At 45.8% G+C, this 70,491-nt stretch overlaps 1 protein-coding gene across 5 annotated transcripts; it reads left to right on the plus strand.

Annotated features, from left to right (window-relative positions):
• The first annotated feature begins 2,364 nt into the window (after nucleotides 1-2,364).
• Nucleotides 2,365-49,486, plus strand: HACE1 (HECT domain and ankyrin repeat containing E3 ubiquitin protein ligase 1). 5 transcript variants are annotated; one of them, XM_061989968.1, is made up of 25 exons: nucleotides 2,365-2,501; nucleotides 6,865-6,919; nucleotides 7,880-7,969; nucleotides 10,914-11,018; nucleotides 12,339-12,414; nucleotides 12,688-12,819; nucleotides 13,886-13,968; nucleotides 16,128-16,224; nucleotides 18,538-18,639; nucleotides 19,471-19,577; nucleotides 22,876-23,026; nucleotides 23,105-23,122; nucleotides 26,037-26,374; nucleotides 29,200-29,268; nucleotides 29,956-30,043; nucleotides 32,083-32,194; nucleotides 32,286-32,383; nucleotides 32,562-32,649; nucleotides 34,124-34,273; nucleotides 38,079-38,275; nucleotides 42,976-43,107; nucleotides 43,829-43,927; nucleotides 44,176-44,246; nucleotides 48,060-48,173; nucleotides 48,606-49,486. In XM_061989968.1, exons 1-25 carry the CDS (start codon nucleotides 2,426-2,428, stop codon nucleotides 48,706-48,708), a joined length of 2,751 nt encoding a protein of 916 aa, XP_061845952.1. In that variant the 5' UTR covers nucleotides 2,365-2,425; the 3' UTR covers nucleotides 48,709-49,486. The 5 variants fall into 5 exon arrangements, with proteins under 5 accessions (XP_061845952.1, XP_061845951.1, XP_061845955.1 ...); XM_061989967.1 differs by having other exon boundaries at nucleotides 22,876-23,122; XM_061989971.1 differs by lacking the exon at nucleotides 23,105-23,122.
• Nucleotides 49,487-70,491: the final 21,005 nt, after the last annotated feature.

A 70,491-nucleotide genomic window follows, 5' to 3' on the forward strand; every position in this document is an offset into this window, starting at 1 on the left:
CCTGTATTTTGTGACCCAGTGATGCCCAAAAGGTTCCATTTCGGGTTGGATGCCTGGGCTCAGCAGTGTCTGGGAATGACTCTTAGTGAAGATCTAGCAACCTAATGCTAGACAAGGTGCAACAAAAGATGAGATCCAAAGTTCACTTGAAATCTTTACACCACAAATTTCTGTGGGGACTTCAAACCAGAAATCTGCATCTCATTGTCTCTGTCCTATGCTGTAGGCTGAGCAGCTTAGACATTTTGTAGTTTTCTGTGTCCATGTGAAGACTGTACAGAGGCAAAACGGAGAGAGATGGGTTTGTTTTTACTTAGTACTGCATTCCCTGACAACACTCTGCACCTCTCCAAATCCTCAAAATGAAATAATTTCTATCTCTGGGGAGGACTCAGCTCGTAGCAGAATAAACACCACGAGCTCCACAGAATAAACACCACAAGCTCCACAGAATAAACACCACGAGCTCCACAGAGTAAACACCACAAGCTCCACAGAATAAACACCACGAGCTCCACAGAGTAAACACCACAAGCTCCACAGTTTGAACTGTTTGGATGGTGTTCTCTTTTTGAAAAGAAGCAGTCTAGCTCTGGTCTCCCCTGGGAATGGATGCTCATGGCAACGGACTTCTGTAAAATCAAGGGATGCTGTTTCTCTTGCAGGACTGAGAATTGATTTGATTCAATGCATTGTGAAAGACAAGTGAATGTGGTAAGCTTCACACATGTTCCTGTGCGACCTGATCTAGGTGGGACCTGCTTTGGCAGGGGGTTGCACTGGATGAGCTCTAAAGGTCCCTTCCAACCCCTACCATGCTGGGACTCTGTGGTTCCCAACTTGCAGCTCCATAGAACCAAGGCATCATAGAATGGTAGGGCTTGGAAGGGACTTTTAGAGATCATGCAGTACTTGTCCAGAAAATGGAGATAATGAAAGCACAACACAGAATTGTGACAGATCCCTGTGAATTCCCACACACTTCCTTGCATTTGGAAGTCAATCCTTAGTAACAACTGGTTGGGGTATGATTATGCCACCTTTTGACATTGTTACACAATTTGTGTATAACCCATCTTCCCTGGCTTGCAAAAATTACATGAAGTAACACCTGAATCATCATTAATGCCAAGATACTTGACATTGAATGCATCCTCACGTTTGACTACGTGCATTATCCTGCTAGAAGAATTGACAGGCCCACTCTGGCAGTTGTTTCCTTATTGACTTTTAGGTGTCTGCCATTCTTGTTTGGTGACTTTTGCTCAAATTTGCTTGACAAACCCCCTACCTGGGCAGGTACTTAGACCTGCTCTTTTTGAATGCCATGCATCCTCTATGAATCTATTTCAGCTAGGTCTTGGCAAGTCTTAGGAGGAAGTTCACAAGGCAAAGCTGACTTGAGAGCACCTAACTTAGTCTGTTCTTGGAGTGTAACAAATTCTCCTTGGATTCAAGTGCTTCATCTGCTTTGTTGCAGCTGGGAGTGACAACTGAAACAAAACATGCTGACAAGCAATTCATGAACATTTGTGCTTTCCTTCTCATGGCTTACTTTATGTATTATCAGAAGGCTGAGGGGGGAACCTTATCAATGCTCATAAATGCTTGTAGGGTGGGTGTCAAAATGATGGAGGCAGTCTTTTTTCTGTAGAGCCCAGTGACAGGACAAGGGGTAACGGGCATGAGCTGCAATACAGGGAGCTCCACCTGAACATGAGGAGAAACTTCTTTCCTGTCGAGGTGAGGGAGCCAGGCTGCCCAGGGAGGCTGTGGAGGCTCCTTCTTGGGAGGTTTCCAAGCCCATCTGGACGCGTTCCTGTGTGACCTGATCTAGGTGAGACCTGCTTTTTAGCAGAGGGTTGGGCTGGGTGATCTAATCCCTTCTAACCCCTACTATTCTGTGACTCTTGCTATTATTAAATGCTGATGTTTTTTAGGTTTCAGCTGCCAAATCTTCCTTTCCCTGCATTTTTTCTATAGCGCTTGCAAAGTCAGCCACGCTTTTCATCCTTGCTACGTGCGCTCTTCTTCGTTTTGAGCAACTTTTCTGTTCCGTCCCCGAGGAAACACCGACAGCGAGCCGTGAGCTCGGTCGCTGGCGCCTCCGTGCCGGTAGCTGCTCCCGCCGCGCATGTGCAGAGCGCCGGGGCCGCACCGGTAGCTGCTCCCGCCGCGCATGTGCAGAGCGCCGGGGCCGCACCGGTAGCTGCTCCCGCCGCGCATGTGCAGAGCGCCGGGGCCGCACCGGCAGCTGCTCCCGCCGCGCATGTGCAGAGCGCGGGGGCCGCGCCGCGCAGCTCCGCCCCGCCCCGCCCCGCCCCGCCAGCGCCGCCCCGCCCCGCCCCGCCCCGCCAGCGCCGTCCCGCCCCGCCAGCGCCGCCATGGGCTGAGCCGCGGCGGCTCCGGGCTGCGCGCCCCGAGGATGGAGAGAGCCATGGAGCAGCTCAACCGGCTCACGAGGTCCCTGCGCCGCGCCCGCACCGTGGAGCTGCCGGACGGTACGAGGGGGGCGGGGGGAAGGCCGTCGGTGCCGCGGCGGCGGCCGACCCGATCCGAGCCAGCGCCGCGGCGGTGAGCCGAGCCGGGGGCCCTGGCCTGGCTCCGCCTGGCGAGGCTGCCCTCCCTTCTTCCGCCTGCCAGGGGCTTTCGTTACCCGTAACGGCGATAAGAGCAGCGGGTCCTCCGTCCGCTCCGCCTCGCCGGGCTGTGCCGGAGGGCTTGGGCTGCCCCAGCCCCTGGGCCCGAGCGAGCGGCTGGGCTGGAGCGCTGGGCCTTCTTACCTGGCCTTAAATGCTTCCTGACTGGCTTTAAATGCTTCCTGAGGTGCTTTGTCGGTGACAGACAAATGTTTACTTTGTTGGGGTTCTTTTATGGTGCTTAATTGGATTGGAAAAGGCGCTGTAAGTCCCTGGCACCGCTCACGGGCTGTTTTTGTTTGGGCTCTAAGCTATTTGACGTGGGCCCTGGGCACCCAAGACCGGGATGGCTCGGGATATACAACCGCAGGCTTTTACGGCAAGCAGCACTGCGTGCCAGCCAAGCCCTGCTTTTGGGAGAGCCGCCCCTGCAAAAGCTTTTGGACATGCAGAAGCTGGTGTTCTTGCGAGGCTTGTGCTATCCTTGTGCTTTCTTCGGGGTGTGTTTTTACGGCTGTCTGTCTGCCAGCTTTTCACCTCCAGTGGGGGAGGAAAGCGAGGAGTATTTTGCTTTCTCTGTGTGTTCCCTCTTGGGACTTCCTGGCCGTCCTCCCACGCTGAGCTGCTGCACTCCTTGTCAGCCAGCAGCGGTGCCAGTGCCTGTCAGTGCAGGTGCTCCTCAGTACCACACAGCTGACAGACACCTTTCAGATGGGTTTTGCTGCTTGTTGCGAGCCCTTGAGTGGCAGCAGTAAAACCTGGCTTAGCGCTGTTGTTGTAAGCTCAGGCTTACAGAAGTAATGTGGCAGCACCGCCTGAACTCGTTGATGGTGGTATGAGGAATGCTTAGCACAGCCTATGCCAGTTGGAGCTACTTTCAGTTTACTCTAGTACTAGTGTAAGCAAATCCATTCAGAATTCGAGTTCAGCTGTTTTCTCCCTATCAGTCTTACATTGCAGAAGTAGTTGTGACTTCAGTAGTGCAAGTGCAAGCTCTGTCACCTCCAAAACAACGCTCCTCTTGCCCTGTAGTGGAGAAGGAGTGTCAGTCCTATGTATTCTCCAAGAATTACATGAAGCAAATCACAAGTGGGCTGAAATAAGGAGGTAACTGGACTTCAGGTGCTGAAATCTCAAGTCACATCCAAAGAAAACCTCCATTCGATGTCCATCTAGCTTTGGGTACATCTTTTCTCGCTACATGTTGTCTGTTTTGTACCACCTTGGTGTATCCTAGGTTCATGCAGGCCCAGACCCTTCTAGAGAAGCAGGTTTAGGTTGTAGTGTTTGGCTCCAAGCATGTACTGACAGGATCAGCTTAGGAAATTCCCCCACCAGTCCAGTATGGCATGTGGTTTGGTGACCTCTTCTGTGCTCTTCCTGGCCACTTAAGTTACTACTCTATTTTTTCTCTCCCCCACATACATTTGAATAGCTTTAATTTGAAAGATGTGTAATTTACCATTCCATCCTTAAACTACAAGTCATAATTCTCTCTAAGGAACTGGAGGTGGAGGTTTGGTGCTGACACTTCTTTAAGACTGTGATCTCTGCCAAATTCAAGCCGGTATCCCTTATGAAACAAAAAAGGAAGTGCTTTTTGTCTGGGCAGGATTCTCAATGATGAGTTTTAAGTTATATGTTTTCTTTAAAGCAAGCATTGCCACCCCAGTCCTGTGCCAGTGAACACCCTGAGCTGGCCTTGCCAGGAGGAAATGACAGTGATTTTTCATCACTCTCCTGAAATATCCTTCAGCAGGCATTTGCCAGGTGCTTGAGAGCTTGACACAAACTTCTGCATTCTACTGTTAAGGCTCAGTGCCTGAAGACTAGATCCTTGCAGCCCAAACTGTAGACTTTAGGCCCTTAGTTGGCTCTGACTCTGCATTTTGGGTGCTTTGTTTTTGTCTTTACTCAGAACTTGAAATGCAAGCAAGTTAGCCATCGGAGTTCTGTAAGTGCACGAGGCATATAATGCTTTTTGTCTCCCTGGTGTTGTGTACTTTTACAAGTCCATAGGAGTTTGATAAATATTAGCCATAATAACAAATAAAAACAGACACAAAAGCTCAGCCCCACAACCTTTTAATTGTTTCTGTGTGGAAATAACTATGGAAAAGTCTCCACGTGCTCTCTGCAGCTTTGAAATGTCCTTTGGTGTTTTGAGAGGCTCATGTCTCTTTCACCATGTGCTCGCTGTAAGCAACAGAATTAATGTGATTTGGATTTGAATATCACAGAATCACAGACTGGTAGGAGTTGGAAGGGACCTTTAGAGATCATCCAGTGCAACCCCTCTGCCAAAGCAGCTCCCACCTAGATCAGGTCACACAGGAACGTGTCCAGGTGGGTTTTGAAGACCTTCAGAGAAGGAGCCTCCACACCCTCCCTGGGCAGCCTGGGCCAGGGCTCCCTCACTGAAACAGGAAAGAAGTTTTCCTCATGTTTCAGTGGAACCTCTTGTGTTTCAGCTTCTTTCCATCACTCCTTGTCCTGTCACTGGATACAAAAGGAAAAAGTGCTGCCTCAACCTTCTGACACCCACCATTTACATACTTATAAATGTTAATGAGATCCCCCCTCAGTCTCCTCTTCTCCAGACTAAACAGCCTCAGTTCCTGCAGCCTTTCCTCATATGAAAGATGCTCCAGTCCCCTGATCATCTTGGTGGCCCTGTGCTGGCCTCTCTCCAGCACTTCCCTGTCCCTCTTGAGCTGAGGAGCCCAGAACTGGACACAGGACTCCAGATGAGGCCTCAGCAGGGCAGAGCAGAGGGGGAGCAGAACCTCCCTTGACCTGCTGCCCACACTCTTCTTGATGCCCCCAGGCTGCCGTTGGCTTCTTGGCCATGAGGGCACATTGCTGGCTCATGGTCAGTTTATTATCAACCAGGACTCTCAGGTCTTTCTCTGCAGAGCTGCTCTCCAGCAGGTCACCCCCAGCCTGTGCGAGTGCAGGGGGTTGTTCCTCTCCAGATGCAGGACTCAGGGGATATGACTTATCTCTGTTCAGTGTTTGAAGGTAATAATAATTAGTATGGTTCCTTTCTTGTGTTAGCTCCAGACAGACTGCTTTAAATAGCAGGTAGCAGCACTGATGGTGGAATAATAAGGAATAGTGTAGCTGCAGCATGATAAGGGTTTCTCTGAAGAATTCTTTAATGTGTGGTAGATGTCAGCCTCCCTGTCTGGAGGAAGCATGATGTAAAAGATTGGAGAAACTAAACCTGTCTCTTTTAATTATTCCTGTGCTGGTTGCTTCGTAACTTTGGTATTTGCATGAATTGAGATGAAAAGGAATAACACAAATAAATGTTTTACAAGAACAGTGCTGTATTTCCATTTCCTGGAGCTGTATACCTGAGTCCTCTGAAAGTGTGGTCTCTCTGCCATGAGCTGGCATCTATGTGAGGAGTCTGGGGAGGTTCTGCTCCCAAGGATGGGTAGTTTGCTTCAGGCTAGGCAATAATAATTGTTAATACTTATTGTACATGAATAATAATTATACAGTAGTTTCAAGTTTTGTGAAATTCCTTCTTAAGAAAGAATAGTTTACTCCAGGAAGCCTGTAAGGGACCCAGCAGGCATATCCTAGCCACACAGCATGCTGCCCTGTGCAGCAGTAGCACTGCCAGGGGCTCCAGAGCTCAATGGCAGCCTCCTCCCACCACTGGCTCTGATTTCTGGCCTTTTTCCATTGTCTTCAAGAGTGGAATATGAAACTTTTTAGAGACAAATAAAATCTATTGAGTATTGGAGTCTAGAGCCAAAAAAGAATGGTTATGGAGTAGCTTAGTTTGGAGAAAATGCTTTTCCAAACACACAGGTGTCGGGGTTGTGGAGGTCACCTCGAACGCAGGAAATCTCCTTCTTTCTAAAACAGGCTGTTTGCTTTGTGGGGTTTTTTATTAATACATATTCCTTAAATACTTTGACTTAACAGAATTGTCAGTTTAAAGAAATGGGTGCTCCATTAAAAACCCTGCTATTGCCACTCTAAAAAGAAGCGACGTTGAACTTTGATGTGTTGCAATCCTGTTAGTTACCCTCTGCTACCTAAACGTGGTGGCTTTCTCTTTGTCATGAAACCTCAGGTACACGTAACCTGTGTAAAAGAATGATCTGTTGATCAACAGACACTTCAGAAGGTAAATAAACGTTGCCAGATGACTGTATGGTACCTAAACATTTCTCTATGATAATGGAGTAATTGGATTTGTTCACAGACAATGAAACTGCTGTCTATACCCTGATGCCGATGGTTATGGCTGACCAGCACAGGTGAGAGCTGCTTTACTTTTCTTTCTCCTTTATTTTAAGGTCAAAAGCCAAGCATGTTTGCTAGAGTTGTAGCTGCTAGAGCATTCTCAGGGGTTGTGCTGCTGGGTTGCTGAGATATCTTCTGTGTTGTAGTTGAGTTGATGCAGGTTGCACACCAAGTGTGTATGTATGGAGACAGAAGCTCTTAGTCTCGTTAGATGACTCGGGCATGTAGTAGGAGTTGGACAACAGGATTGATACTTCACAGAATCCTAAGAATTGAAGGGTCCTTGAAAGATCATCCAGTCCAACCTCCCTGCCCAGCTGACCTGAAAGTGATGGTGAGCTGGAGGCTGTGTAGTGCCAGCTAAGTGGTGCTGCCTTCCAATAAGTTTTGTAGGCAAGCAGCCAGTAACTGAAACTGTAAACTGTTTATCTAATCAGGGTAAACATTTGTTCTGCTACCTAAAATCTTGTTGAGATTGTGTGCAAGGGCTTAAATTACTCTCACTAGTGGAGCTTGAAGTGACCAGTTCACTTGCAGTTTCACCATGTTAGAAATAGTTTACCTTCACTAACATTTTTGTCTTTATTCATTAGGACTTGAAGGGTTGTATTTGAATTTCTTATCCTGTTGGCATGTCATGTGTCCTTTTGCATCATGATGGTTTCACATACCAGTCATCCTTCTGAAGTTTGCCTGTGGTTGGGAAAGCTGCTGGATATCTGGTTAGGGTGTCCTTGTGTTTCTTTGGAACCTCTTCTGTTCCAGCTTGTCCCCATTGCCCCTTGTCCTGTCGTTGGCCATCACTGAGCACAGCCTGGCTCCAGCCTCCTCACACCCACCTTTAGTGCTCATAATTTGCAAGTGCTGGAAAGCTGTTGGGTGTCTTGTTCAGAGATCAGTGTACAACCTACTGTAAATGCTTCATTTGGCTGCGGTGAGCTGTTTTTCAATTAAAGTTCTGTTTCTGTTTGAAGGTCTGTCTCAGAGCTACTATCAAATTCAAAATTTGATGTGAATTATGCATTTGGACGTGTGAAGAGAAGTTTGCTTCATATTGCAGCAAAGTAAGGCTTACTTGAGTCCAGTCCAGAAGTTAACAATGAAAGTATTGCCACAAATCTAAGGCACCAACGTAAGCTGGAAAACTCTGTAGTATCAGTTACCATTTTGTTTTTAGCCTTCTGTCCTGTATTTTGTTTGCTCTTTCAGCAGTGAGCCTGCCTCAGTGAGAGCGCAGGTTTTACACGTACCAGGTGGCTTTCCACATTCTAGGGAGGGAAGTCTTGTTGGATGCTTTTTTTTCCTTTCCATGCAATCTCAGTCTGTGAAGAAATGCAGCTTGTGTATCCTGTGTGGTTGGGTTACTCTTGCCTTTGTACATTAGAGAAATCTTGTCTAGAGCTGCTGCTTGTCTAAAACAGCAGAAGGCACTTGGGTGTTCAGTAGGAGGCAGTACCAAAAGACTTCAGTTACATGACCATAACTGAAAGGTGTGTAACTTGGCCACGTACTTCTAATCAATTTTTGTAATCTGGGTAGAGGAATTATGTGCAAATCACAGCATGGTAGGAGTTGGAAGGAACCTTTAGAGATCATCCAGTCCAACCCCCCTGCAGAAGCAGGGTCACCTAGATCAGGTCACACAGGAACATGTCCAGGTGGGTTTTGAAGACCTCCAGAGAAGGAGCCTCCACACCCTCCCTGGGCAGCCTGGGCCAGGGCTCCCTCACTCAAACACTGACACAGTTTTTGCTTATGTTCCAATGGAACTGTGTGTTCCAGCTTCTTCCCATCACCCCTTATCTGGTCACTTGAGACAACAGAAAAAAGTGCTGCCCCAACCTCCTGACACCCACAATTGAGATATTTATGAATGTTAATAAGATCCCCCCTCAGTCTCCTCTTCTCCAGACTAAACAGCCCCAGGTCCCGCAGCCTTTCCTCATATGAAAGATGCTCCAGTCCCCTGATCATCTTGGTGGCCCTGTGCTGGCCTCTCTCCAGCACTTCCCTGTCCCTCTTGAGCTGAGGAGCCCAGAACTGGACACAGGACTCCAGATGAGGCCTCACCAGGGCAGAGCAGAGGGGGAGCAGAACCTCCCTTGACCTGCTGCCCACACTCTTCTTGCTGCATCCCAGGCTGCCATTGGCTTCTTGGCCACGAGGGCACATTGCTGGCTCATGCTCAGTTTATTATCACCCAGCATTCCCAGGTCTCTCCCTGCAGAGCTGCTCTCCAGCAGGTCACCCCCAGCCTGTGCTGGTGCACGGGGTTGTTCCTTCTAGAGTATTAATTATTTAGCTTTGCAATGGGGATAGATCTGTGTTGCAAACAAACAGCCAGATTTGATATAACTGTAACAGGAATGAACCAGATAATTTCCTGAAAGGCTGTTTCAGAAACTAAAGTTTAAACTAATGAAGGAATGCTCTGTGTTTGGGTTGCCTTTTCAATAACTTTAAAGTTTTTACATTTAAACTGTTAAAAGAAGTAGTGGTAGTATTGCCAACAAGTAGCAGGTATTTGGGTACAGTAGGAGTTCCAGCTAAGTGCACTGTTTTAGAAGTATCTGCTTCTCAAACGTCCCATCTCAGGATTACATGCTGCTTACTTAAAATTTCCTTAAAGTACTTAAAAAAAGCAAGCAAGCAAATTTTTAGCATACATCTTAGGAATAGATATGAGAAGCTGTATTTATTGATCATAAACCCAAAGAAATTGTGCTGTACTGGATTGTCTTTTATCTTGGGTAGTTGTTGCTCATTAAGAGGCCATCAAAATGCTGGTTTTGCACCTTAGTGTGCAGCTGTTCTTCAGTTTGTTTGGGCTGTTACGTTGCAGTTCTGTCATTGGGAAGACTAGTTACCACAGACAAGCACATCCTGATGGATACAACAGCTCTGTATATTAAACCTCTCAATCAACTCTTCCTTCTGAATTGTTCAGGAGTAAGATAAACATATAAGTTTCTGTGCTCTTGGTGATGTTGATTGTCCTGAATGGTTGCTATATTATCAAAAGTAAAAGTAAGTTATCACAGGATCTCAAGGGCTGGAGGGACCTGGAAAGCTCATCCTGTGCTACCCCCCTGCCAGAGCAGCACCACCTAGAGCAGGGCACACAGGAACTCATCCAGCTGGGTTGGAATGTCTCCAGAGAAGGAGCCTCCACAGCCCATCTGGGCAGCCCCTGCCAGTGCTCCCTCACCTCAACAGGGAACAAGTTTTACCTTGTGTTTCCTTGGAACCTCTTCTGTTCCAGCTTGTCCCCATTGCCCCTTGTCCTATCACTGCCCATCACTGAGCACAGCCTGGCTTCAGCCTCCTCACACCCACCCTTGATGGATTTGTAACATGAATAAGGTCACTCCTCAGTCTCCTTTTCTCCAAGCTGAAGAGCCCCAGCTCCCTCAGCCTTTCCTCAGAAGGTAGATGCTCCACTCCCTTCATCATCTTGGTGGCCCTGTGCTGAACTTTCTCCAGCAGCTCCCTGTCCTGTAACTGAGGGGCCCAGAACTGAATAGCAGAGAAATATTTGTGTGAGTTTTGAAAGTTTTCTTATATTTAAACTTTCAAACATAATTTCTGTGCCCTGAAATGTAAGAAAAAAAGATTATATTGGAATTGTTATTAAAGGCAAACTCAGTCCTATGGATAGGTTAAAGATGAGGAGATGAGAGGAAACAGTAAGCAACACCTTTGGAACAGTTTTCTTTTTAAGCAGCTGGCAGTGTTAAAGATTGGGTTTAGTGACTTTAAACCACTCCACAGCCACACAGAAGGGTAGCATCTGGTCACTAGTGCAAGTTATGATCAGTTGGTTCTCACTGCATTTAAGTGTGTTTCCTTTAGCTTTCTGCAGTTTGAAGAATGGGGGTGTAAAAATGGCTTTGTGTGAAGAGTTTCTACTGAGTGTAACCTGTGTATGTTGTTGTTTTTACATCAGTGGAGGTTTGGTTGGTAAATATCCTTGCTGTGGTTTTTTCCTTTTCCTTATTTGATTCCTAGCTGTGGATCAGTGGAGTGCCTCGTTCTGTTACTGAAAAAAGGAGCCAATCCAAACTACCAGGACATTTCAGGATGCACACCTCTCCATTTAGCAGCAAGGAATGGGTAAGAAGAGAAGCACTGAGAACTCTTTGAGTGATTTTGTGCACGATGCACTCGAGCCGACGTGTTCTGTGATGCTTTCACTCGGTTCAAACACAAGAAAGTAGAGGTGGCTTACAGGAAGCATGGAGGTTCAAATGCATGCTTTAAATATGCAGAAAATAGTGTATTTATCAATAGGGTGTTAGGTGTGAAGTGCCAATTGCAGTGCCAGTCGTTCCAGTGTGTTCTGTTAAGCAAGGTCTGGATGATTCCCACAACAGTGATGGATCAAGGATGCAGTCACCTTCCAGTTAGCTAAGCAAGAGGAGATTTTGCTGAGGATATTGGAGGGTTTGGAAGGATTTGAAGACTTCAGGTTTTTCTCAGGTAGTGCCTCTGAATAAATTTTTACTACAAGGAAACAAATACAAAGTTTACCTGCACAACAGTAATGTGTGTGTGTGTGTGAAAACAGTGAGCAAACGCCTATTTAAGTTCTTCTTGCTTCTGGAGTTGTAGTGTGTGGAACACACAACTAATAATGCTTCCTGCCTTGCATGTATGTGTTACAGTAGCTGAGTCATGTCATGGCTGGTACTTCAAATGAGGAGGAGCTGGTGTTTAGGGGCTTTTAGGCACGTGGGAGGAGTATTTGTAGGAGAAGGGAGGAAGAAGCAGCCAAGTGTTATGTGATGAAATGCAGAAATACAGGCAGGAGGCAGGTATGTGGGAAGGATTTGTGAGAAAGGTGTGAGAGGTACCAAATGGAAAGGAAGAGTAAGAATAACCTCTTAAGGGTAAAGCAGAGCATTAGGGAGCATTAAAAAGACAAACAAAACGTGTGGCAGGAAAGCTCCCCTTTTTCATTAGGCAGTTGCTGTACTTGGCAAAGGTTTGCATGGTGTTGCCATGAGTGTCTAATTAAATCATGGTTCAGTGGTGTACTGTGCATGTGATCACTCAAGTGCACAGATGATGGTGAACTCCATGGATTTCCATTAGCTGGATTCTAGCTCCTTGTCTTGAGAGTGTAGTTCATGCTGAGCTGAAGCTGTTAAGAGTGGTGGTGAAGTATTTCTACACTTTCCACAAAAGCATTCAGCTGCAGAGCTGTGTTTTCAGCCCTGTGCTGTCACAGGCTACAGTTGCACCCTATAAGTCCCTGCTGCTACTGACCATCACTTCTGTTATTCACATGCTCAGTGTCATACCCCTATAAAGTAAAACTGCCTGCTGTGGTTTATGCAATGATCAATTAGAGCGAGTGGAGCTTTTAGAAGACACCTGGATCTGTCAATGACTTTTTCCTGTCTGGGGTTTAATGTGTTGTTTTGTTTCTAGCCAGAAGAAATGTATGAGCAAGCTGCTGGAATACGGTGCAGATGTCAACATCTGTAATAACGAAGGCTTGACTGCGGTAAGTGCCGCCGCCGCTCGTGGTGCTCTTCAAAGGAGGGAAGAAGCCAAAGCTTCTCATTCTGTGAGCTTCTGCCATCTCCCATGTAGATAAACAAACCTGCTGTGTGTCCAGTGCCCTTAAGGATGAAGAGATATGCTCAAAGTACCTAAGTATGATAGCATGGGTCAGATCCTCTCTGTGAGAGTGTTCACGGCACCACAGTCAGGTTTGAAATGGTGTTTGTGAGATACTTGTATCATTACTAAGGAAAACATCTAATTGTGTGCCTAGATTCACTGGTTGGCTGTGAATGGGCGAACAGAACTGCTTCATGATCTTGTTCAGCACGTGAGTAACGTGGATGTCGAAGATGCGATGGGACAGACAGCCCTTCACGTAGCTTGTCAGAACGGACACAAGACGGTGAGTTTCTAACAGCTCTCCACACCTGGGGTTTGTGAAGGGCTGGGTAACGCCTCAGTGTGGTGTCTGGGTTTTTCCTCAGGCCAGTCATGCACATGGTAATGGGCAGAAGTGGGAGCTCCATTCTTTGTATTGACTGCCTGTGCTTCCATGGGAAGGACTAGTTTATTCTTGTGGAGACGATTGATCTGGGTGTTTAAGTGACTTCCTGGTCAGCTGTTCTGTAGCACTGTTACTGCAGAGTTTGATTTAACATTAAGCAAGTCAACATTTTCTTCCTTCCTTGTTGGATTGTATTAGATTTGTCATTGTACCAGCTATTAGGTGCTGGTGAAATCTGAAATGATCTTAATTGTCTGTCAGTAAAACATGAACCCAGAGTTGGTCAGTCAGATATTTAACCTTAGAAGTAAACAAGCTTACATAGACCCTACTTTTATTGATCTTTGTGAATAAAGACTTGCTGACTATTTACTCTCAGAGTACGTCTGTATGCTCTCCTGGAACTGCACCACAGCCATATAGAGCTGTACAGGTGGTCTCCAGGACTATTTACTGTTAAAAAACCCCAAATTATCCTTCTACACAGATCTTTTCAGCTCTCATTATCAGATCTCAACTTTGGAAGACCAGTATCTACAGACTTATCTACTGTATGTGACTGGAATACAGCAAAAGATGATGGAGAGTCTGCTCAGTGTTCTCATATTTAGAATTTGCTTACTTATTTCTTCTGTTCTAATGTGTGTTTAAAGCTCCACTTTGGGATAAGTCATTGACTTGAGATTTGCTTCTCTGAAAGGTGCCATTTTCCTTTTTAAGTGGGTTGTAGTTCCAGGGGTCTTGGGGATGAGCTGAAGATCAATAAAAACCATTGATTTAAGATGGGGAGTTCAAAGGCAGCTTCCTGAGCTCTGACAGCAGCAATTTTCCATGCAGTGTTGAGGAATTTTTGGTTAGAAATTGGTGACTGCAGGTGAAATCCTTCAGTGTAATTGGATACACATGGCACTAAATAGTTGCAAGCCACCAGACTTCTCTGATGCTCTGTTTTCTTCTGTTGTAGACGGTGCAGTGTTTGCTGGACAGCGGAGCAGATATCAACAGGCCCAATGTATCAGGAGCAACTCCCCTCTATTTTGCTTGCAGGTTATATATTCTTAATTGTTGAATGCTGTGCTGAGAGTGAAATCAATTGATGTTGGTTGTTTTTTTCCACCTTCTGCAGTAACAGTGATTAGAAAGCTCAGAACTGAGGAAAAATAAAAGCTGACTAGTATTTAACCTTGCCTCATGTTTGAATGTATTTTGTCTCATGAGACCTGGACAGGCTGGAGGGGTGGGCAGGGAGAGATCTAATGAAGTTCAACAAGGGCAAGGGTGGAGTCTTGCATCTGGGAAAGTGTAACCTGGTGTACCAGTACAAGCTGGGGAATGAACTGTTAGAGAGTTGTGTAGAGGAAAAGGAACTGGAGGTGCTGGTGGGCACCAGGATGAGCCTGAGCCAGCAACGTGTCCTCATGGCCAAGGATGCCAATGGCAGCCTGGGGTGGATGGGAAGGGCTGTGGGCAGTAGGTGGGCAGAGGTTCTGCTCCCCATATACTCTTCCCTTGTAAGACCACATCTGGAATAGCTCCCTGTCCAGTTCTGGGCCCTTCAGTTCCAGAAGCACAGGGAGCTGCTGGAGAGAGTTCAGTGCAGGGCCACAGAGATGATGGAGTGGAGCATCTCCCTTCTGAGGAAAGGCTGAGGGAGCTGGGGCTCTGCAGCTTGGAGAAGATGAGACTGAGGGGTGCCCTCATTCTGTTTACAGATACATCAAGGGTGGGTGTGAGGAGGATGGAGCCAGGCTGTGCTCAGTGATGGCCAATGACAGGACAAGGGGCAATGGGGACAAGCTGGAACAGAAGAGGTTCCAAAGAAGCACAATGAAGAACTTGTTCCCTGTTGAGGTGAGGGAGCCCTGGAAGGGGCTGCTCAGATGGGCTGTGGAGTCTCCTTCTCTGGAGACATTCAAAATGTAAATAAATGTATCTGTAGCCATGAATGAGGTCACCCCTCAGTCTCCTCCAAGCTAAAGAGCCCCAGCTCCCTCAGCCTTTCATCAGAAAGGAGATGCACCACTCTATCATGTTGGTGGCCCTGTGCTGAAAGCTCTCCAGCAGCTCCCCCATAAGCCCTTCAGCTGTTAAGTGTCACTTTTCCTGTGCCCTTCCTGAATTTAAACTGTTAGTTCAGGCAGCCTTGGTGTGTTCCAGGACAGTGAGTACACACATGCATTTGTGTGAAGGGCACACTGCAAACTTCATTGAAAAACCTGTATGTGTAACAGTAAATGCTGTTTGTTTGGTATCAGTCATTTCACCCTTTAGATACCTCTGTGTTATATTTGTCAGTGTCCCTAAATATCCATGGAGGTCACAGTCAATCAGTCTTTCAGGGTGTTTTTAATGAGATCAGCATCTAAATGCTGGCACCCAGTTTCTCGTTGTCTTCGGGAGAAAGGGTTCTGGAATGTGCATGCTCGAGGTGTTGAGTGATAGAAGTTACCTTTGGTCTTTCTTTTTCTAGGCAGTGATGGGCTGTTGGAATAGCTGTTGGTGAAATTCCCAACTCAAAGAACTTAAAGTATTTCCATATAAATAGATACAGAAATTGTGTCTAAGATATGTATAAAATATAAATGTAAAATACAGCAATAAGCAGCCTGGAAACAGCTGAATGGGACTGGGAAACACCCTGAGTGGAAAAGTAAAACCCCCCACTTTGCACGTTTACAGGCTAGGCAAAACACTGATGTGAAAATAGAGCTGAAAGTGTTGTATTGAACTCTTCTCCAAGAAAAGAGAGGTGTTCTATTGATTGAAAACCCTCAGTCTCCCTAATGTTTGACTTATCACCTAACTGTGCTTTAGCTGTTTTTTCCCCCCACATCTGGTGGAAGTGAGCAAAGAACATGGTGAAGAAACCTTTCTCTAGAAAGTAAATTACTAAATTGAAAAAGAGCTCTTACTTTTGTGTCTTCAGGACATGCAGCCCATACACATTCACGAGGCTAGGCTAAGGTGAATCACTTCTGAACGATGAGGATGACTCTGGTTGGATAAACAGGCCGTGTCTAATCTTGCACTGCAGTGACCTTGAAAGGTGGTAGAAGAGCATGAATTCATTTCTGCTTAGTTTCACACCCTAACTATTTATTTTCTCCTAGTTGGTTTTATTTGTTAGCTGCAATAAAGTCAGATTTATCACTTGTAGTAGGGCACAAGTGCTGTATTAACTCTCTTTTATCTCTTCTTTTGAATAGCCATGGTCAGAGAGACACTGCACAAATTCTCTTGATGAGAGGAGCCAAATATTTACCAGACAAAAATGGCATTACTCCCCTGGATCTCTGTGTGCAGGTATTGAGTTAGCAACACTCTGTGAACTCTTTAACTGCCTGATGAATGTTGTCCTGTTGTTTTTAAGGCCCGTGAAGGTGGCAGTCCTTTGGCAAAACAGAAATGCAAAAATGAGTTGGTTTTGAAGTTAAATTTATCCCAATTTGTACCATTTGCAAAAGTTTTTAAAGACTCCAAGATTGGAGGTTGTGAGAGACAAAGAGTTTGCAGAACTCCCTTGGACTAGAAAGTTGGGAATCCTTGGTGTAATGGTGTAATAGACTTGTGAACAGGTAAACTGAGCAGCTAAGCAGAGTCAGAGGTCGAGGCATGCCGAAGGGAGTGACCAACACATTGTCTTCTTTCTTGAAGAGGTATTACTAATAAGAACAAGGGAAGCTTACATGGTGCTGACTGTTACTTTTCAAAGGCATTCCAAATCCTGTACATGGATGAGGAGCAGAAGCCTGAAGCTTTTTCAGCTACTGTGCAAAATGTCTTCCTTGCCTGGTGCCAGATGTTGTTTGTACTGCATGCTGGCACATCTGTTCCTGATTTGTGAACAGAAGTGTTTTGGTAGGGCCAGTGTTGGCCCAGTGTGTAAGTAACATAAAATGAATGGATGGAAGCTTTTGAAACCTTTGTTTCAGCAGAACAGAGAGCTGTGAAGTGGGGGCTGAAAAAACATCACCACAAGTAGTGGGCATTGTGTGACCTTGGTGCATGTCATCAGCTTGGCAGGATGAAGTTGAAATGTTCAGATCCTTTGCTGTACTGGCAGATGATTTTAATCTCAAGTTATTTAACTTCTGAAGATTGCTCATGTGCCTAAAACCTGCAGTTGCAGTAGCTGTGTGTATCTGCTGGAGACTGCTGTTTGCAGTACCTGTGGGATACTTTTGGAGTGTTTAACCCTGGAAGGCTTATTTCATAGACTATCTGTGGAAGGTCTTGGCCAAGTTACTTACAGCATTTCTTTTCAGATGTAAGAAATCATAGAACCATAGTAAGTCCTCAGCCCTAGTCACTTTGTTATGGCCAAGTGACTCACCATTACCATAACACCATGTGAAGCTTGGTGTGGCTTGTGAGGCTTTCTGCACTCACAGACCTGTAAGACAGTACAGTGGCGTGTACTTGATGATCCTATGTGTGGTTTTTGTGGTCAGCATTTCAAAGATCTGCTTCAGTCTCCAGTTTCACCATCTGTAGGGCACCACTTTGAGCATCAAACCGTGGCAGCTTTTGTTAGGTGTGAGTAGTGACACCTGGCGTTTGCTGCTCTGTAGCCATGGTCTTACTGTGTTAGAGATGTAGTTTACAAGTTCATGACAATAAGGAAAAAAGGAGAAAAGAGAATGTTTTCTTTCCTTTTACATCAAGGGTTTTATTCCTTGCTCAGAGTTTGGCTTTTCAGAGTAGATACACATTTTGAGAAGGCTAAAATCAGACGTTCATATACCTCTTGCCAATGTGGTATTACAATGATTTTCTTTTCTTGAAGAGCTGAATTTGGTTATTTCTTGGGGATTCTGGGTGGTTTTAATTGTAATACCTGATTTCCTGGCACCTGGAACAATGAAATGAATTACAGTGACCACTGAAACAAGTCATTAGCTGTCATTCAGAGAGCATTTAATACGTGAGTACGTGGTCATCTGACCAGCGCAACATCTGATGTGTTTCCTGGTGTTGTGTGCCTGCTTAAAAATGCAGCTGTGTTAAATGAGAGTTGACAGAAACCACGAATTAAAGTTCTGTTTTTGCAAAAGAAATGCTCTCAAAAGGTTGTGAAATGAGTCTGAGCTGTTGCTCTAACGCACAAGTGGAATCATTCCTCCCTATTGATTCTGAAAGTTAAATAACCCTGTCAAGGTTTCTCCTATGCCTTCCTTTAACAGGTTAGATTTGTGCCTTAAACATCTTTAGGAAAAGATTTGTTTGAGGGGTTAGATTCTGGGTGTAATTAGGTAGATGGGTGTAATTTATCAGCAATGGGAGGAGGAGCTAAGTGTTGCACTGCTTGTAATCTCTGCTAAATTGTTAGGTGAAGTCTAGTTCAATCCTGACTTTGGCTTTGTAAGCAGGAAAGTGTTTCAAAAAGAGAAGAGAGGGAGCATGTGTATGTGAGCCAGTGTGCCAAATGAACTTGATTCTGCCTTCTCCCAGGAGTTCAGTGGTATCCAGCTTTGATACGTTTCACATTTTCTTTAGGATTGCTTTTCCTCGTTTGCTGTTTGTATTCCTCTGTAGGTTTTAATACCTGTACCAGTGTCAACCCCAGTTCTGATGTTTCTTTTCATGAACATGTTTTTTTCAACTATTGCTTTTTAGGGTGGCTATGGAGAGACTTGTGAAGTCTTAATACAGTACCATCCAAGGCTTTTCCAGACAATAATTCAAATGACGCAGAATGAGGATCTCCGGGAAAACATGGTAATGGTGTGTCCCAGAGTTACAGAGCTGTCTGTGCTGTGGAGATCTGATTGCTTAATGGCACTGTCCTGATTAGAAGACACTACAAGGAGCTGACTGTCAGTTCCACAGTAGTTGACTATGTATGTATTGGGGATCTCATGAACATTGACAAATATCTCAGTGGTTGGGGCAGCACCTTTTTCTGTTGTCTCAAGTGACAGGACAAGGGGTGATGGGATGAAGCTGGAACCCAGAAAGTTCCACTGAAACATAAGGAAAGACTATGTCAGTGCTGAGGTGAGGGAGCCCTGGCCCAGGCTGCCCAGGGAGGGTGTGGAGGCTCCTTCTTGGGAGGTTTCAAGACCCACCTGGACACGTTCCTGTGTGACCTGATCTGGGTGGGACCTTCTTCTGCAGGGGGGTTGGACTGGATGATCTCTAAAGGTCCCTTCTAACCCTACCATTCTGTGATTCTGTAACAGGGGAGTGAACTGGGGAGACAGATAAATTATGAATGATGGAATTCAAAATAGACTCTTAGCTTTCAGAAGTTGAAAGTGCATCCCACTAATTTTTCAGATGAGAACAAGTTGTCCTCATGAATGACTAATGTGTGGTTAAACAGCATTTATAGCATTGCAGCAGATCCTATATCCTGTAGAATGTAGTCTGACACTGGGGTGTGTACTGTTTTAGTAACCTTTGTGAATTGTAATGAAACACTGAGATTGGATTCGAAGTTGGGCATTATAAATGCACATTTACATTGCCAGATGTGAATGCCTGGGTGCTGTGATGGGTGACTTGTTGATGCGATGCTCCCTGACACTGTGATTTCTGTTGTTTTAGCTGCGGCAGGTTCTGGAACACTTGTCCCAGCAGAATGAAAACCAGTATCTTAAAATCCTAACAAGCCTTGCTGAAGTTGCTACAACAAATGGTCACAAACTGCTTAGGTAAGTGTGAGAGGATCCTTAGTAGTTTCTAAGCTACCTGGTAGTTAATGCCACTTAGTAGTCTTCATCTAAAATACCTACTGCTGGGTGTGTGCTGGAGTAGATGGATCTCAAATCTGATTCCGTATGAGAGTGCTGGTTTAAGTCCTAGTCTCTGTGAGGACTTCAGCAGAGGAAGTTGATGTGCTTGTGTAGCTGCTGGCCTAGAAGCTTGGGTTGCAGAGAAGTCCTGTTCCAGCTCAAGAGGGACAGGGAAGTGCTGGAGAGAGGCCAGCACAGGGCCACCAAGATGATCAGGGGAATGGAGCATCTTCCTTATGAGGAAAGGCTGTGGGACCTGGGGCTGTTTAGTCTGGAGAAGAGGAGACTGAGGGGGGATCTCATTAATATTGACAAATATCTCAGTGGTGGGTGTCAGGAGGTTGGGGCAGCACTTTTTTCTGTATTAGCTAGCAACAGGACAAGGGGTAATGGGAAGAAGTTGGAACACAAAAGGTTCCATTGAAACATAAGGAAAACCTCTTTCAGTGCTGAGGTGAAGGTGCCCTGGCCCAGGCTGTCCAGGGAGGGTCTGGAGGCTCCTTCCTTGGAAGTCTTCAAGACCCACCTGGACATGTTCCTGTGTGACCTGATCTAGGCAGAGCAACTTTGGCAGGGGGTTGTGCTGGATGATCTCTAAAGGTCCCTTCCAACCCCTACCAGTCTGTGATTTCTATGAAGTGTATTGTTTGTTTGGTTAGTTTGCTGTCAGCTCTGGGAAGGGAAACTTTTTAGCCAGCTATCAATCATTCCTCTTTTTTTTTCCCCTTTGCCTTTTTTCTTCTCTCCCCCCTCTTTACTTTTCTGCATGCTTTCTTGGGATGTTGCAGGGGTTCTGGTACTTCAGGCACTTGTCTCATGTTTGCTGGCTCTGATTGCCTTCCACGGCTGCTAATGTACATGAGGTCAAAAAATTAACCTACCACTGTGCTGCCTCAGCACCACAAGCAGTGGTTTCTTGGCAAAAGACAGAAGATAGGCAAGCATATTCTTCTAATATGCTTTCCTAGTCTTTGGGCATCTATTTGGGGCAGTTTGTGCAAAATGCCTCATCTGCAATCTGTTGCAACACCAGCAACGTGTTATTGTTTCCCAAAGCTGGCAGAGTTTGCTCTAAGCTTTGTGCTTTACTGGAAGCTAGGAAAATCTGGACTGAAAGAGGTCAAGAGCTTGAAAAACATGAGTGGAAGTTCCTTACTGACATGTTTTGGATGGATTTTTGGAAAAGGGAGCTTGAAGAGCGTTTTTGTAACTAGAGAGGCCTGTCAGTGTGGGTTGTAGAGGAGCAAGGCTTTGATTCATTACAGCTGGGGCTGGGGTGTGAGAAGCCCATCAGTTAGGTGGAGACTAAATAACATGTTCTTAGTTCTCAGTGCCTTCTTTTTTTCCTTCCCCATCAGTGATGTCAAATGTGGATGGAGCTTGTAGATAACAAGTCACAACTCTTAGACTAAGAAATTCACAGCACCATTAATCACAGGCTTGTTCTGATGGATATTTGCCTTGATGAGTGAGCGTTGAGAGACTTAAACCCCTCACATGTTTGGGGGTAAAGTGCATAGACATATTCATCTCATTTTGTTGCTTGAAAGGTAACTTTTTGAAGAACTTTGTCTGTTGTTGAGCTTCAATTGAACTTGTAACAGGTTCCTTTTGTCTCCAGACAGAATAAAAGCTAGTAGATCTCCCACAAATAAACTGTGGCAAAGTGCAAAACCTTTGTGCAGGAGTTTGTCTTGCTTCCTATGGGGATATTATCAGAGGCTGTGGTAGTTGGATTAGATCACTTGAGACAGTATTCATTTCTATTTCTGTACCTTCATAGGTAAATTGAACTGATGGATGTGTTTAGATTTGATTTATTATCTTTACTCTTCTGTAGCAGGTAATGCTCTCTCAGCAGGGCTGTAGAAGAGTCTCTGTGTGCCTGTGCTGCATCTGAATTTGAGCCAGGATGTGCTCCTGTACTGCTGCACATGTCTCAAACATAGTGTCTCAGTTCTCAGTGTTTAAGTTAGGTTCCTGGGTTAGCTTTTTGTATTAACAGATTTTGGTATCTGTTGGGATTTTACATGATTTCCATTTCTTACCATAGATTATGGCCCAAAAGTTGTACTTTGTGTCTCAACTTGTCAGAATTCTTAGCATGTGGCTTTTCAAAGCTAACACCTTGCTGGGAGTCATTAAAATGTAGTGCTCAAAACAAACAGGCCTTTTGCTTCTACCCATGCCATAGGGAGAGTAAGGGCATTGCCTAGTAGGTTTACAGCATCCTCTAGCGTGTCAGTTATCTTCTGTATACTGATCTTATAGGTTAAAAAGCATGTTTTTAAGTTGCAAGTACTCTGAGGATAGAACTGAATATATGATTGCTTATGTAATATTTACAAGTGAGTAGAGTTCAGTAGATAATCTTTTAGTTCCCTGCAGCTTTTGTTACATGTTTGACAGAAGAATTCTTACTACTCAGAGTTTAAAGAAAGAGAACCAAGTTGGATTTGGTGGAGAATGTTTTGCTTGTGTATGAACTCATGAGTATCTTATATTCCACACTGTATTAGTCCAAAGTTCAGTGTTCACTGGTTCAGTTAAAGAGCTTTTAATACATTTATTGGATAAATAAGTAACATAGCGATGCTTTTGTCTATTGTCTTGTAGATTCTGTTTCTCTTGAGTAGAACTAGTGGTGTCTTCACCATCCTGATCCTTTCTCTGATGGAGGTAGTTAATGGGCATTTAGGATAATTGCCAGTTGAAGGTCATAGAATCACAGAATGGTAGGGTTGGAAGGGACCTTTACAGATCATCCAGTCCAACCCCTGAAGATGGGCTGTGGCAGCATGTCTGACTAGTCAGTAGGGTTTTACCGTGACCGCTCTGTTTTCTGGACTGAGTCACATTTTCATCTGGATCTGCTCCTTTGTTTCGCATGTTGAGATGTTTCCTGTAGGAAGGTGAATTTCATCCCAGCAGTTTGTCAGAAGTGTGCATGTAAATAAAAACAACTGTTTTGCCAGATCTGGATTTTGCTGTTCTTACTTCACAGTTAAAGTTGTGAACACCTGTTGGTAAAGTTATAGTGCTGATGTTTGACTTTTGGGGCTGGTGCAGGGACTGAAAGCTAAAACTCACCAGGATTTAAAGCCTAGGGTTTAATCAGCATATGTGTCAGACCCTACAGTTAGATTCCTTACTCCTTAACATACTAAATTGTGTTGTCTAGGAAAAAGAAACTGAAATATTGCATTTTTTCCCCCAGCTTGTCGAGTAATTATGAAGCTCAAATGAAGAGTCTCTTAAGGATCGTGAGGATATTTTGCCATGTCTTTCGCATTGGCCCATCCTCTCCCAGTAATGGAAATGACATGGGCTACAATGGAAATAAAACTCCAAGAAGTCAGGTGTTCAAGGTCAGAAAAGTATATGATGTTGTTAGGAAGATAGACGTTAAAGAGATGAATGTCACAAAGCATGCATTCATTAATCAGACATCTCATGAACAGGAAGTAAGTTTGGTTGGTGTCCCTATCCCTTTTTAAGTTAAGCCTGCCTCTTTCCTGCTCCTTCCTCTTTCCCCGCTGGATTTGTTCAGCCACTGATGCACGTCTCATCTTCTGACTCTTTATTTTGCCTTTCATATGTTGTTTATCAGATGCTGAAGGTTTAGTTACCCAGTTGGTTTTGGTGAGCTTTATTTCTGTTACTTAAGAGTGCAGTAATCACTAAATATGTACCATTCATGTCATAGATTGTGTTAATGTAATTGCACCGTGAGGCTTGGAGGTTCACTGGGAATTCCTTGAAAACGTGTTTTTGATGCTCCCTTTTGCTTTTTGGGATGAAGGAAAAAGCCTGCTGTACCTTACCTTGAAGCAAGCTACTGCCAACTCAAATGATGTCTTACCAGTGGGAATCTTTGTTAGTACCAGTTTTGGTCAGGTTTACATTTGTTACTTTTTTATGTCCCACTATTTCAGTTGTTCAGTTTAATCACAAATCAGGGAACCTTGCTGAAAATCTTACCTGACTGAGCAAAGTTGTGAAGCCTGTCACGTTTTCCCCTCATTTCACATACTCTTCTTTTCTGGAACTGAATTGTCTTCCCTTCTGTGACTCAGTCCCTTCACGGGTTAGTGATCTTCTGCTCCTTGTGTCTTAAAAGACTCTGTGTCACCTGGCCACAACTTCTGCTCCAGTCTGAACATGGGTTTGATTTGCAGCGTCTCACTTTCCAGATGGGTAAAGAGGTGGTGTTGTGTGGCCAGATCCTTGCATGTGAGAGGTGAACTGTGCAGCTGTGAAAGCTTGGTACTGAATCAGGCTCAGATGAAACAAACTCTTCTGAAATGGGAGATACGGCAACTGGAGATTGAGTTGAGGTTTATGTTCAATCATCTGAAGAATGCTGACTTGTAGTTTTGGGAACATGTTGATGATGGTTTGGTAGAATATGTCCATGTTGTGCTTGAAAAGGTCTGAACGTGGATGCTGACATAAAGCCCTGACAGCCATGGTATGGAGGTGGTGGGCAGTATCTAGAGTGTTTTATATCCTGAAGTTAGAGTAGAAAACAAGAAAGTGACATGTGGAACTTGGCTGTGCTTGGCTACACTTTGGAATGAGTTTGTGATCAGAATCTGGGAAATACAGCTTTGGAGAAACAAACCAGTTGGAGGGGTTCTGAAAGGCGTGCTAAATCCATGGGAGATTAAAAGTGAAACACAAGATAGCAACAGAAAACAGAATCCTAGAATGGCTTCAACTGGAAGAGCCCTTTAAGCCCATCGAGTGCAGCTTTTGTCCCAGCCCTGTCAACCACTGGACCATTTCCCTCAGTGCAACATCCACAAATGGTGTCTGGAAAGTTAAGCACTGACAAGTTTGGGAGAAGAAAATGACAATTTGGTGTTGTAGTAAATCACTGCCTAGTTTCATGTTGGTTTTGTGTTAAGGCAGCTGTGTTTTAGTTCTTCCACATATTCAATGAATCCTCTTTTCTGTTACAAAGCTTTTCTACTATATTTTGTGGGGAGGGTCAGCCATGTGGGTCTTGGAAACAAGCTCACTTGGTCTCACACAGCAGATGGTTATGTAGGACGTTGTATCTACACTGGAGGTATTTGGGTCAGCACCTAGAGGAATGTGTGTTCCCTAGGAGTGCAAGGACTGAGCACCATACAGTGTGTCCAACAAACCCTACCAGTCTTAGAGATAGGGCTGGCTTTCCCAACCATTCTCACTGGGATAAGAATGGAAGCAAAATGATACATTTTTTTAATGGTGGATTTCAGCAGCTTTCATGGGAAATAATTTGTTGTGGAGTGTGTTGCTGTGAGGTGTACTGAGAGTGCTCCAGGTAGCACAGGCTCCTGGCACAGTGTGCTGTCAGTAGCTTGTAACTTTTAAAGGCTGCTGTGAGAATGTAATTTGCAGTGTCTGCCAAGTCTTTGAATGCTCTAACTGGTGAAAAATGCTGGTGCAACAGTAATCTATGGAAAAAGGAGTGCATTTAGGAGCTCCCTCTTACTTTTGGAATGCTATGAAGGACTTGAGTCAGAGTGGCCTCCCTGTAGGGTGCATGTCCCTGTGCTCACTGGGCTGCATGCTTGTGAAATATCCCCTGAAGCATCATTAGGGCACAACACGCTCAGTCCTTGTGATTGCTTTTGGAATGCTCTTGAGAAAGGCACAGGCCTGTCAGTCCTTTCTCTCCTTCGTGGTACACCTGCACCTCAGAGCAAATGTGGTGATGGAATTGTACCAGGTTTCAATCATGTTGGTTGTAAGCTGATGGTAGTTAAGAGTGACTTTGTTAAAATCTCTAGCTTTAAAAATGAGTATCTATGAATCTGCTGATCTTGTTTCCATTTCATTAGGCTGGGTATGAGTGGCCCTCACTGTGAGACTTCTGGGCACTATCAAAATGAGCTGTATGAGCTCACTGTGCACAAAGCACACGTGCTAGGTATGTGCACAAGTCTGAATCAGTGGCGTTTTCTGGGGTTTGCTCCATCTGCCTGGCACAGGGAACTTCTTTGACTGGGGCCATAAGAAGAGCTGACGTGCTCTTACTCTGGAAGCTCAACGTGTGTGTTATTGCTTCTGTGCTTGGCTGCAGCAGTCAGGCAGCAGTGTGCTGTGTGACAACTGTGAGGCCAAACTGCTGAATAGTTCAGTGTTTCACTCTTTCTAAATTATCTTTATCTGCTGCTTGATGATTTTCCTTCTAGATGGATTTTCTCTCTGTGCTCTATGGCTACAGGAACAGATTTTTGAGGATTTGACTTTATGTGTAACGTGACTTCTAAGGGATCATTTAAATCTTTTAACTGTGCATGATACTTATTTAGAGGATTATCACATTATTATCTCATGCCAAAATGTTGCTTTTTTGTCTGTTTTTGCATGTGTTTACTGCAGCCACTGGAACTGCTCTGGCATTCTCTAGATGAATGGCTCGTTCTTATAGCCACGGAGCTGATGAAGAACAAAAGGGACTCTGCCAACATTACTTCTATTTTACTGAAGCAGAAAGGACCAAATCACCAGGATGCTGTTGCTACGCCTGCCTTTGCCACTGCAGGAGCTGAGGGCACAAGCGAGCTATCCGCTGACGCCGGCCAGTCAGAAACATCCGATGTTGCAGGGAAGCAGGAAGCATGTGCTGATTGCCAGGATGTTATCTCCATGACAGCCAACAGGCTAAGTGCTGTCATTCAGGCCTTTTATATGTGCTGCTCCTGTCAGATGCCTCAAGGGTAAGGAGAGGATCCTGTTTGTTACCTGTTACCCTTTTAAAACCACCTGTGACTTCTTGGAAGACGGGTGGTGCTGACCAGATGATATTAGTGAAAGTCAAGGGTAGGCTTCTCAATGCTTTCACTACCTCAGTTCTTAGAATGATTTTTCTCATCTCACCCCCCAGCTTTAATGGCACCAAACAGCACACTTTCCATAGTGCTGCTGCCACTGAGTGTAGCCGTGTTAGGGCAGACTTTGTACTGAATGTCCAATGACGTTTGGTGATCGTGTGGGATCCTTGCAGGTAATGTCATTTTGAAACTTAGCTCTTCTTGCTCTTGGTTCTTAAAGTGGAATTATCCCTGAATTTAATGTGATTGTCCAACAGGAAGAGCTGTATGCTCAGAAAAGCATGTGAGTTATCTCTGTGTATGAGAACAACATTGAGGACAAAACTTGTTTGAGCTATACTGCAGAAGGTTATAACAAGCAGAGTTCAGTGTCAAAGTAATGCTCACGTGGAATCTGTCCTGGGTTAGCAAACATGGCTTTGTGTGCAGCAGGCAATACAACCACCAGTGTCTGGTGTAAAGGGGAAAACACCATGTCCACTGCAACGGAGGTCTTTGTTCAAGATGGTTACAGATTGTATTTGTGAGCTTGCAGGGAAAGGATCCTTTGGGCCTCTTGACTGGAGGATTGGGTGAGCATGATGGTATCACATGCTCCTTGAGGAATCTAGAAGCCACATTCCCACTCTCTGACAACTCTGGGTTATTCCCAACCACTCTAAGGGTTTCTCTTACTCTGCCAAACCAAGTGGAGTAACAGCTTTCAAGTCAGCCAGTACTATTCCTCTGGGGGGCCATTCCTCTGTGGAGACTGGATCTGGGAATCATCCACAAGCACCTCACTACTTTCACGTTTAGTTTTATTCCACCTTGAAAAAGGAACTGTTGTTTAGCCATTTCCCTTGAACTCTCCTTTAAACCTTACTAAGATAAAATGCCAGTAAAATATTACTTACAGCAGCCAAATGAAAAGCAGCAGTGTTTATAGAAGTGATTAAGTATATTTCTTCCCCACTCAGTTTATCTCTTCATACCAAAATTCAGCCAGAGGGATGACTTGCTGATGGGCCTTGCCCAGTGGGTCTGTCCCTGTGCATAATTTATGCTTTAGGGAGAACTCCTGTGAATACTACCTAAGTTTAACCGAGACTTATTGTCACAGAAGCCAGGAGAGTGATAACTGTTTCAGTGACTAGTGGGAGAACTCCCTGGGATGCAGGAAAGCAATGCAAAGCACACCTGAATTCAGTGCTGCTTTGGAGGTCTTCACAACTGTATAAAGAACCATAATCTGATCCTTAGTCTGTTTTACTGAAGTTTAGTAAAAGCAAGTGGCAGTGGGACTGAGTTACACCACTGTGCCATCTTCAAATATCATTTGCATTACAGCAGATTGCATTCAGACAAAATGATTGAAAACAGCTCTAACTTCAGTGTCTCTGTGTTTAACGGAGGAAACAGAGCTCATGGCTTTCCGTTGTTCCTAACATAGAGCAAAGGCAGCATTTCATGCTGCTTAGCATGTGAAATACTGAGGTTGTTTTCTTTTACTTGCCATGACTGCTTTTCTTCTGGGAGTGCTGATATGAACCTAGGCATCCTTTGTTCATACACTGAAGTCCAATGTCTTCAGCGTAAAACCTCATACGTGTGTGTAAAGGCTTTTTGATTTTTAGATTGGTTCCCCTCCTCTTTCTCTGTATATTGCACCTTACAGCTTGTGTGGCAATTTACAGGCAGAGAGAGTTAATTTGCCTTCAAGGAAAACTCCTTTAGCTACTTCATACTTTCAGGTCATCTCTGAGACCAGAAGTGTGTTTAAAATGTTCGTATTTGGTCACTGGAAGATTTGATTCACTCGCTGTTTGTATACATGAGGGGAAGGGCGTGGTGAGACTTCTTCCTTCAGAATATAAGAGAGAAGAGAATTAGCTCAGTTTGAAGTAAAATGAGCATCTCTTGTCTCAATTAATGTGGGAAACAGGAATAGTTCTAGGTTTATTATCCTGAACTTCTTGAAGTACTATTTTTCACAGCCTTTCAAGGCACTTGAGAGGGTTTTCTTGTTTGTAAGTATTCATTAGCTTCTGCTGAAGCTAAAAGATCCAATTAAACATTTCTCTTTTTAAAAATGCAGAACAGAGATGTAAAGACATGGAGTGAAATTTGCACCCACATGAATCCTTCCCTTTTTCTCCAGATAAACATATAGGAGAAGAGACAAAACCTCTTACGTGCGAGACACTCGCCTGGCGAGTAACACTGCTTTTCCTTGAAGCCATTAAAGAACACCTTGCTCCCCATTATTAAATCTTCTAAGTTTGTAGTGTTTTTTCTTCCTGGGTTCTTCCTTTTCTTCACCACGGGTTACAAGGTGAGGGTGTTACACAGTGAGCGAGGGTACAGAACAATGTGGGGTCCTGTGCTATGATAGCAGTCCTTCCATACATGTGCTTCCATTGTACTGAAAGCTGGAAGCAGTCCATAGAAGAGCTGCATATCTCCATTAGCTTGAGCTTCTCTGGTCCACAGAGTTAATAACAGTTAGTGGTCAGGTGGCTTGGCCCCTTCTGCTTGTTGGCTTCTGCCTTTTCTGTTAGTTTATGGTGGAATCTCCGTGCTGAGGAGCGTTTCAGTTCACGACTGACCAGCTAAACAGTGTTGGTTTGGTTTGCGTTGGATTTCATTGAAAATGAACCCAACAGCCCAGCAATTCATCCAGCTTTAAAATCCAGGTTGATTAACCAGAAGCATCTTGTCATTTCCAACAGGATGACCTCGCCTCGCTTTATAGAGTTTGTGTGTAAGCACGATGATGTCCTGAAGTGCTTTGTTAACCGGTAAGCTGCCGCAAAGAGCCAGTTGCTCCTTGCCTTTTGGGGTTTATTTTGCCCCTGGAATAATACAAACCTGTGTTTTTCTTCTTACCTAGTTGTGTGTTTAGATTATTGTTGTGACATAGGTACCATATGCACTTTAATGGTCCTGCCAGATTCAAGGGAGTACGTGTCAATGGTTCAGAGCTCACACTTAAACCAACTCTTCTGCATGTGTGAGCCATCCTTTTGTAAGGGTCTGTGAGATTCTGGGAACAAAATCTCCCCCACAAAGCAACAGAATACTTCCCTTACTGGTTTCATTCCCCATCTTTGTTCCAAATAAAGCCTTTCGTTTTGAGGCAGAAGCTTTCATTCATCCTCAAATGCATTATATCTAATGACACCTTAAAGGAGTCTAAACAGTCTTTGTGTACTTGGGAACATTGTCTAGAAACAGTTTCTCTGGGACTGTCGAGTTTAATAACCTTGGTTCTGTCTGGAGAGCTGCTTGTAATCCCCCCTGTTCAAAGGATGAGATAATCTAAGTCATTGGAAACAAGAGTTAGGAAAACTACTATGAAATAGAAGAGTCTGCCAGAAAAGTGCTTTGTGAGTAACTGTGTTTTCCCCTTGATGTAGACTTCATGTATCGTGAAGGATTGTTGCCAGATCTCTGACTAACAGACTTCTAACCTATTTTTCTTTCAGAAATCCCAAAATAATTTTTGATCACTTTCATTTTCTTCTTGAGTGTCCTGAACTAATGTCCAGATTTATGCACATCATAAAAGCTCAGGTAAATGAGGTGCTGAGTTACAAGGTCTGTGAACAGGATGTAAGGAGTGTGTTCTGTTTAAAAACAGTAATACTTCAAAAAAAACCCCTTTGGGGAGGATGGAAGAACCCAAACGTGGCCTCCAGTGCTTCTGAATCTGGGATGCTGAAAGACCAAACACACCAGCCCTTCAAAATACATGTCTAAGTCTGCTTGAGAGACCACTATGGAGTGTGTCTGACAAGCCCAACTTTCAGTTAAACAGAGTTGACTCTATTACTAAATCTATTTATGCACATCTACTGGATAGGGCTTTAAAATGCTGTGCTGTTTCCTTAGCTGACTTATCTTCTGTTGTCTCCAAACGTGAACACACCACCGTTGGTTGATTTGGCCATAGTTAATTAGTGGCAACTCCTTCAGTGAAACATCATTTCTGTCTTGTTGCCTTTTGCTCTGTTTCTTACTATTTGCTTGCTTTTTTTAAGTAAAATGCTGATGCCTTGGATAACCTAAACTTAGTTTAACGTGGGGCATAAATTCAAGACTGGAGAGTCACTCTGGAAAAGACTGGTGTAGCTAAGTGGAGAAATCACTGAGCAAACCCCTTGCTGGACGTCTGGTGCTTTGCACAACACAGCAGTGTTGAGCATCTGTCACATTTTCTTCTGTTACCTTTAAAAGATCAGCTCAGGGATAGAGCTGTGTAGTTGCTCTGTTACAAATGAAAACCATCTGTGGGTGCTAATGAGCTATTTGGAACTCCTTCATTTGTGACATGCTGGTCTCCTTTGTTAGAAATATTCCTTACCTTAAACTCTCAAGGACTGTGCTGTAAATAGAAGTGAAACTCCTCTAACCAACTGGAACCTCCACTTCTCCCCTTCCCCTCCCCCAACTGTGGAGGGTCTGTTCCAAAGGCTTCAGGTCTTTAGTTGTGACCAGTACTGTGCCTGTATTTTCAGGTGTACATTGATTCTGGTAATCCAGTTCCATTTTTAGGACATAGTGTAGGTGTGTTGTTTCAACCAAAGAGTGAGTAAACGTGTCTCTTGGCAATTTATTGCCTATGAATAATGAAGAGACCCTGTTTGCTGTAGAATCACAGAATGGTAGGGTTGGAAGGGACCTTTAGAGATCATCCAGTCCAACCCACTGCAGAAGCAGGGTCACCTAGATCAGGTCACACAGGAACGTGTCCAGGTGGGTTTTGAAGACCTCCAAGGAAGGAGCCTCCACACCCTCCCTGGGCAGCCTGGGCCAGGGCTCCCTCACTGAAACACTTTCTCTTTATGTTTCAATGGAACCTTTTGTGTTCCAGATTCTTTCCATCACCCCTTGTCCTGTCACTGGATACAATAGAACAAAAGGATGTCCCAACCTCCTGACACCCACCATTTATATACTTGTAAATACATTAATGAGAACCCCCCTCAGTCTCCTCCAGACTGACAGCCCCAGTTTCCACAACCTTTCCTCATAGGGAAGGTAATTGTTAGATCAATGAACGTACGTGCTGTGAGTTGTGGTGGGTGAGAGAAGCCACACTTGTCTCAGAAGAACTGCAAAAGTCAGTCTAAGTACTGAGTCAAACAAGCCAGAACCTTCTCCCCTGGGAACTGCTTTCAAAGGCTTCTGGTTCCTTTGGGCTGTTTTTTAATGCCAGTCAACTTCATGACACATGTGACTTGTTTCTGTGGCTGATGCTTCGGTGCTCAGCTATGGCTGATAACCAGCAGTGTTGCAGGAGCCAGTGACTTCTGTATTCCCTCCCACCTTGTCCTGGAAGAAGTTTGTTGTTTTTCTTGTCCTGTGTGGTGGACTCAAAGAGCTATTTCTGGGTAACTAATGGTGCAGTCTTTCTGCATACCAGACCTCAGCAAGCACTCAAGGACACGCCTATCCCTCTCCTCTTCCCAAAATACTGTACAGCACGAGTCACTGAGCAGCTGTCTGCTCCCCTCAAATGAGTTGAGTACATGTTTTGCAGTCTTGCTTGTGAGAGAGGGGTGGATCAGTTGAATGCATCTATATAATACAGTTTACCTCTTGTTTTGTAGCCGTTTAAAGATCGCTGTGAGTGGTTCTATGAACATCTGCACGCTGGGCAGCCAGACTCGGACATGGTGCACAGGCCTGTCAATGAAAACGACATCCTCTTGGTTCACAGAGGTATTCTGTCCCAGATGGAACTAGTATCGAGCTGCAGTACACTGAGACATAATCTATTGAGGTTAAATGCTAACTGGTGCTTTGTATTTAGATTCTATTTTTAGGAGTAGCTGTGAAGTTGTCTCCAAAGCAAACTGTGCAAAGCTGAAGCAGGGGATTGCCGTGCGATTTCACGGAGAGGAAGGCATGGTGAGTAAAACTCTGTGGGTTTGCTCCAGGGTGTTTATACACGGAAACATTCACAAGTGTTGTTTCCAGCTAAATCCTAATTGAGAGTAACTTGTGGGCTCTATGAGGAACGGTGTGGTTGCTGTCGGAGCTGTGCAGTGCAAGGGCTGTGCACTAACGCGTTCGTTCTCACACGCAGGGACAGGGAGTGGTGCGGGAGTGGTTCGACATCTTATCCAGTGAAATAGTGAACCCAGACTATGCCTTATTTACCCAGTCAGCTGATGGTATGTCTCTGCCTTTCTTTGTTTCTCTGTAATTTTAGGGCACCTTCTACTGTAAAAGCGTTTTTATAATCGAGAAAAAAGTCACTTTATTAGTTTCAGAGTATAAGAGTTAACTTTTAAAGTAGCACTGGCAGCACTGAGCTCATTTATGTACGGAGGTCATCTGTCCCTTGTGTGTTCTTGCAACTACAGATACAGCAGAGATCCATAGAGATATTCAAAAGATGTGCTGATGAGGTGCTGAGGGACGTGGTTTAGTTTAGTGATGGGCCTGGCAGTGTGAGGTGAGGGGTTGGACCCAATGACCTTCTTTTCCAACCATAAAGATTCTGTGCATTGACAAGTATCTATAGAGTGGGTGTCAGGAGGTTGAGGCAGCCCTTTTTTCTGTTGTATCCAGTGACAGGACAAGGGGTGATGGAAAGAATCTGGAACACAAAAGGTTCCATTGAAACATAAAGAGAAAGTGTTTGAGTGAGGGAGCCCTGGCCCAGGCTGCCCAGGGAGGGTGTGGAGGCTCCTTCCTTGGAGGGCTTCAAAACCCACCTGGACACGTTCCTGTGTGACCTGATCTAGGAGGAATACCTTTGGCAGGGGGGTTGGACTGGATGATCTCTAAAGGTCCCTTCCAACCCCCACCATGCTGTGATTCTATGATTCCATGAAATTGGAAGCTTCCTTTATTTTGTGCTCTCTTTTGCAAGAGGAGAGTGAGTTGTTGGGTTTTAATGAGTCTGTATTATTTCTGCTTGGTAGTAGAAGGACTTCATGCTTTGAGAGCAGTATAGGAAGTGTTTTCCTTTCTTCTGTAGGAACACCTTCCACCAGCCCAGGTTGCTCCAAGCCCCATCCAGCCTGGCCTTGAACACTGCCAGGGATGGGGCAGCCACAGCCTCTCTGGGCAGCCTCTGCCAGGGCCTCCCCACCCTCACAGGGAAGAGCTTCTTCCTTATATCTGATCTAAATCTACCCTGTTTCAGTTAGAAGCTGTTACCCCTGTCCTGTCACAGCATGTCCTTGTAAAAGGTCCCTCCCCAGCTTGCTTGTGGGCTTTCTTTAGGTACTGGAAGGCTGCTCTGATATTTCTCTGGAGCCTTATGTTCTCCAGACTGAACAACCCCAGCTCTCAGCCTGTTTTCGTGGGAGATGTGCTCCACCTTTAAATGATCTCTGTGGCCCTCCTCTGGACTCACTTCAACAGGTCCATGTCCTCCTTATGTTGGGAGTCCCAGAGCTGAACATGGTACTCAAGGTGTGGTCTCATGAGAGTGGAGCAGAGGAGAAGAATCGACTCTGTTGACCTGCTGGTCATCTCTTTCTGATGTCTTTTTGGTGTAAACATAAAAAAACCCAAAAAAATCTTCCAGAACCCCAAAGCACAGCTCTGTCAGTGGTTTCAGGTGCTCAGTGTATTTGTTAAATGCAAACTGCACTTAAGTAAATAACGAAACAGGATCATTCTTTTGTTTTATAGGAACAACTTTCCAGCCCAACAGCAACTCTTCTGTAAACCCAGATCATCTGAACTACTTCCGTTTCGCAGGCCAGATCCTGGGGCTGGCTCTGAATCACAGGCAGCTGGTGAACATCTACTTCACAAGGTCATTCTACAAGCATATTCTTGGTATGGTTTCATTAACATCCTGTTTGTTAGTCTTAATAGTTGCCTGAGCAGTAAACCTTTCCCTTTTTTACTTGTGTGTGTGTGTTAAAAGTGGAAAAGTCTTGGAAATTCATGTCTTGCTAATCTTTTCTGTACATCAGAGTCATAGAATCACAGAATGGTAGGGTTGGAAGGGACCTTTAGAGATCATCCAGTCCAACCCCCCTGCAGAAGCAGGGTCACCTAGATCAGGTCACACAGGAACGTGTCCAGGCGGGTCTTGAAGACCTCCAAGGAAGGAGCCTCCACACCCTCCCTGGGCAGCCTGGGCCAGGGCTCCCTCACTCAAACACTGACACAGTTTGTTCTTATGTTTCAAAGGAACTTTTTGTGTTCCAGCTTCATCCCATCACCCCTTGTCCTGTTGCTGGCTACTATAGAAAAGAGGGATGTCCCAACCTCCTGACACCCACCCTTTAGATATTTATAAATGTTAATAAGATCCCCCCTCAGTCTCCTCTTCTCCAGACTAAACAGCCCCAGGTCCCGCAGCCTTTCCTCGTATGAAAGATGCTCCAGTCCCCTGATCATCTTGGTGGCCCTGTGCTGGCCTCTCTCCAGCACTTCCCTGTCCCTCTGGAGCTGAGGAGCCCAGAACTGGACACAGGACTCCAGATGAGGCCTCAGCAGGGCAGAGCAGAGGGGGAGCAGAACCTCCCTTGACCTGCTGCCCACACTCTTCTTGATGCATCCCAGGCTGCCATTGGCTTCTTGCCCACGAGGGCACGTTGCTGGCTCATGGTCAGTTTATTATCAACCAGCACTCCCAGGTCTGTCTCTGCAGAGCTGCTCTCCAGCAGGTCACCCCCAGCCTGTGCTGGTGCATGGGGTTGTTCCTCCCCAGCTGCAGGACTCTGCCCTTGTCCTTGTTGAACCTCAGGAGGTTCCTCTGTGCCCAACTCTGCAGCCGGTCGAGATCCCACTGAATGGCAGCACAGCCTCTGGGGAATCAGCCAGTGCTCCCAGTTTGGTGCCAGCAGGGAACTTAAGAGTCATACATAATACAGCAGTACTTGCTACTCCAGTCTGTGCCTCTCTTAGGAAGCGTTACAGTTGGGAAAATACAGAAATGCCTTAGTGAAACTGTGTGTGAATTTTACACACTTTGCTTCAAATAGCTCATCTTTCAGTTTACATTGGAATGTGAATTTTTGGTGATTCGGCCCTGGCTGGGTGCCAGGTCCCCACCAAGTTGTTCTGTCACTCCCCCTCCTAAACTCGGCAGGGGAGAGAGAAATGCAACGAGAGGTTTGTGAGTGGATATAAGGACAGGGAGATCACTCAGCAATTAGTGTCATGGGCAGAACAGACTCAACTTGGGCAGCAATGGTTTGATTTATTAATGAGCAATCAAAATAGAGTAGGGAAAATGAGAAACAAAAACTTAATCTTAAAACATCTCACCCCACCCCTCCCTTTTTCCTGAGTCCCTACCTCATCCCCTCCAGCCCTGTAATCCATTCATTACAGCCTGGGCTGCTGCTTCCTCTCAGGAGGAGGACTCCTAACACATCCCACTTAGGGCTGCATTCTTATGCATGTAGAACTGAGGCAGAGATAGAGTCAGAAATGAATAAGACCTCTTATGTTTGTTTTTCTCAGACTTCCTATCTGCCTTCTGCATAAGCAGGGGAGGAGAGGGTAGCTTCAGTACTGCTGTTGTCCACTTACTTTGCATTTTTTTCCTGAAGTAGCTGATGACCTTTCTGTTTGGGAAAGGAAACTTCTACCTCCAAGCCACAGAGACATAACAGATGAACTCCTATCTGTGCTGCCTGCTGATAGATTTAAGTCCCCTCTTTCATGGTGGAACAGAAAGTACTCCTTGAAGTGGCATTAACAAAAGTGAAGATTGATTTCTGGGTCAGTGTGTTTTGCACTGGAGGCCCTAAATCCTTGAATACTAACTGAACTTGTCTCAGAGTTCACCTGTAGGATTTTTAACTTCTGTGTTGCACAGATGTACTTATTTGTCACAATTATGCTCAGGTAGATTCCTCTTCCTTTTCCAACTACAGGTGCCTTAAGGGTGTATAGTGAGAGTAAGATACACGGTGTATTTCCCAGGATTCAAATGTTGTGATAAGTCTGATGCAGTTTCATGATAACTGCCTGGCTCCAGTCTTTGATTGGTAAAGTATGTGCCAAGCAGATGAGGGAGCTCGGTGCTTTGGTCTCATAACATGCTGACTGTAAGTGTGGTCTCATTGTAACACTCCAGCTCAGGTTCTTCTCTAAGGGAGTCTCTGATTCCTACTTTCCATTCTCCTCCTTTTCCCACGTGCTCTGCCTGTGTCCCTCAGACATCATTATGTGCACAGTTCACATGTGAAATGCACACATGCTTACTAGGTGGCAGAAGTGGAAGTCCTCTGGAAACTGCTAGACAGCTGGTAGGTTTTCTCCTTTGCTGAGAGAGATGACAGTGAAAATTCATCAGTAAGTTATCTGTCACTCCTTTAAACTCCAGTGTGGCTTGGTTTTGTTAGAAAAACAGCACCTTACAGCTTGTGCAGACACCATTGCAGCACTAGTCAGCTCTTCCAGGGAAGCTGTAGCACTTGTTACACATCTGCACTGGCTGCTAACCTTGGAATTATGTGTTAGTCTCTGGGGTACTGCTGCTGCAGTCCATAGCATGCAGGGGCTTCTGCTGCTGGGCAGCCTTGGAATCACAGAATGGTTTCAGCTGGAAGAGCCCTTTAAGCTCATGGAGTGCAGCCTCTGTCCCAGCCCTATCAGCCACTAGACCATTTCTCTCAGGGCAACACCCACCACTCTGACACCCCTCCAGGGATGGTGGCTCCAGCACCTCCCTGGGCAGCCCCTTCCAATGCCTGACAGCGCTGTCAGCAAAGAAATTCCTGCTCACATCCAGCCTGAACCTCCCCTGCTGCAACTTGAGGCCGTTTCCTTCTGGTCTATTGCTTGTTACTGGGGAGAACAGACCCACCCCACCTTGCTACAACTTCCCTTGTGACACTTCACAGTGCACACCCTCAGCCCCTTCCCCTTTTCCCAGCTGTTTTTCTGTCTCAGTAGAGTTCAAAGTTAAAGCAATTGAGGTTTACTTTCTTGAGTAGTGAAGAGAGCAGATCTCTTGGCATGTTTGCTCAATTTTGATTTCTGTGTCTGCAAAACAGCTGTAGGTGGGCAGTTCCTATACTTGGATAAAAGTCAAACCTGTAGCAGTCCTCTTACTGCTTCCAAATGACTTGGAAGTTCAGTCTGGAAAGGTAAAATTCCTGTAAATAACTTCTTTTCAATAGGTCTCACAGCACACTTGATGAAAAAGAAGAGAACTGAAGAGCAGAGGAGTTTCCTAAGCACTGAAGCTTGTCCCCACAAGTTCTAAGTCATTTTCTGGGGGAAAAGAAAAATATGATAATTGGGTTTCTGAGTGTTCTGTTGGGAAGTTTTAAGATTGGGGTTTTTTAAGGAGATACTTAACACTGTGGGCTCTGTATGCTTAGATGCTTTTACCAAAATCCATTAGTGAGCTGAAAGTGTGAAATTGTTCCTCAAGTGGTGTGCTGTTTGCTTCCCTGGGAAGAAGAGCCTACGGAGGAGACCTGCTTCTGTAATGCTTTTGAAATGGATGGAGTACAGTTCTGCTGCAGAGTACTCACCGTGAATCCTGTTTCCTACTCACTGCATTATTGTGGTTTCTCTCTAGAGGGCAACCTTCTACCACAGATTCAGCTGGAACCCTCTTTGCCTTACCCTGTTTAATTGAGGGGGTTTGTCTCTTTCTGTTTTTTTCTAGGCATACCTGTAAATTACCAGGATGTGGCATCTATTGATCCAGAGTATGCAAAGAACCTGCAGTGGATTTTGGATAACGACATCAGTGACCTGGGTTTAGAGCTGACTTTCTCTGTCGAGACTGATGTGTTTGGAGCAATGGAAGAAGTGCCACTGAAGCCAGGGGGTGCGAGTATACTCGTCACACAGGAAAACAAGGTGAGTGTACAGGTTTGTTAGGAAGTGGATGGTGTAGGAAAAGCAGCTGGACTGTCTTTCTGAATAACTGGAAGGATAAGAGCATAACCTGTTATGAAGTGTATACACAAATAAGAGTTGCCAGTACTCTTCTCCTATTTTCTAGCTGAACTTGTTGCAGAAATTGTACTGATTAAAATGTCCAGAAGCCTTTTGGGTTTGAGGTTCTGTCTGATTGAGCTTTTTGAAGGAAAGGTTTCATAGAATCACAGAATGGTAGGGTTGGAAGGGATCTTCAGAGATCATCCAGTCCAACCCCCCTGCAGAAGCAGGGTCACCTAGATCAGGTCACATAGGAACATGTCCAGGTGAGTCTTGAAGAGTCTCCTTGGCGAGTCTCCAAAGTCTCTCCAAGGTTTATTTTAAGCCTTGCAAATATTCCTGAAATGATGGATCCATATCCACCAGGGAGGTAGAAGAGCAGAAGTTGCTAAAAGTAATAATTGTAGGTAATGTTGCCCAGTGTGCTGCCTGCTCGGGCAGTCAGTGGCTCTGGATTGCTCTACAGTTAAAACACAGATAGTTGACAGAGCAAAAGGCTGCAGGAAGCCTTTTCAGCCATTTTCAGGTCACTCCATGTGTGTGGAGATAATGTACCTTTGAACTTTACTTCAGCAACAGCTTGGAAGGTCCCTGAGTTCTCTGATTCAACATCAAACGTGGCAAAACGCAGCAGCTTTTGAAATTCATCTAGAAATTCGGATAGACATCAGTCTAATTTGAGCTCTGCACTTACCTGCCAGATGGCTTTGAGTAACTGCAGGGGTGTCACAAGCAGACATGCAGCTTTTTTATGTATCATGGGCTGTTTTCATCCTTGTGTCTGCTGAGTGTTTTGGTTGTCGTTGGTGTTGAGCAAGCCTGACTGGCTCCACACACACAGCATCCCTTTCACACAGCTGCTGTTTTGGCCAGTGGCCACTTGGTGTCAGCGTTTGTTCTGGCAGTTCCAGCTGATGGGGGAGCAGTCGGCTCTGCATTCTTGTGCTCCCCCTCCTCGGTTTCAGTAAGGCACAGTGTCATTCCAGTAGAAGGAATGCATACTATTAACCCGATTCTGCACTGTCTCCTGCAGTATAGCCAGTCGTGAAAGAACAGGGATGGTAAAACAAGTCTCGCTGTGAAAGCAGGGGATGGCTAATGTCTTTGTTACCTAAGAGACAAAGCAAGGGTGTTGATTCTTGTTTCTGGGCTGCTGTAGCTTCTCAATATATAAAATACACGTACTTGATCTAAACTGTGGCTGTGTTACAAGTATTTAAATCCTGCTCTCAGCCAGCATGAGGTTAGGAGGTTGCCCACGTGAGGGCACCCTCAGTCATGAGCAGCTTAAATTGCTCTGTTAACGTCTGTCTTGGGGCATGGGCTTACAAAGTGTGGTTGGACAGATGCATCCATTGTAGCCCATCAGCCTTCCTCAGCTGTGGCAGGAGGGGACCAGAGCTTAGGCAGCCCTTGTTGGAAAGGTGATGAGATACAGATGGCTGTTGTGGCAGCCTTGAAACTTGGTATTAATTGACTTCTTTTAATGCGAAGCTGCAGGATGTGAATGCAGCAAGCATCTGCAAGGTGGCACAGTCACTGATGTCACAGTGCTGAGCCAAGCTGTAGATCTGTGTTTGCCTGTCGTTTGGGGATTGTTTTTCCCCGTTCCTTTAACATTTTGCAGTATATTTCAGCTTAGCAATTCTAACAAGTTGAACAGGAAAGTGTCTGCTCTACTTTACAAAACATCTCTTTTTTCCCCTGCAAAAGGCATATTTCCCTTTTTCCACCTTTACCTGAGGAATAAAAGATTGCTGCTTAGAACTCATCTGCTGGGAGCAGGAAACCCATCTGCTGAAGGAATTTGCTGTGCATGCACACTGGTGATTACCTGTCTGAAGGACAGCACTTCTAAAATGGAAATTGAGTGAATCTTTATTCCTTTAAAAAACAACCCCAAGCCAACAAACCCACCTGAAATGCCAAAAAGCAAGCCCACAGAAGCCACCCAAACAGCCCACCTCCCTCTTACTGAAAACCAAAATGAGTCAGTGCCCCATTGAGGAGCAGTAGTAACAGCTGTGTATGAAGTGTTGTTTTCTTTGCAGGAGGGGCAGTGTAAGAGGTGAATGGCTGTGGAACCAGCCATACACATATCCCAGTGTAGCGACTGGAGGCAGAGCCAGCTGCAGCATCAGTTCACTAGTGGTTCAGCCGGCTTTTGTCATGGTAATGAGACTTCAAAGGGCAAAGTCGGGCTTTGTCCAGTGTCCATGCTGTGCCTGTCTCTTCATTCTTTGCTGTGTGTGTGTTTGTAGCTTTCTGCTTTCTTTTTAGAAAAAAGCAGTTAAATGAAAGCTAAGCAAAATGTGGCTGTGCTGCCTTAAAAGGGTGCAAGCCTCCGCAGCCCTTCAGCTTCCTCTGTCCTCCCAGGACTTGCTTGTCTGTGAGCTGTGTTATTTAGCATTGGAAAGCTACATGTGTTCTCTCAAACAGCTTTGCAATGGAGCTGCTCTCCGAATCTGAACATCATAATGAACATTGGCCCCTGTCTCACAGCGTTACGGGGTCACGCAACCATGGAAGCGTGATTTCTGCTTCATTGACCTCAAGGGAAGATACAGAACAACCCCTCACCCAAACTACACTTTGTCATCACCTTTGATGCCTGTCTCACATGTTCAGTCAGATCTGCCCTCTTCAGAGGAGGCTGGATTGCACCTTTTGTGCTCCATGTGAGAATGCATGTGTAGATCTGAAATGAGGCAGATATTTCTGGTTTGCAGTGTGCTTCTAAGGCTTCTGAGAGGGAATAAAATGTAAACTAAGTTTAACAGAGACAAACAAATTGCCCAGGTTTTTTTACTGGCATACATGATGTAAATTCCATGGTGCTAGTCTTTCAGTATGTGCCAGTGCTCAGCTGTTGCAGGCTGTTTAAAACATTTCTTGTTGCATCTAAAGCACAACAACTGCTTTCCTTCCTAACAGTGTCCAATGTAGTGTGTTTTGTAATGCAGAAAGGAAGTCTTCATCTTTTCTTTTCCTAATGGATTGTCTGAAAAGAACATTTTTGACTTTCTAGACCTTTGTTTTCTGAGTAATTTGTGTAAGAGCAACTTAAGAGATGGAAACCAAGTGTTTCTGACCACTGAAGACCAGTGTTACCGCTGCTTCTGATCCCCACGTTGCTAAAGTTTCTGATTTCTTCCTGGAGCTCATAAAATGGGTTCACAGAGGCTGACTTCTGTCTGGTGCAGTTCATCTCCTTTGCCTGCCCCTCTAATTCCTTAGAGAGAAGTGTCCTCACTTGCACCATGAGTAGGAGCAGCGTAGGGAGGTGACAGCTCTTCTCTTGCAGATATGATTAGGTGATGTTCCTCTTCCTCAGAGCTTCAATTCACAAATTAGGTGTCTTCTCTGATAAAATGGTGGTACTGCATTTAGAGATATCTTCCAAGTGCAAAGCAAATGACAGCCCCTCTGTGTTTGTCTGAATGTCAGGAGCTGCCATGGAAGAGCCTTCTGCTTTCAAACGTGTTCTGCTCGTCTGAAAGGGAGGCAAGAAGGAATGCTTGGTTGCTTTTGTGCAGGTTCAGAACAGGAAAGCTTAGGTTAATGTACTTTAAAATGAAAACTGCAGGCAGTGTTTTTGGGAGGTTATAGTACTGAAGGAAGGTGATAGTTGAGGTGGGATACATGTCGTGATTCCATCACTAAAAGCCATGCTTGGGAAGTCAAAGCATTGCTCTGAAGCTGGTGCTTTAAATAACCTGGGAATACGGTTTTTGCTCAAGTGGGAATCTCTTTTCTCCAGCTAAACTCTGAGTTCTGTGTAGTTTGGTAGGTAAAACGTGTTCATAGAGCTTCGACGTAGGCACTTTTGCCTGTGTCTGTTAAACACCTTCCTCCATTAACTGCCCCCAAGGCTGTTTGTGTGTTCAGCACAGAGTTCTGGTGGATTCCTTCTCTAACTGGCGTCTTTTCAAGGGCACGGAGCCCACGGACTTGTGAAGCGTGCAGACTGGCATGTTGTCTGTTCCCATGCTTAGGACACAAATGCTTTTCTGGGTTTTTTTTTTTGCTTGCTAAAGACTGCTGAGATACTGGAAATTGACTTTCTGGGTTTAGAATTGCAATTGTTATCCAGATAAGATAGCTTGCAGAGGCAGGTAAGGTCTGCTGTTAGACTTCCAGAGATGGAAGGCAAGAAGGCTTTTCTGTCTCTGAGTGTGCCTTCAGGAATTTACCCTTTTTCCCTGACTTATGTCAAGCTGCTTGAGAAGAGTGTTTTTCTCTACAAGCACTGCCTTGTTTTGTGTCTTTAAAAGAGCACAAGGGTGGCTGTGTTAGATGCAGGCATGACAAACCTTCATTAACACTCCTGCTCTACGAGTCCCTGGTTTTTGACTGGTTTGTGTTACAACTTAGTTTGGGAATCGAATTCCCTTCAGGAGGAAGGAAAGGGGGCGAGCAGAAGGGGCTCTGAACTCTGAGGGGTCTTCTGAATTGTTTTGGGTTGCTTCCTTACGTGACAAGTACGTAATGACTCTTTAAACATATGGCAGTAGATGACATCAGTGGTGTGCTGAGGACCGTGTTTGTGTGTGTGAGTCTGCACCAGCACGGTGTGCTTTTGCCATTTCTATATCTTAATGTTGTTTTCTGCATTGCAGGCTGAGTATGTCCAGCTTGTCACAGAGCTTAGAATGACAAGGGCCATTCAGCCTCAGATAAATGCCTTTTTACAAGGCTTCCATATGTTCATTCCACCCTCTTTGATCCAGCTTTTTGATGAATATGAACTGGTAAGCAGAAACGACTTTGCTTCTAAAAACACTTTGTTCAGCAAACAGCATCAGTGGTGTAATGATGTAGAAGTGAAGCTCAGTACCCACAAAATAAACATTTTGTGCCTTTCACTTCGGTCTTTGCTTCCAGGGTATCTGTATCTGTCAGTGGGGATCTCAGTATGTGTATTTTACTGCTTATCCTAATTACTTGGAAAGACTGTTTTCCTGGGATGTGATAACTTCAAATGCCACTGATAAATGCCTCAGATTGTAATTTCAAATTAGAATCAGGATATTGTGGCTTTTCAGCCTTCCTGTGTTTGCTTTCAGGAGGACAGAAGCCCTTTAAAAGTAAGGGGCTGCTGTCTGTTGTCTTTTTCTGGGTCCCGGAATCAAATTCCAGTACATTTTTGGTGGTGGTTTTACCTTCTGTAACCAACACACCTCAGGTTTTGCCTCAAGACAAAACTCAGAGCTTTTTTTTCTTTAGGTTCTTTGTCTGTAATTTCTCTCTTGATGTTGTGTGCTTTAAATCAAACAGATTTAAACACAAAGTTACCTGAATTAAAGAATCTTCCTATTAGAATGAGCTACAGGTTCTCTAAGGTTGCAGCTGAACAGAAACAGCACTGTAGTGTTTATACTTCTCAAAGTATCACTTTTTATAATAGCAAAAACACTTGATATTCATGGTTGGTCAGGAGGACTAATCCCAATCTGTGTGCTTCCTCTGAAGGAGCTTTTGTTGTCTGGGATGCCCGAAATTGATGTGAATGATTGGTTAAAAAATACCGAATACACCAGTGGCTATGAGAGAGGAGACCAAGTTATTCAGGTAAGTGCTTTTTATCATGTAGACCACTATATTTTAATCCCAAAAAGGGTGTTTTTGTTGTTGGAAGCTTATTTTGGCTGAAATGGTGGAGGTTTTGTTCCTACATTAAGTGACTTTATGTACGAATTTCACGTGGCAATTTCCATTATTTAAGTAACAAACAGACAATATTCCATTTAGTGTTTTAGCTTTATCTTCTCAAGTGCTGCAAGTATTTAATGGAAAATACAACCTTATTTTTCATTTAGTGGTTCTGGGACGTCGTGGAAGAGCTAACTCAGGAAGAGAGAGTATTACTGTTACAGTTCGTTACTGGCAGGTGAGAAACTCTTCTGTAACAACAAAGATACTGTCTGGATGCTCTGAAATAGTCAAGAGACTTCAGGTTACCATGCAAGGTCACCTAACTAGAAGCTGGTTTGCACACTTTGGTGTTCTGTACGTTGATCAGAGTAGGCAAAGTGTGTTAACACTTTTGCTGCCTGCACTGCCAGCTAAGTGGTTGATTGCATGTTTATTGTGCTTGACTGCTTTGCAAGAGACCTTTGTTGCTGTCCCAGGCAATTTTTAACACGACAGTAGTGAATTTAACTGTGCATTATATTCTTCCTCCTGTTGCATATTTATGTGGCACTTGGCTTCTCCAGTAATCAATACAGGCTTTAGTATGTGGGATAACCAGGTATCACTTCAGTAAACAGAACATCCTTCTCCTGAAGCTGAGTTGAATTTGACATTAGTGCAGAGTGTCAATGAAGACAGAATCACAGAATGGTTTCAGCTGGAAGAGCCCTTTAAGCTCATGGAGTGCAGCTTTGTCCCAGCCCTATCAACCACCAGCCCATTTCCCTCAGTGCAACATCCACCCGGCTCTGAAACCCCTCCAGGGACAGTGACTCCAGCATCTCCCTGGGCAGCCCCTGCCAATGTCACCTGTGCTTGCGTTTGATAGGATTTCTGTCCTAAATTCCATCTGTTCTTGAGGGAAAGCCACTTGTATTTCCTTTATCGTTTGGAGACGGTGGAGGGAGGCTTTGAGCAGGAAATACCCCTATAAGCTGGGTGACTTGCTGAGTTTGTGTGTAGAGGCATTTTGCAAAGTGGACCCATGGATATATGTGTGGCACGTGAGCTCTCTCATCCAGGTCTTTTTCATGTGGCAGGAAGAGATTGCACCATCTTCTTAATTGTATGTTCCCTTCATGGTTGTAGGATTAGTGGAGTGGGTGACCTTTTGTTTATAAGCGTTTCCGTGGAGCAGTGGTAAAATCCAAATGAAGGTCATCAAATGTTGCCTTTTATACCAAGGAATGTCACACTCACAGATCTATAGTCACGTGGCACAGCCTTCACATTGTTAGTTGCACTTGATTTGTCATGAGTTTCATTGTCTATAGGGATCACAGACAGTTTAAGAAGTCAGTCCCGTGCACATCAATCTTTCCTTGTTGTCCCCTGCAAAAACGGTTTCTGCAGTGCCACCTGCACATCTGCTGCACGCCAGCCCCTGGCCTTTCATTTTCAGTGGGCCAGTCCATTTCACGGTGTTTGAGGTAACTTTCTGGACTCTCTGGGATGCTTTTGATCAAGTAAACAACCAGACTGATTAACACATGCTTGAGCACCGTTTGTTTTAGTCACAACTTGCATCCTGCTTTGTTCTTACCCGTTCCTTGTTGGTTGGAAAGAAATCTTTGGTGTGGTTGTCTTTTAAGAACTCTGGGATGGGATTGTTTAAAACAGTTGCTTATTTTGTGTCAGTGTTGGCTGGTAGGAACCCAGGGTGAGGTTTTTCTTCATGGGTGTATTTTTCCATATGCCATTACAGGTAACTGTTGGAAGTTACCTGCAGTGGTGGTACACAGCTGGCATTTCTGCACAGCAATCCCCAGACAGTCCTGGTTTCTAGGCATGGAAGATTTAGATGCAGAGTTGTCTGTGAGCTAAAATGCCAGGTGGTCCAGTACAGGCCAGTATCTTAAGGACAGTTTTACACTGGAAGTGCACCTGACTTCAAACTGTGATCTTTTTCTGGTGTCACATTTCCTTAGTGCATTTGTGATTGTCTTCAGTGTTTCTCTCATACCTAAACAGATCTTGAATTTTGCCTTTTTTCTTCTTCCTCCATTCTTACACCTCTTTCTTTTCAGTGTCATGAAGTCTTGCTTTGGTAGTTTCAGTGGAAATACCATTGCCTTCATCCTTAGCACCAGTTTTGAGACATCTCCTAGCAGGGAAGTAGTTGTCAAGAGCAGTATTTGAGTAGCAGTTAGTTTGTGTTTGGAGGCCTTAGCATCATCAAGAGGTCAAAATATTCTTGTGCTTCATGTTGGAGATCTGAAAGTTTATTTGTGTACCACCTACTTCTACTCTGCTGACAGCTGCTTGAGATAGTATTGCCAGTCCTTTCCCTTTCCCTTTCCCTTTCCCTTTCCCTTTCCCTTTCCCTTTCCCTTTCCCTTTCCCTTTCCCTTTCCCTTTCCCTTTCCCTTTCCCTTTCCCTTTCCCTTTCCCTTTCCCTTTCCCCTTCCCCTTCCCCTTCCCCTTCCCCTTCCCCTTCCCTCCCATATCTGTGTGGTATTTATGACCAAGTTTTCAGTTAACAGCTGGAGGTGTTGGCAGGTTATGATAAAGTCTGTTCTGCAGGTATGAGGGTTGCTGGTTCACTTCCTAGGGGACTGTAGTTTTCTGTTGGGTGATAAGCTACGTGCTGTTCTAAGGGAAATTCAGCATTTGTTCAATGTGATAGATATGTGTGACTACTTTCAAAAGTAAAGCAAAACATAAGGAAACAGGCTTAAAGCATTTCTTCTGTGCTGTTTTCACTTCAAGTAAATGTAGGCAAAAATCTCTTAAGTGGACAAAATGGGTAAAAAAGTTTGGATTCAGATGCAACCTTCGACATTTCGGTAGTGTTGAAGTGGCTATGAAATGGTGGTGTTACTCCTGCTGAAGGCTATTTGAACAAGCAGTAGGAGAGGTAACACGTTGTGATCTTGCACATATTTGGAAGGATTTCTTGACTACACTGGCAGTGTTTTGCTTGGAAAGGTAGCTCATTTTTGGAGGCATAAGGTAACAAGTGTCTGTTTTAAGTGCTCAAAGCCCTGATGGTACTGTAGAGCCTTGATCTGTCGTAGGAAAAACATGTTAATAAGCTGGATTGTCAGCACTTTCTTTTAGCTAACAGCAGGCTGAGGAGTTTTCAGTTAGGTCTGTGTTCTGAACGGTGTCTGTGAGCACAATCCCGTTGGTGTGTCAGAACTCGTATGCCGCAGGTAAGGGCTTCCCTCCGTGGCGCTTGCTGTAGTGCTGGAACTGCATGCAATTGCTGAGGTGGAGCTGGGTGATGGATTGATGTGTTGGGCACTATAACCAGCTCTCAAAGGTGTGTTTAAAGAGGCATTGCTGCGAGCTCTGTCCTGGCTCCTGACACTTGCAGTAAGGGCAGCAGCCCCTTTACTGGGTGGTTTGCTGTGAGCACAAACATCATTCTTTTCCAATCTTGCAGACTTTTTACAGTCCCTTTGATTGTTATGAGTGTGGGAGCATTGTTTTTAACGGAAGGCCCTGCAATCCAAGATTCTTAACAGCTCTTATGTGTTTTGTGGGAGGCTTATTTTGTGTGATCAGATTCTTTCTTTGCTGGCTACAAAATCACACTGCAGTTGAGGTTCAAGTGTCCTCTGGAGATGGTCTAGTCCAACCTCATGGCCAGAAGAGGGCCAACTAAAGCTGGATGCTCAGGGTATTATCTGGTCAGGTTTTGACTATCTTGGGGTGCTGACCCTTCATCTTCCCTGGGCAATTTGTTCTGGTGTTTGACCACTTCACAGGGGAAAGCTTTTCCCATGTTTAAACTGAATTTCCTGGATTTCAATGTGTGCCCATTGCCTCCTGTGCTGTTACTGAGCATCACTGGGTGCTCCATCTTCAGGTTTGTGCTCCACCCCATCTGTTCCTCCCTTCAGGTATTTATATACACTGATTAGATTCCCTTGGGCCTCGTTTCCTCCAGGCTGAACATTCCCATCGCTCACACGCTCTCCCTCTCTCTCCCCCCTCATGTGTTGTTTGTATGTTGTGGCCTGTAATGTTCTTGTAATGATGTAGTGTGTGTGCATTTTCTCAGCTCCAGGGTGCCTCATGGTGGCTTTGCCCATATAATGGGTGGCAGCGGACTGCAGAACTTCACAATTGCTGCCGTGCCGTACACTGCAAACCTTCTGCCGACATCAAGCACGTGGTATGGTAACTGCTCACCTTGAATAGCTTAAAAATGGGGCTTTTTCATGTAGGCTGCAGCTAAAAGTGCAGTTCTTATGGATATGCTCATTGAAAGGCCAGGAATATTTAGCCAGGTTGGGGAGTATTTGCTATCAAAGATGCAAATGGTGGGGTTTAACCCAGATGATGTTGTGTTTGCTCATTGTTTACTGCTTTGTTTGGCTTAACTAAAGGCAGTGGGATCAATCAGGGAATATCCAAATTAAAGGGTTGTGTTACTATGTACTGAAGTGGGGAAGCCCCTGAGCTCCCTGCACACGTTGGAATGCTCAGTGTTACTGTGATGCAGCACAGGTTTGTTTTCTTCCATGAACATGACACCTTCCAGGTTTTCAGTCTTTACCGTTGGCTTTCTGGATGATGGAACTGTGACGTGGTCTTTTCTTTTCAGCATCAACATGCTCAAGTTACCTGAATACCCCAGTAAAGAAATCCTTAAGGACAGGCTTCTCGTGGCATTGCACTGTGGAAGCTATGGGTACACCATGGCGTGAGGAAGGCTGGACAACTCGCCTGGCTACTGAAGCGCAATTCCCAGCCACACAAGCAGTTTTGGAAGCTGCCAATAGAAAAGCAGCTTAGATGCTGCAGCCCATTGCCAGGGCTGGTCTTTGGACTTCGTGCAGGATCATCAGCTTCTGCTCCACCACGTGTCGTCCAAGCCACAAACCTCTCAGTACGCCGTGTGTTCGTTTCTGAGAGTGGCAGGTCTCCGTGGAAATCAGTGGACACCCTTCTCACTGTTACTCCAGTCTGACCCCCAGAGCCTCTTTCCACAGCCCACTTGGGATTTGTGCAGCGGTGTGGGTGGCTGGCGTTTGCGTTTCTGGCTCCTTGGCGCTGGGATGCCGTCCGGTGAGCGGGCAGGCTCGGGCCTCGTGCCTCGCTGCCTGCCAAAGCGCCATCTATTTTTGCAGAGAACACTGCAGAAGGTTCCCCTGGGGCACTGTACAGCAAGCCAGAGCTGATGTATTTTCCATTTCTTTGCGCAGCACCGGGAGATTTTATAACTTTTGAGTGTCTGGTGGATATGGGATGTAAAGGTTGGACTGTTGGCGCTGCAGACGGGTGAAGCGAGCGGCTGGTTTCTATTCCAATTTACACTATATTCTACTAAATATTTAAAGCATTTGTGACTCTGCAGTCAACCTGCAGTTTGGCATTTGTAAACATTGTTTAAGATACATTCCCATTGGTTTGAATGCCTTTCCTCTTTCCTTGACATAATTGTATGCTCCAAAGCTGTTATTAAATGCTCATATTTTTACCAGAGCCTGAGTGTGGCAGCTTCCTGTGCCTCTGGTGGTGCCTTGTGCTTTTTCCTCACCTCCTCCCAGGCTTTTTGTTCTTGTTACTACCATATAAATTGCCATGGAAACAGCGTTGGAGGAGGCATTGGCAATGTATGTGGATGAGCATGAGCCAATGCACAAGGAAGGAACTTGTTAACTGACAAGACTGTAATAGTTCTCATATCAAAATGTATCAAACAATGTGTAAAAACACACAACAGTGGCTCATCAGCGTGTGTGTCAGGTAAGGAGCTGCACACTACTGGGGTCCATGATGTGTTTGCATAGCTGCTTGCTTAGAGACCCTAGGGTAGGTCTGCATGACTGTTTTGGTTCAGACTAGGAGTGGGGTGTCTGTTGTAGATGATTGAGTCGTGTGGGGTTTTTCTTCTGGTTTTTGTTGCTGTGTTAAATTAGTCTCATCAGACCTGCTTGTCATGCTTTTGCTTTGGAGAGTGCAGACTGGATTCTCTCTCAACAGGGAAACGTGAGCCAAAAGTGTACCAAATGTTAATGGATGAGCACCTAATTATGTCTGCAAGACCTAAATGATCTGGAGGATCTGAAGAGAAGAGTTAGTAGAACGAGTTCAGGCATAGCAGACCCCTCAGACACACAAATTTTAAGCTCCAGGTTCTCAGCACAAGCTTTTTTTTACTGATCCATTCATGTGTTCAGTGTTAACACACATGTAGCCTGTGTTCATCAGCTGGTCTCTCTGGCCAGCTTACTTGGTGCTGCTTTTTTAGGTTTAGTTTGTTTTTAATCTAAAACATACACAATCTGTCTGGGGATGTGAGAATAAATCTGATCACCCTCTACAGCTACCTGAAGGGGAGTTGTAGTGAGGTGGGGGTTGGTCTCATCTCTCCAGTAACGAATGATAGGACACGAGGAAATGGGCTCAAGTTGCACCAGGGCAGGTTTAGATTGGACATTAGGAAGAACTTTTTCCCTGAGAAGGTTGTCAGACACTGTCCCAGGCTGCTCAGGGAGCTGGTGGAGTCCCCATCCCTGGAGATGTCCAACAGACACACAGCTGAGGTGCTGAGGGACATGGTTTAGTTTAGTGATGAGCCTGGCAGGGAGAGGTGAGGGGTTGGACTCGAGGGTCTTCAAGGTCTTTCCCAACCATAACGATTCTGTGACTGTTCTGTGATTCCATGGTTCCATCAGATTCAGTGCTGCCACAGTAATGTTCCTGTGGGCTACACTTTATGCATAGCTCACTTGCTTTGTCTCCCTTCTGTCTCTGTGCATGTGTGTGCACAAATGTTGAAGCTGTCAGGAAATGCTTGTGACTGTCACTTAAGGAGAACACTGCTTTTGGTTAGCAGGAGCAGCAGACTCTTCCAGCAGGACAATGTAGTGGAAGCTGGTGGGACTGTTGCTTCAGTCAGTAGAGAGCTGCTGTTGCTCTCTGGTGTGCTCTGGGAAGCTCTTAGGTTAGACGTGTTAGATGGTTGAGGCTCTGGGGGTTTTAGCCCTAAAGCCCAGCTGTCTTGGATCTTTCAGGTAGCACTAGTCCTTGGCTTTTCTGCCCAGTTGAGCAGCACTTGGTCCCCTAGCTGATACCTGTGTGTGCCTCTGAGGGTGGATTGGATGGCAGGACAGTGGTTTCAGCAATACAGGGTATTTGTCTGCAGTTATGTGTGTGTTTGCTCTATATAAACTGGGTTTTTGTCTTTATCTCAGGGTTTTACTGTAAATACCGTTGTTCATTAACTGCTCTGCAGTCTGTGATTTTTCTTCTTTCTTTTTCATGTCACACACTCTGTTTCACTGCAACATTCTCACCATTCTAACATACCTCACTTTGCAGGAGCCTGAGATCTTGCATTCTCTTGCACAGTGTCCAAAGCATTTCATACTGCAAGGCTGAATGAACGGGAAAGAGAATCAGGTACTTGTTTTCCACTTTGCATTATACTGAGGGTGACACAAGTATCAACAGGCTGAAAAGGTGTTCCTAAATTGCTCCTTCCTCCCGTGTGCCAATGTTAGTCACATCCCCTGTGATCTATCTTGTAGTGTTTCTTGTGTTTTTGTGCTACCCCTGCAGCAGACCAGGGTGAAATCCTCTTCAAATCCTCTAGAAATAACAAAGCATGATGGAAATACATCGAAAATAGGAGCAGAGCTCTTGATACTGGACTCTTGCTGTGCCACTGACCTTGTTATTGCTTTGTTTTGAAGCGTGGTGGTGGTTTTTTTTCCCCCTGATGAAACACTAAACAGCCCTGTCTGCTGGAGTTGCCCATGTGAAGTCAGCAGGATTGGATTACTGCACCGAAAGGTGGTTTTTCGGACACCTGTGCCCTATTAGCAACAGGATATGAAAAGCCCGTTGAGAAACTGTAACTTCATATAGCTAATAGTTTAGAATGATTAATTGGTTTGTATTTGTTCTCTCCCACTGTGCCAGAGCAAGGCAGGGCAAGTGTTTTATCTCGGGAAGAACAGAGCAGATATCTTGTCAGATCATAGATCATGAGCGCTCATTAACTTTTATTATCTTTATGAAATGTTAGATGGCAAAGCCTGGCTTTTGATGCTTGAAAATGTGCATCTAATGTTGCAAAACCATTAAAGCCATAAACTGTGAAATGCAGCTTAATGACTTCTGCTGTATGTCCCATAGTCAGTAAGACTGAAAATGGAATGAGAGGGAGAAAGAAGGTGGTTGGCTGGAATTTTCCAAGGGCTTGGAGACTTCAGCGTGTGCAGTGGAGAAAGTCTTGGGACCACTTCTGCTTCAGAAGCGTGTGAGGAGGAGTATAAACTCACAGCTGTACTTGGAGTTGGTTTGCACTGTTCTTAAGGTCTAATGAGCTTGATTCAGCTCGGTAGTGCCTTGGAAGAGCTTTGCTTTTCCCCTTCCAGACCTGAGCAGCGGTGGCAGCTTTCCTCGTGACGTCTGAGCTGGATGTGCAGGGTGTAGATCAAGGAAGGGGGAGAAGATTGCTCAGCCTGTTTTTCTAAACCTTTTCAGTAAACTGATAAACCCCCTTGTTTGTCCCTGACAATACACAGAGCAGCAGTATGCCATGAGTGTTCCTCCAAGTCCCAACGTGTAGGTGACTTTCCACTAACCCTTCCATGGTGCTGCACAGGAGTCCAGGAGTGTAGGAATTGAACCAAGCCCTTGTTGTTGCTTCTGTGAGTGGGATGGATCAATCTTTCACTCAAGGAAAGTACTTCTTTGCAGTTCTGCTCGCTCAACACAGACCCCTTGATGTTGAGGCCATGGAAGCCTTTTGCTGGCACTGACCTCTTTCCATTCCTTCCAGTGCCCTCTGCCAGCACATTAAACAGGTTGTTGGTTCATGATTGATGTCAACCTTAAATCTCTTGATTAATCAACAAGAGACGAGCAGAGAAAGAAGACAGGATAGCTTCTAGAGGAAATGTGATGGTGTCAGGGCCTTACACTGGTCAGTGCCTGCCAACGCTTCTGATGCAAGGTTGTTTTCTAGGAGCCACTCACTTCACAGAAGGTTTGTCTGGAGTGGGTACTTTAGGAAGCCAGATAGCTGCAGTATTAAATGGAACATATTGCTTTATTCATAGAATGGTAGGGTTGGAAGGGACCTCTAGAGATCATCCAGTCCAACCCCCTGCAGAAGCAGGGTCACCTAGATCAGGTTGCATATTATTGACAGCCGTTCTAGCATCCTCTGATCCAGGCAGTGAGTGATGAGTTCCCTTTGCAGAAGTGGGGAAGCAAAGATGGTGCCTATCTCCATGGCAGCTTTTCTTGCATGGTGGAAAGAATGCCTGAAGAAAACCAGCTCATTAATTGACAAACTGATATATATGAGCTGTGATAAGAGGAAATGGGTGGCCTTGTCCTTACCAGTTGGGCATCGTGATCTGTGCTCAGCACCTTTCACCTCCCCAGGAAGCTTGTGGAATGTGGTGCAGATGGTGAAGAGTGGAGGGCAAGAAGGTGTTTTCCCAGGACAGCTTTTTGGATTTTGAAGGCTAGTCTCTTTTTTCTCTATAGTTTCCATGCTATATGATATCTAATATGTGACAGTAGAAGTTTAAGCAGCAATATATGTTACATGTGTGCATTCCATGAACCCCAAAGGCTTTGGTTATATGTAATACATTTACATAGACAACATTATTAGTAATGCTGTAGTAAAATGCTACATACCAGGGTGTTTTCCTCTATTAATGCTGTTCACTGGATGATTTTTGGATAGATTAAATCAAATAGGCTTTTAGTTTTAGTGTTATCATTGGGGGCTTTGCTCTGCAGGTGTTTTCCTCACCTTCCCTTTGAAATGGTGGCTGAGTTTTCAGTTGGGCTGCCGAAATTCTGGGCAAACCAGTAGTTTGTAGATGCAGCTCTTGCTGCTGAGTATTTTTAGCCTGTCCATAGAAGAGTATTTTCCCACTTAAGAAGTGAAATTGGCCGACTACTAAACTGATGCTAAGAACCAAAGCTTTAAATCAACTGGATTAAACTTCCTGGGGGATTCTGGAGTTGTAAAGATAAGTGCTTTTCAGGCCAGAACATCTGTTTGTACCCAGACTTACTACAGATAATCATACAGCTGATAGACTAGAGGCTGTGATATATGTTTTATACACATGCTTATCAATTCAACAGGGTTTTTTTCAGTCTCTAAGGACAATAACAGAGTTAATATATTTCTATGAGACTAGCTGTAGCTGAGAGGCAGTGGGAATCAAACCACACAAGGAAACGTGGGATAAGGTGACAGACTTCCTCTCACTTGAAAATAGCTCTGTACAGTAGATGAGCATTTTCTGGTTATGAGTGTAAAGCAGTTTTTCTAGTTTCAGTTACAAGAATCTGCATGCAATCCAAACGAGTCCCTGTGTGCCCTGCTCTAGGTGGTGCTGCTCTGGCTGGGGGGTTGCACTGGATGAGCTTTCCAGGTCCCTTCCAACCTTTAACACTCTGTGACTCTGTAATGTAATAAATTAGTAACTCACTTCTTATGCACCTTTGGTTTGGGTCTAAAGCAATGGCATTATTGCTTGTCTTTCCATACATGGCATAAAATGTAGTGGGGGCATGTTATTTTTCAAGTACTCAGTATATTTGAAGTGTCACAGACAGGCTCAAAGCACCCACTGCCATGGTCTGGCCCAGCCAGCATAGCAGCACCATGACAGCCTCTCGCTCGGTGCCCCCATCCACCCCCACCCTCATTAGGATGCAGAGGCCCCAGCCAAATGGGAGGAAAAAGATCACCAAGGTTGTTGTGGATGGAGACAAGGGCAGGGAGGGCTCACTGCCAGTTACAGTTCCAGGCAAAACAGACTCCAGTGCTCGACTGAGAGAGGAAAGGAGGAAAGTTTATTCTACAAGAACCAGAATGGAATAAAAGCAAAAAGGGAGCAGGATGATGAGAAAATTACAGCCAGCACTTAAAGATTTCCCTCCCCCATCCCTCCTTTCTTCCTGGGCCCAGCTCACTGCTCCCGATATCTCTGCCTCCTCCCCTCCTCCCCCTCTCACAGATGGGCTCTGCTGCTTCTCTCTGCTCAGATGAGGACAACTCCTGGCATTCTTCCCCTGCTCCAACACGGGGTTCCTCCCCTGGGACACAGTCCTTAACAAACTCCTCTGGTGTGGGTTGTTCCCAGCAGCTGCAGCTCCTGCCCATACAGGGTCCCTCCCACAGCACACAGTCCTTGGTGAATCTCTCAGGCGTGGGCTCTTTGCCACGGTTGCAGTTTCTGCCCATACAGGGTCCCTCCCTCGGGACACGGCGTCTTCTGAGTCTTTTACAAGTGCAAACACGTCTGTGCTTCACTGCTCCTCTCCACAGCATGCAGGGGGTCTCTGCTCCAGCACACCTCCTCCTCCTCCTCTCTTCCCTCACTGACCTTGGAGCCTGCATGGTTGCTTCTCTCTCTCTTCACTCTCCTTGCACCACCACCAGCTGGCAAAGAAGGAAAGCAAAAAGGAACAGGAAGAACCCTCCTTTTTGGGCTGCTGCTGCTGAAAAAGTGATGGTGGAGGTGTCTCATTGGCTCAGCATCAGCAATGGGTCTGGCCCGGAGATGGGAGAGTTTCAAGCAGCTCTTGGAGGAGTCATCTTTACAGCCCCTTACCAGAAACAGCTCCACATAAACCCAGGAGGGCTGCAGTGGTCCGTGGAAATGCCTCCTGTGAAGTCAGCGTCTTCCATCCGTTTTGGATCCCTCATGTCATGGACTCTTGTATGTTGTTAAACTTTCTCTTCCAGTGTCTCACCCAGACTTTTCTGGGCTGTTTTCTCTGGATGTAATGTGTGCCCAGGGGTGGCAAACAGTATCCCTGAAGGGGTTAATTTTCTTTTCCCCTGAGAAACTGTGTTTAAAATCAGGCATGCTGGTATGATTACAGTGATCAGTGCCAAGAGGTGCAGACACTCAGCAGGAGCACAAGCACCGTGAAGGCTGGTGTCCCCGAGCCAGCTGTTTGCAGCTGGATGTACCTGCTGCAGTAAGTGCTCGTGGCATTCAGTGCCAAGAGCTCAACTCCTGAGCTTCATCCAGGGCCGAGTGATTCACCGGCATTATTCGGGTTCTCCTGGGATGGCTTCGCTCTGCTGATTGCCTCTGACAGATCACTTTGCTTAGATTAAAAAGCCAATTGTTGCTGTCTAGTCGAATTTATAACCTCTAGTAAAAGGAAACTGAACCCCAGTGCTGTCCAGTGGTGTAAAAACACCTTGGCCTACAAATTATGTGGCATTAAAAAGAAAACTGAACACTTGAGCTGGTTTACATGCACCTGGGTGAAGAATTCACCAGCATCTACCCCGGGCTTGTCTGTGCTGAGGAGTTTATTCTGACATATTTAGCTGACCCCATGGATGAGCGTTCTTCTACTTACTGTCTTTGTGGAAATAAAGTGATGGATGGATGCTTGTGGGTGTGATGGCAGTATGGCTTTTAGGTGTATGTCACCTCACAGAGGGACTGTACTACAGGGACTCTAAATCCCAGCATAGCTTAGGCTGGGTGAGATGGCCCAGAGACAGCTCCTGCACTTCACTCCTGATTTGTGATGCCTCAGGTGTAAGACAGGGAAGAGAAAAGGGAAAATAAATGTTAGAAGCACTTCTGAGAGAAGAGTATCTTCAGGGAAGAGGTGAGGAGTGTCCTGAGTGGAAATGGAATAACAGGGCTGTTTTCAACAACAGCTGTTGGAAAGGAGGTTGGAAAACTGCCCTCAAGGTGTGATCTTTTGCTCTTCCCTGTCCGTTATCCCTCTGCACTGGGCCCTGGTGAGGCTGCACCTTGAATGCTGTGTCCAGTTCTGGGCCCCTCACTACAAGAAGGACAGTGAGGTGCTGGAGAGGATCCAGAGACAGGCAACAAAGCTGGTGAAGGGTCTGGAGAACAAGTCTTGATGGGGAGTGGCTGAGGGAGCTGGGGATGTGCAGCCTGGAGGACACTGAGAGGAGACATGATCACTTTCTGCAACTACCTGAAGGGGAGTCTAGTGGGGTGGGAGCCAGTCCCTTCTCTCCAGTAATGAATGATGGGACCCAAGGAAATGGGTTCAAGTTGCACCAGGGCAGGTTTAGATTGGACATTGGGAAGAACTTTTTCACCCTGAGGGTTGTGAGGGTTGGAAGGGGCTGCCCAGGGAGCTGGTGGAGTCCCCATCCCTGGAGATGTTCAACAGACACACAGCTGAGGTGCTGAGGGACATGGTTTAGTTTAGTGATGAGCCTGGCAGGGTGAGGTGAGGGGTTGGACTCAATGATCTTCAAGGTCTTTTCTAGCTATAACGATTCTGTGAGTCCCTGTCTGGTCTGGAGGCTGCAGCCTGCTGCTGCAGATGGGGAGCACTGGCTGGGCTCAGCAGGTCTAGAGGAGGGTCAGTGATGATGGTGCATTTTCTCTTTCACATTTGATGCTAGCCCAGAATGAGTCTTCTGCTGCCTCGGAGTTTTGAGTCTTCCCCTGTGCCTTAAGGCAGATTTTCTCAGGAGCATGTGCTAAAGCAAGTTGAGCTTCTACTGAAAGGGCAGGGCTTAGATTGCATATGAGGAGGGGCTGGCTTCTGTACAGACAGGCTGCTGCCCATGAAGCAAAGCATTGTGTGTAGCTACTGAAAGGTGCCTCTAAGCTCCAAATGTAAACTCTGGGCAGGACAAATCCAGGTTAATTACCGTATCTGTGCTTTTGGTCTGTGGCATGTTTTTAGGATGCACCTTTCTTCTGTTGCCCACGTGTCTTGGAAATTGTGTGTGTGTGTGCTTTTAAGTCAAAGATATGTTCTAAGTGTGAATTTTGCCTTCCTTGCTAGCAAAGAGCCGTTCTCCTGATCTTACTCTGAGGCAACTGGCACATAAAGGTGGAAAATCCAGTTGGGTTACATTCAGGTAGACATTGCTCCAGTTAGACTCAGTGTCCCTGTGGAAATAGATTTGTTTTAGCATCATTAGAATCTCCATCTACTTTTGACTGGATTGTGGCAGCTTTAGGACCAGTCTCAGACCAGACACACATACTTGTCTTTGCTATTCATGATGATACCTTTCTGTGTATGTGGTGATGATTAGCTGTGTCTGTGCTAACAGCATTGCCAGAGAAATGGGCTGAATCCATGGAAAAGGGCAACTGTGGTACCCTTTAATGTAAAGCTATGTGTTCCATCAGCTGTATTAATGCTGTGATTAAAACTGCTCAAGAGGACAGTGTGTTAATTACAGCTCATAGCTCTGTGTTCCTTACTTCTGTACATGTTTAACTACAGCTCATAGCTCTGTGTTCTTCTGTACATGTTTACAGCTCATAGCTCTGTGTTCTTCTGTACATGTTTAACTACAGCTCATAGCTCTGTGTTCTTCTGTACATGTTTAACTACAGCTCATAGCTCTGTGTTCTTCTGTACATGTTTACAGCTCATAGCTCTGTGTTCTTCTGTACATGTTTAACTACAGCTCATAGCTCTGTGTTCTTCTGTACATGTTTACAGCTCATAGCTCTGTGTTCTTCTGTACATGTTTACAGCTCATGGCTCTGTGTTCTTTACTTCTGTACATGTGTGGAAAAGCCTGAAGAAAATCTTTTCCTTGCCCTCTTTCACAGAAAGGCACCTTTGGCCACATCTTGTGCTGCTGGACTGCAGGGTTTATTCCTGCTTGTCTGTCTTGCCTCCAGTACCAAGCTTTTTTGTTACTCAGTCGTGGCTGGTTTGATGTGAGTTCACCAGGGGCTTTTGCTCTGTCGTGTGTCTTTGTGTTTAACAGCCAGCAAAGCTCAATGGACAGACAGATTACACAGAGACACGTGTTTGAGATCTGCCTCTGACACTGACCTGCTTTGTAGCCTCAGTAAATCGCTTTGTGGCTGTACATGGGCCTGTGCTGTTACAGTCAGACTGTAGGCTGCCGAGGGAAGGAGACAGCCTTTGTGCATCTGTGTGACGCCTCACAGGGCAGAGGAGTTCAGTAGGGACATCTGGAAGTGTCCAGAGCTAGTGTCTGGGTTTCATTCTGGTGATTGTTCCCTGGAGATAGCCCTTGAGTGTGGCTTCAGGAGTCTACTTGCTTTTCTTGTGCCTCACCATTCTGCTGAGCTCCTCTGGGGGCTGGAGCACCCCAGAGCAGATGGCTGTCCCAAGCACACACTCGGGAAACCCTCTTGAAAACGATCTTCAGTGCTTTACTGGTCACAAAGTTATGCACAAGGACTCAAAATCAGCCAAACACTCTCCAAGGTTTGCTTCTGCTCCAGTGTCTTGTCCTCCCCTGTCACTTTGTGCTCCGTAAAGTGTGGGGCAATAGGTTCATTCCTGTGATGTGTCTGGAAAACAGTCGTGTGTAGCAACTACTGAGCTGCTGGGGATGCTCCGTAAGAGCGTGACTCTGGTGAGCTGACTTGCCTAGGAGCACCACCTCTCATTGCTTTGTTGCTGGAGGCTTTTACATGGAGAAATGTGTTTGATGAGGTTGTGAAATCCCCATGGTTTGCTGTTGGTAAGCGTCTGGTTGTTGCTGTGCAGTTTCTGGTGCAGTTGGAAGGTTGCTTTTACACAGTAAGGGAAATCTCACATTCTCCTTGCAGCAGGAATTAAATCCACTGTCAGAGGCCTTGGTGTCAGTGTCACACTCCTCTCCTTTGGGTCTTTTTTGCGGGTGTTCAACATCACCTGGCAACTACTGCAACAAAACTGAGCACCTGAAGCTGAACCCACAGGCTGTCTTGTGTCAATTCTACCCATTTTTTCTTCTGCCTACAAGCACTCACTAGTACAATCCAAACTGAAGAGAGCCTGGGTTAGGAAAGCCTCCCCTGTGCCCTGTGGTGCAGCCCATGGTGAGGCAGCTGTGCCCCTGCAGCCCATGGAGGCCATGAGGGAGCACAGACCCACTGGCAGCCCCTGGAGGAGCCCACACCGCAGCGGGTGGATGCCTGAAGGAGGCTGTGACTGTGTGGGAAGCTCATCCTGGAGCAAGCTCCTGGCAGGACCTGGGAGCCCGTGGGGAGAGAGGAGCCCAGGCCAGAGCAGGTTTGCTGTCAGGACTTGTGACCCTGTGAGGGCCCCAGGCTGGAGCAGTCTGTCCCTGAAGGACTGTTCTCCTGTGGGTGACCCACGCTGGGGCAGGGTGTGAGGAGCTGCCCCATGGCAGGCCCCAGGCTGGAGCAGTCGGTGAGGAGCTGCAGCCCATGGGAAGGAGCCACGCTGGAGCAGTTGGTGAGGGACTGTCTCCCGTGGGAGGGACCCCACGGTGCAGCAGTGGCAGTGTGAGGAGGCCTCGTCCTGAGCAGCAGCTGAACAGATGAGTCTGTTTTGCCTGTGACACCAACAGCTGAGCCATCTCTCTGTCCTTACCTCCACTCACAAGCCTCTTGTTATCTTTCCCTCTCCCCTGCCCAGTTCAGGATGGGGAGTGCCAGAAGGACTTGATGGGCACCTGGCACCCAGCCAGGGCTGAACCACCACAAAAGCGAGCAGCAGTTTCTGGGCACTGTAGAGATCAGTAAGTACTCTGTCTTGGTCTGCACTTTGTGTGTAAGCTGAACAGTTACATACATGAAAGAGAAATGAACTCTGTGTTTGAAGCAGGCAGCCCCTAAAGGAAAAGCCAAAAACTAAAGGAAGCCTTGGAGCTGGGCTGGGGAGTTTCTTGGTTTTGCAGAGCTGTGCCAGTCCCTTCGTACAGGGTGCTCTCTTACAGCTCTACAAAGATGCTGGGTTGTTTCTTTTCAAATGTACCTCATTTTTCCATGACTGTGGGATATCAAACCTTTACATTTCATGCCAGCCTCCCCTTCAGACAAATGAAGCTTCTCAGCACTAGGGGTGCTTCTGAGCATGTCTGAGAAAGCAAGGACAGAAAGCAGTAAACCAGCAAAGAACCTGCAAGGTCTGAAGGTCGTTGATTCTGAAGGTGATATATCACCAGGTGGTGATAAATGCCCAAACATCAGCTCCTACCAGCCCTAAAAAAGAGAAGTGCCAGGTATAAATCTATCTAAAAGAATTCCATTGCTTTTTCTGCCTTAGGATAACAGCCTCCCCTGATCCTGGAGCACAGAGCTGTGCTGGTTCATCATGTCTGAACCTGCTCAGGGAAGGAAACCTAATTATTTGTGATTTTTACATTTGTGTTTCCCTGTGTCAAATGCAAAGACTCGTGTCAACAGAAGCAAGAAATCACACGCCTCAGATAGTTCCCCACGAAAGGTAAGAGCTGTGTATGCAGGTGACATCACCTCTCTGTCTCCAGTTACAGCACCAGACATTCAGATTGTGCTCTCATGGAATCACAGCATGGTGGGGTTGGAAGGGACCTTTAGAGCTCATCCAGTCCAACCCCCCCTGCCCAAGCAGGTCCCACCTAGATCAGGTCACACAGGAACATGCCCAGGTGGGTTTTGAAGACCTTTAAGGAAGAAGCCTCCACACCCTTCCCAGGCAGCCTGGGCAGATCTCAAAGTATAGAGGGCTACTTGTAAAACACCCACTTTTGCTGACACTTGTGTGTTGTCTCTTGACTGCTGAGGAGTTGAGCTGTTGGTGGCACCCAGCTTTACAAGTGCCAGCCATTTCATTAAGTATTATAACACATTGTCATTGCTTCCAGCTGTGTTATTTTGGCATATGAAGTTACATCAGAAGGTAAACATCTGCTTTTATTTTGCTGCATGCTTTTCATGCAAAGAATGAAATGGTATTATCAAGCAGTGGGAATGCATTTAAGTGTAATTATCCTGAATTATTTGCTGCTATGTCTCCCTTGCCAGCAGCAGAATGCCCTGGCTTCTGTCTCTGCAAGATGCCAAGCCTTAAACCTGCCAATGGCCAAACTAAATGTTGGCTGTCCTGCTCATCTGGCTGCTGTAGCTTGGTGGGTAAAGCGGAATTCTCTGCTCAGAAACCTTTGCTGAGCTTCCAAAGGTGCTTTTAACTTTTGGGAGAAGACATCACTTTTATCACAGCTTGGTTAAGAAAATGGTCCCTTGCTTGCAAGTTGGTGTAAGAAATAGCTGGAATGGGAGGATCATGCATCAGTACAGGCTGGGGGTCAAACTGCTGGAGGGCAGCTCTGCAGAGACAGACCTGGGAGTCCTGATTGATAATAAGCTGACCATGAGCCAGCAATGTGCCCTCATGGGCAAGAAGCCAATGGCAGCCTGGGATGCAGCAAGAAGAGTGTGGGCAGCAGGTCAAGGGAGGTTCTGCTCCCCCTCTGCTCTGCCCTGCTGAGGCCTCATCTGGAGTCCTGTGTCCAGTTCTGGGCTCCTCAGCTCCAGAGGGACAGGGAAGTGCTGGAGAGAGGCCAGCACAGGGCCATCAAGATGATCAGGGGACTGGAGCATCTTTCATATGAGGAAAGGCTGCGGGACCTGGGGCTGTTTAGTCTGGAGAAGAGGAGACTGAAGGGGGATCTTATTAACATTTACAAACATCTAAATGATGAATGTCAGGAGGTTGGGACATCCCTCTTTTCTATAGTAGATAGCAACAGCACAAGGGGTGATGGGATGAAGCTGGAACACAAACAGTTCCACTTAAATATAAGAAAAACCTATTTCAGTGTTTGAGTGAGGGAGCCCTGGCCCAGGCTGCCCAGGGAGGGTGTGGAGGCTCCTTCCTTGGAGGGCTTCAAGACCCACCTGGACACGTTCCTGTGTGACCTGATCTAGGTGAACCTGCTTCTGCAGGGGGGTTGGACTAGATGATCTCTAAAGGTCCCTTCCAACCCCACCATTCTATGATTCTATGATCATGCAATATTCCTCTAGATGTATGATATAATGACATGATATAGTGATAGGATCAGTCTAATTCCTTTTTCCCCTAATGACTTTAGTGTTTGTATGTTAGCCCTCTGTCTGTGGGAGGTGTGGCTTTCACCTTTGAGTACCTTGCTTTGTCATTTCTTGATTAGTGGCTTATTATTGCCAAACTATTTATGTTCTTAGCAGAGACTTAGCTAAATCTTTACTGAGCTCACCTAGTACACACAAGGACACTTGTCTTATTTTCCTCTCCTTAGATTACTTTTCCACATAGAAGAAATATGAGAGTTAACATCTGCCCACTCTGCACAATTTTACATGTACTCTTGAGGAGTTCTTAAACCCCTGAATTTTAAAGGAGCATGTGGTTCTGCTGATGTTGTCCCAAGACCATAATTCCTCTTCATGGGATGTCTGGTCAGCAGTCCCCAGGGAGAACATCAGTGTTTTGGGAAGACATTTCCTCTGCTACTTAGCAGGCTGGGAAAGAGTCTCTGGGGAGACATGGTGTGCACAGGTTGCTGCATGTGTCAGCATGCAACGTTGCTTTGGAGCTGGGGCTGCCAGTGCCTCTCAGCTGTGTGCAGTCAAACAGCTTTACTTGAGAGAGGATGAAATTAGTGTTGTGAGGGAGCAGCCCAAAGGGTAAGCAAAGGGACTATAAAAACCGTTGAGCCCCTGTGGATGCATCGACAGGAACAGGCTGCTTTTATTCCTAGTTGCTTGCAGAAGCTGCAGGGCTGTGCTGCAATGCTGCCTGTGGCATGGCAGCTCTCAGGTATGCTCCCCCTTTCTCCCCAGCCTCAGTGCCTGGGGCTGCCCTTCTCTCTTTCTCTGTTGCTTTTTCTTTCCTCCCTCTCTTTCTCTCCCTTGCTTTTCTGCTGAATGGGAGAATAATCCTTCCCTTTGTCACCAAGAATGATGGCCAAAGCCAAAGAGCTCTGTGGAAACAAGTTATGTTATGTTTTGCTCTGCATTTCATCTTCTCTAGTTCCTGCCACCAAAAGCAGCCTGAGAGACAGCCTACACCATAGCCTGCTGGACTCTGCTGTTCGTGTTGTGTGTGTGTGTGTGAGACTGCACTACCTGCAGATACACCCTGTCTGTGTGTCCTTATTAGCCTTGGGAAATGTTTATAGTGGGTTTTCTATATGGACAAAGCTTTCACAACTCTTTCCTGTTTCCATGATCAGCTCTGGTTACGAGGATGGGAACCTTAAAGGTTGGGATGTATCAGAAAATGCAGCAATGAAGATCCCAGTGATGCTGGAGGGGACTCTCAGAGACCACTATCAGCAGTGAAGGCAAGAATATTGAAGGCAAGTCAGTTCTTGCTGTGCTCTTGATTATATTCAGCCATTACATTGGGTTTTCCAGTTAGGTTTAAAAGTGAATACCGCTCCCAGCCCTCCTCAAAGCCAAGGTTTTGTGTCTGCCTTTCACTTTGTGACAGGAGTCCATTACATGGAGGGAGTCTATCCATAGCTACACAGGTTGTCTTTTCTGGTTTTTAAATGCAAATTGCATCTGAGTGAAGCAGGATCCAACTCATCCCAGGCTGATTCATCAAGAGGATTCCTTCCTTTTGTAGCACCTGGATTTGGGTTTGGCTGCGCAGCTGATGTGGATGGAGTGTCAGTGCCCAGGTGTGTGGCTTTGAATGCTCTGCCTAATGCAAGTCCAAATACATTGACAATAAGAGCCCTCTGCATTTGGTGCTGTGAGACCCTGCAGCTGGTATCTCTGATCTCAGTCCCCAGCTGCTGCTGTTTGTTGCACTCAGTGAGATGGTGATGGCCAGCAGTCAATACGGTTCAAAGGAGTCTGTGGGACAAGTGCATCTAAATGTTACTGAGATTGTGGTATTGTTGTTCTTCAAAAGGCTGTAAAACTTGTCAGGGCTGCATCACATCCTGCTGCCTTCTGCTTCTCACACCCTGCAATTGTGTTGCTGGCCATTTTCCCCTGGACTCAGCTTTGGTGAGGCTGCACCTCGAATCCTGTGTCCAGTTCTGAGCCCTTCTCCACAAGAAGGACACTGAGGTGCTGGAGAGGATCCAGAGGTGCTGCCAAGCTAGGAAAGGATTTGGAGCATGTCTTGTGAGGAAGGGCTGAGGGATCTGGGGCTGTTGAGCCTGGAGAAAAGAAGGCTCAGGGGAGACCTTCTCACTCTCTACAACTACCTGAAAGGAAGCTGCAGCCAGGCTGGGGTGGGTCTGTTCTCCCTGGGAACAAGCAACACAACAAGAAGAAACGGCCTCAAGTTGCAGCAGGGGAGGTTCAGGCTGGATGTGAGGAGGAATTTCTTTGCTGCCAGGGTTGTGAGGCATTGGCAGGGGCTGCCCAGGGCGGTGCTGGAGTCCCCATCCCTGGAGGGGTTTCAGATGGATGTTGCACTGAGGGAAATGGGCTGGTGGTTGATAGGGCTGGGACAAAGGCTGCACTCCATGAGCTTAAGGGGCTCCTCCAGACAAAAAGATTTGATGATTCTCTAATGTTTTGTCACCTGTGGTTATTAATTTTAAGTTCATGATGGTAAATTCATTGCAGAGACATTTACTGGCTGCACATTTGTCTCCTGTGAAAGGAAGGGGCACTAGCTTTGCAGAATTGTGTAGTGTCTGTTTCCATTCAAAGCAGCAGACACGGCGGGTTCGGGCACCCCGTGGAGCCTGGTGTATGCACTAAGAATCAGTAAGTGTTTTATTAGTGCCTGGAGATTATTTGGCTGTAAAGTTGGGTTTGGTTTTCTGTATTTAAAAAGAGAAATCCAACTGCTTAAAGAAGTTAACCCTCTGTTGCCTCACTTTCATTGCAAGGCTCGTGTTTACTCTGTTCTTTCCAGGTAACCAGTTTTTGTGACTCCAGTGTAGGGGCTTGGAGTGAAGTGGCTGTAAATTACAGCTCTTATTGATTCCAGGGGTTTTACACTTCCTGTTAGAAGTCTGGAAAATAGCTGCAGCAGCACCCAGAGAGAACAAGATTCAGTTTAGGAATACAGCTTCCTGCCCACTAAGGCACTTGGTAACGTGGGAGAGAAATGGAGCCTTGCGACAGAAGCTTGATTTAAGGCAGGAGATTAGTGCTGCTTTATCAGCCCATACCATGAGTGAGCCAGCTCACGAAGCCTGCTTGAAGTTGCTGAGCTGTCTTTTAGGAAGAGGTCTCTGGATGTTTATTTGGTCACTGCTGAGTGCTTGGAGTGGGCTCCTCTGCCTGAAAACACAGGAACAAACTTCACACCAGCCTCTCTTGTTTTACAGTGCCTTGTTCCTGGCTGCTCCTTGTTGTCCCCCAGGAAGCTGGAAGGCTTTGGAGGTCAGCTGCTGGCTCAGAGGAATCATTCCTAACAAACCAAGCTAGAATTCACAAATGGGGTTACACTGGGGTTCTCATTTCATGGATATTCACTGTGAGGTGAGGGAGCCCTGGCCCAGGCTGCCCAGAGAAGGTGTAGAGTCTCCTTCCTTGGAGGTCTTCAAGACCCACCTGGACACGTTCCTGTGTGACCTGATCTAGGTGACCCTGCTTGTGCAGGGGGGTTGGACTGGATGATCTCTAAAGGTCCCTTCCAACCCTGCCATTCTATGATTCTGTGATATTGAGGGCAAAAGAATTGCTTAAGCTGTGTTTTCAGTTGGAAAGGTTCTGTCCCAACACCTGTTGTAAATCATAGTTTTTAACACTAAAAGAAGCTTCTTGTTTCCATTCCTAAATATAGAAGTGTTTGGAGCACTTTGAAGCAGTTCTGAAGCCGGGCCTGACAGGTTGATGGATCTACAGATGTGCACAGCCAACAGAGGGAACTGGAGCCAACGTGTTGGGCTGGCATTCCAGCTCTGCTTCTGAGAGCAATTAGAATCATAGAATCATAGAATGGTAGGGTTGGAAGGGACCTTTAGAGATCATCCAGTCCAACCCCTCTGCAGAAGCAGAGTCACCTAGATCAGGTCACACAGGAACGTGTCCAGGCGGGTCTTGAAGACCTCCAAGGAAGGATCAGCATCATCAGTCATCAGCAATTACATCAGCATCAAATAAGAACCTTACCCCTGAACCCCCCTCAGCTATGGCAATCAATCCATTTCTCTCTCATGTGGCAGCTGTGCTCTATACCTGAAGGCACAGCCACCAAATGAAGTGGTGGTTGTGGGGATCCTGTGTGCTTTACTCTGCAAAGCAGCAATTGCACTGTGTGCATGCACAGATGTGATGGCTGTGTCTGTGGGTAGATGCACCAGGTATGCATTCATGCACACAGGTGCCTTTTCCTTCAGTGGCTTTCAGTTCTTGTGGGAAAATGTCTGAAGCAACTGTCTTGGTGAATTCAGCCAGTCCAAAATGCCGTCTGCATGAGTTTGTAGCTTTCAGTTCTCACTCCCCCTGCAACTGTCGCATCCAGGGGTTTATTTCCACATCTCTCCTGTAAATATGCCCTGTGCAGTCTGTGCAGATGAGGCTGCAGAGCTGACCTCCTGACACGTGTCCTGGGTGATGCTGAAGATGATACATTGGCACGCTAGGCTTGGAATTGTTGCCTGCAATACGGGAATGCCTCAAGCTGCCCTCTCAGGTGCTGCACTGCAGAGGCACACAGGAGCAGCAGCGTTCCAGATGGGTTACACATACAGTGACAAGTGCTTAAACACTACCTCTGCCAGGGATCCTAAGGAGCACCCTGTTGCTTTGGCACAGAGGAGAATCAATGGTGAAGAGCCCAGCGAGGCGTGTACGTTTTGCTGATATGAATAGCTGTGTTTCATAAAGCTGCAGGAGTGCATGTGCAGCGTGCAGGCAGATCAGCATTGACCTGCAAACAGTTTAAAGGCCGTTTGAGAGCATCAGACAGGACGTGGCAGCCATCTGATGGTAAAGACCGCTCTGCTTCCAGGCCTCTTTGGCAGGAGAGGCTGGGCTTTGCTCCGTGCTTGCAGCAAGGACGTGGAGTTCTGCTCACTGGGGCTGGGGTACCAGACCAAGGTCAAAGTCTGCAGCCTTGGGGGGTCAGGACAGCAAGCTGCTTAAAAGGGGCTGGCTCAGGAAGCAAAGGGCAGTTACAAGCCAAAACATCACCCTTGTTTGTTCTTGCTTTAGGATTTCTCCAGACATTCTGATACACTTCAACCCAGGCTTGAACTACCTTTGTAAGTGCAGCTGAAGAAGGCCCCAGTCTCTGAAGACTGCAAGGAGCAGGTGACAGCCACGTGCATCTTGACAAGGTTGCCACATCTGTTCCTGCTGATGGGCTCATGCCCAGCCAGGCTTACCTCTGTGTAACAGGCCAACAGAAAAAGCTTTGGGAAAGCTGCTGTCAGCAGAGGTGTTACCTTGTGAACTGCTGAGATTTCCTTCATGCTCCATTCCTGGGGACAATCCCCTGCCATCCAGGAGACCAATTGCCATCTGGCCCAAAGTTCATCCTTGCAATAGATGTTACTTTATGCTGGTTTCTGAGCTAATTGTTTCTGATCTGTTAAATATAGTTCCTAGAAAGGCCACCAGCAAAGGGAATTGAAGAGCTGGAGACTCCACGTTTTTCTTTACAGATGGGCCAACTGCCACACTACTGTAAAGGCTCACAGCTTGGGTGCAGCTTCAGTTTCCTTGACTTCAAATGCCATTGGAACTTGATGTTTTCAGTTCCATTCAGTTAGATACTCCTTCTGTAAAGTGTGCTTTCCATGTCCATGGCACTTGGAAACCGTGGACAAAGCCTTTCTTGCCTTTAATTACTTCTTGAGACTTTCAAAACTCTGTGCTCAGTATTGGGGAATGCTTGTTGGGGAGGAGTACTGATAGCCAAGAATACCCAACTCTGCGTGCCTTATCTCTTCCTATCTGTCCTGTAACAGTCCCTTCAGATCCTGTTTCACTTACTTTCCTCGCTCATTTTCCCATTTCACTCAAAATGTAGTTTATCAGCATCTTTTTGGTGTTTTATTGTCAGGCTATGGTCAGGGGAGTTACGACTAGTGCTTGTCTATTGGCCCCGTGAAATCCACATACAGGCTAAAAGAAAGCTCTTAGCTTGCTATTCTGGTTTTCAGATACTCAAGAGCTGTGATAGCATTGCTCTGTGGGTAGATAAACACAACACCTGATGAGAAGAGGTGAGAAGAGGCTGGGTTCCTTTTTTATGAAGGCAGACTTCCAGTCAATGCAGAGTGTTTGTGCAGGCACGTGTGAAACGTGGCAAATAAACAGGAGGAGTTTGGAGTCCACATGCAGTTGCAGCCTTGCAATATCTGTAGAAATGGGCTGGGGTAGTTTGCATGAGTGCAGTGTGCCTGGATCTAGTGAAGGGCAACACAAAGGGCTTCTATAAATACACAGGGAACTAAAGGAAGATCAGGGAAACAGTAAGGCTGTGGCTCAGCAGGACATAGGACCTAGGGACAAAGGACATCAAAACAGTTGAGATACTCAATACCTGTTTTTGCTTCAGTTTTTACTGGTAGTGTTGGTCCTGAGGCCTCCCAGGTCTCTGTGTCTAGTGGTAGAGTCAGGGAGAGTGATACTTGACTTACAGGAAAAGTGACCTGAGTAGGGACCACTTCAGTCAACAGGGTGAACACAGGGCTCTGGAAACATGGGTGCTGAGGGCTGGCTGATGCAACTGCAAGACTCCTCTCTACCACCTTGGAGAGGCCGTGGCAGGCAGGGGAGAGAAGACAGGCAAATGTCGTTGCCATTTTCAATAAGGGCAAGGAAGGGCACCCAGGGAACTGCCAGCCCATCAGCCTAACCTCAGTCCCCAGGAAGACTCTGGAGCCTGTCTCCCTGGAAGCCGTGCCCAGGCACATGCAGGATGGGAAGGTGACTGGGAACAGCCAGCCTGGATGTCCCAGGGACAGGTAGTGCCTGACCAGCCTCATCACCTTCCGAGGTGAGCAGATGGAGGGCAGTGGGTGATATTTACACTGTAATGCTATGAAAGAGTGGGAGGAGACAGAGACTAGCTGCAACAAGGGAAATTCCAGGCAGATATTAGGATTTTCTTTCCACCACAAGGATGGTCAGACAGGCTGCCCAGAGAGATTTTGGTGTCTGGACCAGACTGGACGTGGCCATGAGCAACCTGATCCAGCAGATCTGCTTTGCAAAGGGGGCAGATGACTGGACCTTTTCAGGTCTATATCAGGGATCTGAGAAAGACAGAACTGTCCCTGGTTTGCCCAACTGATGGTAACATCTCTGCCCCTTTTCAAGTGTCTGTCCCAACTGATGGGTGGGAAAGGGTGATATTTTCTTAACAAGAAGCATGGGAAAGACCTGGCTTTGTTTCCATACCAGCAAGTTTTGCAGGAGGTGGAGCTGACAGTTCTTGGGGGTTATCTTTTCCTATTCCCTGTTTCATCTCAAACCAATTTACTCCCGAGCAGATAAAGCCCGATAAAGTCGTTACCTAATTTATTCTGTGCTAACATATTTTTGCAGGCTAGGGGAAGCCAATACTTTTGGGTGAGGTTTGCTCTTATGGCCATTCATTTCAGACTCCTTTGACACTAACCAGAAAAGCAATTTTCACACCAAACAAATAGGACCTGCCTTGTGATTAAGGAGCCTGTGATTTCTGTGCTACTGATGTCATAAAGTGTATGAAAGTACCTCTGGTAGAAAGAAACAGTCTTCAAGGTTAAGTGTCACAAGAAGACATTGTGTTGTTTAAGCTCTTCTGCTTTCATTTGCCTCGAAGAATGTATTTTCAATAAGAGGCCCGAGTCTGCTGGCTCCTGCAGTCATGCTGAT

This window comes from Colius striatus, chromosome 2 (genome assembly GCF_028858725.1).
Source record: "Colius striatus isolate bColStr4 chromosome 2, bColStr4.1.hap1, whole genome shotgun sequence".
NCBI classification, from domain to species: domain Eukaryota; kingdom Metazoa; phylum Chordata; class Aves; order Coliiformes; family Coliidae; genus Colius; species Colius striatus.

Bases quoted from the DNA above. Each gene is read 5' to 3' on its own strand.
- HACE1 (XM_061989967.1), top strand. From the start codon at position 2,426: ATGGAGAGAGCCATGGAGCAGCTCAACCGGCTCACGAGGTCCCTGCGC. The intron at 11,019-12,338 runs GTAAGAAGAGAA...TTTTGTTTCTAG, and splicing joins CATTTAGCAGCAAGGAATGG to CCAGAAGAAATGTATGAGCA. The intron at 32,650-34,123 runs GTATGTCTCTGC...TTTGTTTTATAG, and splicing joins ATTTACCCAGTCAGCTGATG to GAACAACTTTCCAGCCCAAC.